Genomic DNA, 72,089 nt, shown 5'->3' with positions numbered 1-72,089 from the left:
CTCGTACAGACTGATGTCCGGGATATCTTCGGTATAATGTCGGGACAGCTTGGCTCTTGGATCTCCTACCAAGCTGTCAACGGGCTTTGCGATCGAAGTGTATAACTGTCCATAAAACCTCTCGATCTCACCTAAAACCTCCGCTTTGCTCGACGCTATGCTGCCATCTTCCCGTTTCAACTTTGTCAGCTGGCTTTGCCCAATAGACTTGTCCTTTGCGAACACTTTGGAGCCTTGGTTTCGCTCAATAGTCTCTTTAATACGGTTAGTATTAAAGAGACGCAGGTCATGTCGCAAGGACTTAGATATACGTCTATTGAGCTGCCTATATGACTCCGCGTCATCGGGAGACTGCAACTGTAGCGAGCGTCGTTCAGCCATGAGGTTTAAGGTTTGCTCGGTCAATTTCTGAGGTCTATCTTTACGGCGGGGTCTAAAAAACTTAGACCCTACTGTGTGGACAGTTTCCACTAGCCCGTCGTTGATTTCGTCCACTGAAGCCAAGTTCTCTAGGCAAGCAAAGCGGTTAGAGAGCTCGAGTTGAAAGCTTTCGGGGTTTTGAACATGGGCTCGAGTAGGTCGGAGCGTAGACTTCATCAGGCTGGACCTTTCAAGTTTAATATTGATATTCAGTGTGCCTCTTACGATTCGGTGATCACTACCGGTCTTTACCCTGTTGATCACAGAGACATCACTGAATCTGAATATCCGTTTCTTGTCGGTCATGATGAAGTCTATCTCGTTTCTCGTGGAACCGTCAGGACTCATCCAGGTCCATTTCCTGTGAGGCGGCTTCGGGAAGAAAGAGTTCATCATGAAGAGTAATAATAATGCAAAGTAATATTTATACCTAATTATCATTCTACTAAAAGTGTTTCTGCGATACATGTTATGCGAAGTGTATTTCTGACAAACTATTATGCCAGAAGAGGGGAACCCTGTTAAAAATTGTGTAATATACGGAACCCTTGCAACTAGGGTGACCAGATACAAATTTGAAAAGTCCTGACAAAATTCCTGATTTTCGGCCGAAATTCCTGAGCTGTCGCGGTCGCGGCGGGTGGCGAGGTGGCGGGCGGCGGGGGGGGGGGGGGGGGGGGGTGCATTGGCATGCCGCGCGGCGCACCGTTAGTCCAGTTTCTACGTTATAACAGTGCGCGTGTCGTGTCCTTAACATGGCGTCTAGTAGCAAACGCCCGAGACTATGTACTTTTACGGATGTTTTACGAATTAAATATCTGTTACTGTACTGTATACCATTTTATTGTTTTGTTTGTTTGTCCTTCGGGAAACGGAAATGCCAAAATTCCTGACATTTCCCTTTTCCGGCCGCATTCCTGACATATGCCTAAAATTCCTGACATGTCACGAAAATTCCTGACGTCTGGTCACCCTACTTGCAACGCGAGTCCGACTCGCACTTGGCCGGTTTTAATGTAAATGCTTGATTTTATGATGAAAATACAGAAAATTCTATACGTATGCCTTTAATATTTGAGGAGTTCCCTCGAGTCCTTATGCATCCCCCGGCATGCGTCGAGGCCTCCCGAGTGCGCCGGAGTGGCGCCGGGACGACGGGGGAGAACTCGTGCACACTAGTCACTAATCCCTTGTGATAGAGTACACGCAGCGGCATGCCGCGGCATCCCCAGACCTGCGCCAAAGTGCTCCCTGGTGCGCCAGCCGCCAGCGCTCGGGCTAACGGGCGCTCGTTCGGATTTTACCTCGCCGATGTGCGCTGCGCGGCGTAAGTCCTCCTCGGTGATCTGCGCTGCGCTCCGGCGGTTTGCGCTGGCCTTAACGTAATTAATGAATGGCGCCTTTAGTGTTACTATTGCTTGGAACTGCTAAAATTATAAATAAAGATAAGCATATTAATACAAACTTCAGTGACTTAGAGCCGATACAGACGGACTACAACCCGACTGCAACTTGTATGGGAACTGCACGCCGACTGCACGCCAATTGCAACGTCGGTGTGCAGTTCAACAAAATGACCCAGAACCTTGGCAGTACCTAGCGGAACTCAGGTTTGGTGCAACAAAGGCAAAATTATGTTTTGGTCATCCGACTCATCTTGATGAGCACTTAGGAGAGTTGTGCCCAAGATAGAACTGAAACTAAACCCTGGCAGTACCTAGTGGAGCTCGGGTTTTATACAACATAGGCACACGCAGTTTTGGTCATGCAACTCGTCTTGATGAGTACTTAGAAAAGTAGTACCCAAGATAGAGCTGATGCTGAACCCTGGCTGTACCTAGTGGAACTCAGGCTTGGTGCAACAGAGGCACACGCTGTTTTGGACATCCGACTCATCTTAATGAGCACTTAGGAGAGTAGTACCCAAGATAAAGCTGATGCTGAACCCTGGCTGTACCTAGTCACCTAGTGGAACTCAGGTTTGGTGCAACATAGACACACGCTGTTTTGGTCATTCGACACATCTTGATGAGCACTTGGGAGAGCAGTAGGTAGTAGGTACCCAAGATAGAGCTGATGCTAAACCCTCGCAGTACCTAGTGGAACTATTTGATTTGTGTGTATTTATGTGCCGAGCAGCGTGAGTACCACCAGTAGGTTCAGTTCAGACGGGATAGTTTGTCGCTCAATTGTGTGGTGTGGCGCAAAAATCAATTCAAGGACATTGACGCGCTGACCCATTGGGTCACCCAACATTATGTAGGAAAGCCAGTTGGCTTCCTTACAAAAAGCTGGGCGACCATGTAGCTTGTAATTAAGCGTTTATGAAATTGTATATTACGTGTGGATGATATTGGCAATTTGATTTTGTCGTCTGGACGTTTTTAATGGACAAAGTAAAAACTGTAACAGACAGGCGTAGGTAGGTACCGGACAGCGACCGGGGTCCAGTTAGTATATTTCTTTCTTGCTCTTATAGTTGCGTCCTTAGCGGACTTATCACGTACCCACTCGATCGAACATGAAACAAGCGTCAGATTGGATCAAAGTTTAGGTACACGGAAGGGAGGCGGCATTCGCACTATTTCCCCTCTGCCGAAGTACAAGATTAGCGCGTCAATTTAATCTAGCGCGGGTAATAAAACTAGTTGCACTTGGATTTTTCACTAGACCGAGTCCAGACGCGCGTGTCAGATTTACTTTAATATTATCGTTGATAAAATAGGAAATAAGGATGTAAGGCAGTATTTAATTAAGACTAGTTAATTATTGTTCAAAGTAATGTATTTATTATAGCGACAACTACAAGGTTTAGAATATGAAAAATGGTAGACATTATTTAAGTAATATATTTATATAAGCAGATTGTAAGTAAAAGTATATTGTAGATTTACGGAACAATTAATCGGCTTTATTATCACATCATTCACAAAAATATTATTTTATGCGTAATAAATATTGGTGGCTTAATAGTTAGTACTGGCTACCTTAACGTACACACTTGGCATAGTTTAAAATAGTAATAAAGATCGAGCAATAAGCCACATGATGTATTACACCGTAATCAGTTGGAATATACGTTACATAGTAACTATTAAAAACTCATGAAAAGGGTTATATTCACATTAAAGATTGTAACGTACATACCATCAGACTATAACACAAAGAAAACATACAGAAATTTATAACAAGTCATAAAATCACAATTAAATAAAATTGACACTTAACTTCGTTCGTCGTCGTAGCTCTCCAACTGAGAAGTGACCCACAACTGTCAGACACCCGCTTATATTCGATTAGACTTCACCCCTTCTACCACTTCTTGGTGGGAATAACAAGTAAGATGTTTCCTGCACATCCGGTTATTATAATAATTCAATTCAACAAATGTATTTGCTGCATTTAGTTTAATTTATTATAGAATAATTAACGCAAACTAATACAAATTTAATATCATGGCTTATTATTATAAAATACTTTATTTACCTTACTTATGTTCTGACAGTTATGGTCAAGAAATATATATGGAGGGTAGTTGTGTTATTGAACAGCAGTTCTAACTTATTATTTCGATATAAGTACGTATTAGCTTAGCAAAAGTGAACCATCTCGTAAAAATGTAAGTGTGATCTTTGTTTTTATACTACGTATCTCACACGGCCATACTGACCGGTGCTTCGTTCTCGAAGTACCTTATTTCTATATTTATTATTATTTATTTTTTATATTAAACTTAGTATATGCAATTACTATTTTTTATTAGTCAGATACTATATCACATATCACATTAATCAAGTGAGAGCTCGAAGGCTCGGCAGCAATTATCCTACTTACAATCACCATACTACTGTTTCACTTATCACATCAAGTGAGCCTCAGTAGCATGTATCACCCTAGGTTGGCTACTGGTCCACTTATAACATCAAGTGGGGCACACAGGCTCTGCAGCAGGTCCCTATATTGCTACTTTTTCACTTACATCAAGCGAGAGCTCGCAGGCTCGGCAGCAATTATCCTACTTACAATCACCATGCTACGGGCACTTATCACATCAAGTCAGCCTCGGTAGCATGTATCGCCCTGAATTGGCTACTGGTCCACCTATAACATCAAGTGGGGCACACAGGCTCTGCAGCAGGTCCCTATATTGCTACTTTTTCACTTACATCAAGCGAGAGCTCGCAGGCTCGGCAGCAATTATCCTACTTACAATCACCATGCTACGGGCACTTATCACATCAAGTCAGCCTCGGTAGCATGTATCGCCCTGAGTTGGCTACTGGTCCACCTATAACATCAAGTGGGGCACACAGGCTCTGCAGCAGGTCCCTATATTGCTACTTTTTCACTTACATCAAGCGAGAGCTCGCAGGCTCGGCAGCAATTATTAATCGGTTATTATTTTGTCAAATAAGCTTTTTAACTACACTGGAATGATGTACACTGGAAGTTCTCAATCGATCGATAATCAACTCATGTCTCATTCACATAAGTAAACTTTATAAACTTTTCTTTTTTTTTCTTTTTTTTTTTTAATACATAAATTACCTTAAGTATATAAAACTTCTTAATCCTAATAATTCTATAAATTAACCTGAATCGTTTAACAGAAATAAACATTTATCATTTTTTTTCGTTCTTTTTTTTTTCTTTTTTTTTTTTCATTCCATTAGAACTTCCTACGTTGGGCACTCCCATGAATTATATAAACCTAATGTAACAGAATTTTAAACTCCGTTCGGCCATCCCACAAAACAACTATTTTAAAAGTCAGTGATCAGTATTATCTATAATGTATTCAATATGTATAGATCTATCTTTTATTTAGCTGAAGCTTCGGTGGCAAAATAAAAATGTGGTTACAAATAATAGGCAACGTATTTCTTTTTATGAAATGGTATTTTGGAGCTTCCATCGTAACTGTCCTTAAACCGCAGGAGATAACGCGATATTCTTCTAGTTGAATCTTAACTTATCGTACAAAGGCGGATTCATCTTACAAAAGTTGTTCTCTAGGATGGGTCTAGGATGTTTTGGGCTTCTGGGTAGGACACAATTAATTCGAAGACATATTATTTATATCAGTCATGCTTCATTATGGCAATAGGTTAGGTATAAATAAAAATAAAAATTGATGTTTGCTAAATACTATAGAATCAGGATTATACGATTCGTTTTATTCCTGAACAGCTCACTCATAGCAACAAGTGGCACCAAAAGGTTAATTCACCTATCTACCTTCCACTTGGCTTTATCAGTATTCCGGTGGTCTTATGTTTTCTTGTATGTACCAAAATTAAAACAAACATTAAAATGAACCAGAAGATCATAGGTACAAAATTGCCATTGTTATAGGCATTTTATTACCGCAGCATATTTAATTACCGCCAGACCAGGTAAATGGTGGTACATATACCCAAGGGCTTATGCGAGTTTACTACGAGAACTGGTAAAGTATATAACAGTTTAAAATATCGTATATACATGGTGTTCACAAGGAATGCGAAAGACCTTAACCACGCATTTCTGAGGTCAAAAGAGAGAAAATAATGTAATATGTGTATATGTCAATTTCGCCCAAAAAAAAAAAATTTTTTTTAATGTACTTGTACATTAAAAAGTATATGTTATTAGTAAACATGTCACTTAAAATGCATTTTTACAAAATTTTTTTTTCGTAAATCATAGTTGTTGCGAAGTGTTACTTGTTACTTTTTGACATCTATCGATAAGGATATTTAGACTACGTCCCATAGTAGTAACATCGTCATCAAAAAGAAAATTTCAAAAAGGTTTAAAGGACTTTGTCTCTAAATATAATCAGGAATACGCTGCTAAAACTATTCGGCCCCCTCATGTTACACCGTGTATATATTTTTTATATTCCTTACAGGTAGGGTTGCCAACCGTACTATATTATATCGTATTGTACTATATTTTGGCTCTTTGTACTATATACTTTTGGAAAAATATATAGTACGCTAAAATACTATATTTCCGATAAAAAGTATATTACACTCATGTTTAGTATTTTATCTAAAAGTACTATTTTTTTTTTTGAAATGTACTATATTTTTGATGCCTTATTCTGGAAAATACTATATTCCACCAAAAAAAAGTTGGCAACCCAGTTACAGGTCACCTAGATGAATGGTCCTAAAGGAATACGTTTACTTTGTACACATTTATTGTACTCTATGTTGTATATTTACCCCTTTTTTTTTGTAAAGTATTTTTATTACCAAGAGAATATGTGCTTTTTATTTACTGACTAATTTGCATGTGCAAAAATCTTTCAACTTCACGGTTTCAAAACATAATTTACTAACACGGGACTTGAATTACCTCTGATTACCACAAGAACAATACTGACTAGTCTACTATTTTGTATGACGTAATTGTCTAAGGTTGTCACTGAGATATCCTTTTTTTTTTATAGTCATTTAATATCCATCAATCAGTAAATTTATCAAATTGGAAGCATACTTTCAAAAACGCTTTTATGCCAAACGCGTATTACTATCTGTACACAGAACTCGCAATAAGCACTGTAGGTGCAAAATTGTAAATAGCCGTTATTACTATTTATGAAAGTATCACGACTACCACCGACTGTTTTAATATCGATAAGCTTACGAGGGGCTTGTAACTGAAAACCAAAAGCGTGTTGACTTTATCCTTTACAGTTTTAAAACGACCTGACAGTTTAATATTGTTTACTGTTTTATACTTATTGAAATAGTTCCTTGATAAGATCCTGATCGGTGAGATAGAATCTTTAAGATATGTGCCTTCGATATCAGACTATTGAACCTAAGTAACTGGTGTTATATAAATATTTATTCGTATCAATCGTAACAAAAATAAGAAATAATGTGACTAAAAAAATTCAAAGGACGTATAAGGGTATTTCCACTTAACTGTATACCGTTAACGGCCGGTTAGGAAAAGTCACAAATCTGACGACAAATATCATAACCGCGACAATTAAATTAAGTATCAAATTCGTAACTAAACCGACAGCTGAACCTGACTTGATAAACGTACCTAACTTAAGACACGCGGTAAGTTACAATTAAAATGCCCATTGTTATTAACCGCCTAAAATTTCCAACGTAGTCTTTAATGCAGACCTCAAAATCTTATAATGAGATTCGAGTTGTAGCTAACTGATCACGATTAAAATATTTATCCAGGCCATAAATAACGTTATTCCAACGTTTGGAAACTTATTCAAACCAAACTGCTTTTCTAAAATCCAATTTCACAAATAGCTTCTTTTTTTTATTATTATTCGATTCAGTCATTAACTAAGTCGTCATCTAGAATAGTATAGATTAGAAAATATTTATTTATGCGTCATTATGGTTACATAACAGGTTATGAAAAGGACAGACGTTTACGTTTATCTAACTCTGTAACTATTCGATGTGATTCGATATCTAAACATACCTATACAGTCCTATTTTTAAGTGTAACCAAATTTTAACATACCAGAAACAACATCATTCATCAGTCATCCTTCCAGACAGGCGCCACTCCGCAGCGTCTCACAGGTGCGGCAGTTTCTGTTTTGCGAAGTACTTTTGAGCTGCTTGCTGCGGTTCTCCATAAAAAGCATCATGCTTAGTATACCAAATATCTTGTTTCACCTGGGGTTTTCACTGAAAGTGAAACACCAGTGTCCTTGTGTCCAGGATAGCGCGGCTTACAGTGTCTGTTTGGAGTTGGATGGCGTCCCGCTGTTGACTAGCATAAGCAGTCCTTATACTCGTACTGCTCCTGAAACATTAGTTTTGTAGGCATAGAATGTGTGTAATATCATCCCACTTCTGATGTCAGATTTACTTTAATATTATCGTTGATAAAATAGGAAATAAGGATGTAAGGCAGTATTTAATTAAGACTAGTTAATTATTGTTCAAAGTAATGTATTTATTATAGCGACAACTACAAGGTTTAGAATATGAAAAATGGTAGACATTATTTAAGTAATATATTTATATAAGCAGATTGTAAGTAAAAGTATATTGTAGATTTACGGAACAATTAATCGGCTTTATTATCACATCATTCACAAAAATATTATTTTATGCGTAATAAATATTGGTGGCTTAATAGTTAGTACTGGCTACCTTAACGTACACACTTGGCATAGTTTAAAATAGTAATAAAGATCGAGCAATAAGCCACATGATGTATTACACCGTAATCAGTTGGAATATACGTTACATAGTAACTATTAAAAACTCATGAAAAGGGTTATATTCACATTAAAGATTGTAACGTACATACCATCAGACTATAACACAAAGAAAACATACAGAAATTTATAACAAGTCATAAAATCACAATTAAATAAAATTGACACTTAACTTCGTTCGTCGTCGTAGCTCTCCAACTGAGAAGTGACCCACAACTGTCAGACACCCGCTTATATTCGATTAGACTTCACCCCTTCTACCACTTCTTGGTGGGAATAACAAGTAAGATGTTTCCTGCACATCCGGTTATTATAATAATTCAATTCAACAAATGTATTTGCTGCATTTAGTTTAATTTATTATAGAATAATTAACGCAAACTAATACAAATTTAATATCATGGCTTATTATTATAAAATACTTTATTTACCTTACTTATGTTCTGACAGTTATGGTCAAGAAATATATATGGAGGGTAGTTGTGTTATTGAACAGCAGTTCTAACTTATTATTTCGATATAAGTACGTATTAGCTTAGCAAAAGTGAACCATCTCGTAAAAATGTAAGTGTGATCTTTGTTTTTATACTACGTATCTCACACGCGCGTGAACACTGCTGCACAAAAATGCCTGTTTGCTCGGTTTTTTGTTATAAAAAGAGGTCGGGGACATCAAATTTACAAAAAGAAAGTGTTACATTTCACATGTAATAAATTTTTTACATATCATACGTTAAATTACATTTAAATACAATTATTATATTTTAGTCTCAAGTAATTGTTGGATTTATCGATTTTGCTCGCTCAGTACAAATTGCGGATCGGTCGAGCGACAAATCCGACTTCTCATCTCTCAGAGTACAATGACATACTTCAGCGAAAATGTGTTAGTGTGCGTGTTGTGACACTAGTCACTCGTCCGTACACAAAAAGAGATCGAGGTTTGCAAGATTTGTCTTTGACGTGTGTCATTTTCTATGTATTTGTGTCGTCATTACAGATTGGATTTTGTATGTAAGTGTGTGAGAACTGCGACTGTGTGCACCTTTCCCCCCGCGAAAAATGGCAGAAAGATTTGTACGGTGAGATATCGCTTGGGCCCCTCCCTTCCGACGTGTCGGAAGCCGGTGTTGCTCGAAGGGTCTGGTACGTTTAGTTAGAAAAACTCCGCGAGCCCTTATAAAGCTCTGCTTTTTGCTAGTGTTAATAAAGCACGCACATTTATCTCGCCGTCGTAAGAGGCCATGCATTTTTGAGCTGAGTGTACATACCTGTGGGCCTACCGCGACGTGTTGCCTTGCTGTCACACTTACGTACGAATTTACAAGTGCGACAGAGAGGCAACACGTCGAACGTGGTTCGCGGTAGGCCTTCTGGCCCTTCCGGCCCACAGAACCAAGTCGATCCAAGTCACATCTATTATCGGCACCATTCACTTTCCGCTTGTCGGAATCATTAGGCCAAAATTTTATAACTCCTCCATTTAAAACCAGATGGCGTTATATGATGGACGGTAAGTTTCTGTATGGTTTCTGTGACATGACACACCTTTGGTTATGAATAGTTATGATTGTTATTAATATACGATTAATATGATAATGACGTAAATGAATAGGCTAGAAATTTAAATTCGCCTGTATAATCCAACAAGAAATTGTAAAAAAATATTCAGAGCGCCACTTCTAGGGTTGCCAGATGGTCGGAATTTTGCGGTATTCTCCCGATTTTTAGCATGTTTCCCTATTCCCGACAAAGTGAAAACTGTCCCGAAAAACAGCTTCACGTTATAAAACAATAATTTCAAGTTCCGAACAGCTGTCGTCGAGCGAGCGAGCGACCATTGTCAAGCGCGTCAATAATGTAAAAACTCGTTGTTTTTAATATAATAACCTTAATTTGTATGTTTTTTTTTTCCGATTTAAGTCCCAAAATCCCGAAACATTGATATTTGTTTTCCGATAATAGCGCCTTTCGATCTGGCAACCCTAGCCACTTCCTAGGCAGGAAGTTATATATTAATCGGGAGCGAACTGTCACTTTTTTTGTCATACTAAATTGAACCTTATCACCAAGCTAGAAAGTTGTTCGTAAACTAGAAAAAACGGTCCACATGAGATAGAAAAACCATAGCCCCGTGTCTCACTCGCACATGTTGCCAATGTAAAAAAGATACCATTGTGGCAGTATTTATTTCAATATACTACTGAAAGTAATTACCTTCAGACTCCAAAGCAGTCCTGATGGAACTGTCAAACCGGAGCAGTACTAACCGGAATGTAAATGCTGTTCACAAAATAATAAACAACATCAGGGAGTCTGGGGAGATGGAGATCCAATTTTGTTGGATACTTACTTACTTAGTTTTTTACTTCAAAAGACTTTATTCACAGAATATTTTCGGTTTAATCATGGATTGTACAGAGATTTTACACGACTAAAACTAATTAAATTAGTAACTGTAAACCACTCAAAGTATAAAATGAAAATATCGCATACAAACATCAGTACCGACCTGTGCGGAACAAGTGGAAATCTGACCAAAAAAACCGGGCAAGTGCGAGTCGGACTCGCGCACGAAGAGTTCCGTACCATAATGCAAAAAAAAAAACAAAAAAAAAAGCAAAAAAAACGGTCACCCATCCAAGTACAGACCACTCCCGACGTTGCTTAACTTTGGTCAAAAATCACGTTTGTTGTATGGGAGCCCCATTTAAATCTTTATTTTATTCTGTTTTTAGTATTTGTTGTTATAGCGGCAACAGAAATACATCATCTGTGAAAATTTCAACTGTCTAGCTATCACGGTTCGTGAGATACAGCCTGGTGACAGACGGACGGACGGACGGACAGCGAAGTCTTAGTAATAGGGTCCCGTTTCACCCTTTGGGTACGGAACCCTAAAAATATGTCAGTAGCATGGACTAACGCCAAGCGCGCACCACGATTTTAATTTTTGCGACACGATTTTAGAATCGCGCTGTAATTTATCGCAGAAAATTCAGTGCGCGCACTGCGATGAAAAAGTCGACGATTTATTCATTCTCGACATGGATGTCGTACCAGTCGCTTGTCGTGAAACAATATGCAATCGCTGTATGACAGTATTTATACCACAAAGGTGATCTCCATCTATTTCTATAATTAAACTGTCAACATCTAGCGTCTCATCTTGTAACTCCATTGGAGAAGCAGGTTCCGATATGTTGACGCTTGGAGAGCGAAATGCCGACTGAGGTCCCGGCTGCGATTTTATTATCGCAGTGCGCGCGGGGCCATACAGCTTCGTATGCTGCAATTCACTTTGCGACAATCGCGTCGCGCGCTGTCGCGGAAAAATGTAACAAATCACGATTTTAAAATCGCTGCGATTTTTTTGTCGCATATGCGCGCACCGCCATATAAACCCATACGTTACATTTCTGCGACTAAATTATCGCGCGACAAAAAGTCGTGGTGCGCGCTTGGGCTAACCTAGGTTAAGCCAAAAAAATCGCAGCGATTTTAAAATTGTGATTTGTCACATTTTTCCGCGACTGCTCGCGACGCGATTGTCGCAAAGTGAATTGCAGCATACGGAGTTGTCTGGCCCCGCGCGCACTGCGATAATAAAATCGCACCCCGGACCTCAGTCGGCATTTGGCTCGGAGTAATTAACAATGGAGCCGCCATTAACAAGCGTTCCCCTCTGTCAAAAATAGGCGGCCAATGGTCAACCACATGTCAACCATATGTATGGACTGACGTTTATCTGACATGACGTACCTATACATTTGATGTGCCCCTCCCCCGCAAAAAACGGCAGACTATTTTGTACCGAAAATTTTAGACATGGCGTCTCCGTTGTTAATTACTCCGAGGCATTTGGCTATTCAAGCGTCAACATATCGAAACCTGCTTCAGATGAGACGTTATGCCGGCTACATAAGTAACGATAAACCGTGTGTATGACAAATCGTTGGCGATTATCGTAACGATTTGTCATACACACGGTTCGATTTATCTGCCCAGTCGGACTGCACAGTTTTATCGCAACGATTTATCGTTACGTATGTAGCCGGCATTAGAGGGAGCAAGTGATATTGCTATCTCATTCTACCGCATGGCTGCGTCCCTCGTTGGCGTTGGCCCAACGTGAAGAGGAGCCTTTACAGCGCGATTCTAAAATCGTGTCGCAAAAATTAAAGTCGTGGTGCGTGCTTGGCCTTAAGCCCCCTCCAGACTATGCGCGTGAATCGCGGGCGAAGCCGCGAACGCGAGTGTGGAGCCGATCCACGTACGTACGTTTTGTTTACATTTTTAGTAGAATCCGTTGTCAACCAAATTAATCAAATTATTACTGAAATGAAAAATGAATTAGACTGTATTCATATCGCTCTTGTGCCTAAAGTTTTCGATTATTACAGTGTAAACAATAACTAAAAATGAGGACAGTCCCGAAATGGGTTAATAAAATTCACGAAGCCGATAAAATAGAATTTTCGAGGTAAAGACTGTGCTTAGTTTACTAAATAGTTTTTCATCTGCAAGTAATTATATAAACTAATATATGTTAATTTGCAGTGTCCACACGATATGCTACAGTCCAGATGGTACTCAACTGGTAATTGGTGCTGGCGAAAAAGTTATGGTTTACGATCCTCGAGATGGGTCTTTGGTGCAATTGCTTCAAGCCCACAAAGGCGCAGTGCACGCCGTGGCTTATTGTGGCGACGGAAAAAAATTTGCAAGTGGCAGTGCTGATAAAAACGTGATCATATGGACGTCTAAAATGGAAGGCGTGCTCAAATATTCGTGAGTTGTTAAAATATGTAATCTAATGATGCTTTACAACGTTATGCCTTACAATGCATTAAAATAAAATAAAGCATGACACTAAACTCAGCTACTTAGCTGATCCCGCTCATCAAATCACTCTTTGCTCTAATCCTATTGTGAATCATATATAATTTGAAATAATTAGCTTAAGTCACTTGTTAAACAGGCATAGTGAAGCAATTCAATGTCTAGCATATAATCCTGTCACATATCATTTGGCGTCCTGCGCACTCTCAGACTTTGCATTCTGGTCAGCGGAAGTTAAGGCAGTGCAGAAGTATCGAGTGACAGGCCGTATTACAAGCTGTGCTTGGGCTCCCAACGGGCAGTACTTAGCTGTTGGGCTGGCTATTGGTGCTGTTTCTATAAGAGATAAAGTAAGATGTGTTTCATCATTTCATATACCTAACTAATGAATGTTTTACAAACCAAAACTTACATTAACTTATTACTTATTGCAATGTTATAGGTTGGTGATGAGATAAAAAAGATAACAAGAGAAGCTGCAGTGTGGGCTGTCAATTTTACCAAAACATGTCTTATTGTCTCTGATTGGAATGAAACATTATCCTTTTATAATGTACAGGGACAACAAATTCTTAAAGAAAGGAACATAGGTACATTTGTAAACTTGTATACCGGGTGTTTGGTACATTGTTTGCCAAATTAAAATGGCCTACTCATGCCTAGAAAAAAATTGGCCATGGTTTGTTTTTACTGCTATGTAAGTAAAAATTTGAAATTTATGAAAAACTGGCATAGAGCTGAAAAAAAACATGTGCAAAATTAAAAAGTTAGCAAATGACTCAACCTATCTGACGTTTTAATTTGGTAAACAATGTACCAGACACCCTGTATAAATTGAGTGTTTTCAGTTAACTACTTGACCGTCCAACGATAGCATAGTATCCGAAAAAAAGATGCTCTTAACCGTCCGCGGGAACCTTACTATCCAAAGGGGTGGAAGAAAAAATTGATTTCAAAGCCATCTAACTGAATATTTCGGCATTATTTACCTTGATGCGACAACGTAGCCTAACTAAATAGTAAAAAAAATTAGATGGCAGTGTAATTATAATTTTTGTGGAAAATTGTGAATGCGCTGCGCGGGGCATGCGTCGCCAAAAAAACCCGGACGGTTGACAGGAAAACAGTCTCGTGGGCCGGACGGTTGAGTGGTTAATCACATTTGTAAGGGTTTTACAGTTTAAGTCAGCGGTCAACAACAGGTGGCAAACCTCTCACTTGCCATAAGCTCTCGGGCTATTTTGTATATCATATTTTCAAACAAAAATGTCTTATAAAGTCACACATATCTATTAACAAAGTTTGGCCCACATATACTTCTTTAACTACTATGTGGCCCTGGCTCCTAAAAGGTTGCCAACCACTGGTTTAAGTTGGGGAACCTTCCCCAGTACTTTATCAACATAATAAAGTGTGACACATTATGTTCAACATAATACTTACTTTTATATGAGTTATTGAAGTGTCCCCTTAAAAGAAACAGATTTTATTTTTGAGTTGGTTCTTCATTCGAAATTCGAATGGTTACAGGTATAGCAGCACTATCAGTGTCAATGCTTGGCGAGCTAATACTGGTAGGGGGAGTCGGAGGATGGGCCGTGCTTACATCAGAAGGCGTGCCCATACTCAACACCCCGCAGGAATGGGTGTGGTCCATCACACCTTCACCATCTCTTGCCACACTTGTAAGTAATGAATAACTTAATCTTTTATCCCATTTTAGTTGGGTAGTCTGCATAGAGAATGCAATCTCTATCTCGTCAAGTCGAACAAAACAAAGACGCATGGCCGTACCATCCTTTTCCCGAAGCGATTCAGGCGATTTTCGACGTCCTGTAATTTTGTACTGTCTAAAGCTAGAACCCAGAATTTTCAGTGACATACATATAGGGCTTAACATGCTTTAGATATATTCTCAAAAACATTCAATTTGAACTTGTAGTTTAAGAATTATTGTACGTCAAAGTTCCTTAGTTTCGACACTGACACATTCACTCACTCACTCACGTACGATCATCATAATTCTAAGGTACTTCTAGCTTACCCACAAGCTTCAAATTTTAAACATAAGTAGTTTTCAGCTTATCAAGCCATAGAAAACCTAAAAATATTGCAATATCAGTCACGTTTTAAAGATTTAAGAACTGCATAAGTAAGTTTTTGACCCATATAAAGTTACAGTTACAATTATAAAGTAATACTGTTGCAGTTCCAACAAATAGTAGGTAAAGGTCTGTGATGTTCGATGTGAGTATGAAGATGTGTAATTGTGTATATGTAGTTATTATATGTGTATAGTACGAGTAGGTATTGTATGGCTATTATGAGTATGGTAAGGATATGTATATGGCATAGGTATGAGTGCAGGTATGGTGTGCGAGTTGTAGGATGGGTACTTGGGTATTGAGTATTGTATGAGTACAATTATAGTTTGGTATGGCCATGAGTATTGTATAGGTACGAGTACGAGTATAGTGCGGGATGGGTATGAATATGAGCTTTGATAAAAGTGGTAGCTGACCTACAAGAAGTGGTACCCGAAAAGAAGGACTACCTACAAAAAGAGATGAGATCCCATCAAAAACATACATACATACATACATATAATCACGCCTATTTCCCGGAGGGGTAGGCAGAGACCACGGATTTCCACTTGCTACGATCCTGACATACCTCTTTCGCTTCCTTCACATTCATAACATTCCTCATACACGCTCGCCGGTTTAGGGTGCTCTTGATCAAAAACATTACATGTAAAAAGATGCAAGTCTCGCAAGGCAATTCTTCTACTACAAAAAAAGTTTTGAGATGTTATGTAAAACCAAGTCGGTTGTTTTAGTCAGTGCCAGGGGGTGTTAAACCGTACCAATAAGATATCTTTAATTTTTAATACATATGTATAATGACTTGGCAATCATTTAAAGGTGTAGCATTGATGTCCCACATCCCACACTAAGGAAAGTTTAATGTCCTTATTGTTAATAAGAGTATGGCAGAGCCCAGCAGTGGCATGTACTGTCAGATGTACAATTTTACTCCATATATTCATACTGATCGGTTGTTAAACATCATTTACAGGCAGTGGGTTGCCAGGATGGCACTCTATGGTGCTACCAAACTGTGTTCAGCACAGTGCACGGCCTGTACCGCGAGCGGTACGCGTACCGCGAGAACATGACCGACGTGATCATACAGCACCTCACCACCGGCACCAAGGTGCGCATCAAGTGCCATGACAGGGTGCAGAAAATCGCCATCTACAAACATCGCTTGGCGGCAAGTACTTCGTCTTTCCACTTGTGGATATATATCCGTGTTTGAACTGATCAAGTTATTCATGAGGAATCCTCCTCAGAATGCACTAAAATAACTAACAATCAAAACTTATAGGCACAATTATATAAATCTAAAAATATCACACACATCCATTGGACAAGCCTTCATATGAAGGCTAACAGCAAAGGCTAAGCTTGTACAAATTTAGAGATACCTATGCATGCGTTATTCCCACTAGTTATCACCAAGTTCTTATCAGTGGTAACTACTGGGATTTTTTTCCCCACCTTTTACCTCTGGTAAACTCAAATTTAGATTCTAAATGGACGATAAAATTTATCCTTACGCATATTTTAATTCTTGCTATTGTACCGGTTAAACTGTTTTAATATTTTTGATCACTCTCAAAAGGCAGTTTCCTGAAACACTAAAAACTAATAATTATTTATTTAAACTGTCTTTATTAGTATTGAACTCTAACAAAATTTTGGTGGTAACTACTGGGAAAAAAAATCCCACGTTTTATCAGTTGTTACCGGTGGTATTAAAAAGTGGGGAAAAATTCCCAGTAGTTAGGTACCACTGGTAAAAACTTGGTGGTAACTAGTGGGAATAACCCCTATGAATTTAAATATTGTTGTTGTAGGTGCAACTGCCGGAGCGGGTGGTGGTGTACGAGCAGGGCGACGTGGAAGGCATGCTGTACCGCGTGAAGGAAAAGTTGCCGCAGAAGACCGAGTGCTCGCTGCTGGTGGCCACCAGCGACGCGCTGTTGCTGTGCCAGGTATTCTATCGATGTTATCATAATGCAAGGGCTACTCGGGGTTGTTGCTCAGACAGGTATGCTATCGATGTTATCATAATGCAAGGGCTAATCGGGGTTGTTGCTCTGACAGGTATGCTATCGATGTTATCATAATGCAAGGGCTATTCGGGGTTGTTGCTCTGACAGGTATGTTTTCAAAAAGATGGTTTACTTATAAATGTCTTGACAAAAGCTGCCAACAAGGTTGTGTGAAGTGAATCCTCAAATGCCAGCACGTCAATAAACAATTTTAGCTTTATAAAATAATAAATTTATATTTAGAACATATCCTAGGATTAAATAAAAAAAAAAATTTATGGGACATATTTCCACAAATTAACTAAGCCCAACGGTAAGTAAGTGGGAGGTAGAGGACCTAGAGGGCTATCTGAATCACCCTTCGAGCAACACCGGCTTCCGACACGTCGGAAGGGAGGGGCCCAAGCGATATCTCACCGTACAAATCTTTCTGCCATTTTTCGCGGGGGGAAAGGTGCACACAGACGCACTTCTCACACACTTACATACAAAATCCAATCTGTAATGACGACACAAATACATAGAAAATGACGCACGTCAAAGACAAATCTTGCAAACCTCGATCTCTTTTTGTGTACGGACGAGTGACTAGTGTCACAACACGCACACTAACACATTTTCGTTGAAGTATGTCATTGTATTCTGAGAGATGAGAAGTCGGATTTGTCGCTCGACCGATCCGCAATTTGTACTGAGCGAGCAAGATCGATAAATCCAACAATTACTTGAGACTAAAATATAATAATTGTATTTAAATGTAATTTAACGTATGATATGTAAAAAAAAATTACATGTGAAATATAACACTTTCTTTTTGTAAATTTGATGTCCCCGACCTCTTTTTATAACAAATAAGAAATAAGCCGTTTTGACTTATTTACAATATGACTGGTGGTAATTGCTATAACTGTTCCAAATTTTAGGTATCTATGTCAAACGGTCTCTGAGAAAAACGTATTTAACTGATTTGCAAGACCGAAGTGATCCCATAAGTGTTCCGTAAACAAAGTTTTGTACGGAACACTAAAAAACGAGCAAACAGGCATTTTTGTGCAGCAGTGTTCACGCACGCGTCTGGACTCGGTCTAGTGAAAAATCCAAGTGCAACTAGTTTTATTACCCGCGCTAGATTAGATTGACGTGCTAATCTTGTACTTCGGCAGAGGGGAAATAGTGCGAATGCCACCTCCCTTCCGTGTTGCTCGAAGGAACCACCCCCATGTATGTTCCGCGATTTTTCGTATTTTCGGAGTTATGATTTTTTTTTTTCACCTATCGCCGAGTACGATGAGATTTTTATTTATGGTGACGTGAATTATTGCGGTAGATGCTTGATTTTTTTTGTGTGCTAAGCTGATAGATAGGCCAATTTAGTATGGTAACATTTACTGTCGTTAGATCTTTGAATGGAATTAAAAAAAAAAATTAATGCCAAGAAAGATAAAATTACCCAGTATGTTCACAACTTCAAGGGCCCTTAAAAAAATAAAATCACATAAAAAAAATACCGTTTGGCTTTAGCATTTGGCATAGGTGAAAAATTAAAAAAAAAAATCATAAGTCCGAAAATACGTAAAATCGCGGAACATACATGGGGGTGATTCAGATAGCCCTCTAGGTCCTCTACCTCCCAGCTTCAGTATATCACTACTTCTTGGGACACCTTGTATAAATACTTAAATACATAGAAAAACAACCATGACTCAGGAACAAATATTATTGTCATCGCGCAAATAAATGCACTTACCGGGATTCAAACCCGGGACCATCAGCTTCATAGGCAGGGTCACTACCCACTAGGCCAGACCAGTCGTCAAATCAAATTTATCAAATCAAAATCAAAACCAAAATCGGTCAAATCGGTTAAGTTAAGAGTCCTTACTCCTACAGACGAGCGTATTTTGCAAAATGCTTCCTTATTCATTCAAGATTAGGACGTAACTTATTATATTAGTAAGTATTCAAAAACTGATAACTTACTTAAATAATCATTTCTTAAACTAGGGGCTGAAAACGTTCAAAGAACCGTGTCCCGATTTGGGCCATGGTGCGTCCATTAATGAATCGCATACTAACGGATAGGGGTTTACGAGTATATTCACGGATAAATAGTTTCATTGTTAATTGAAGTGGGCAATGTGGGCATATGATTATAGGCAACCCAGTACTGGTGGCTTAATTGCCGTTTATATATCTGAAGATTCTTCATAGATACTGTCAAATATTATAAAATATGTCTCCCATTTCTGTTCATGGAGGTTTCATTGGTTGTGTTAGATGCCTTGCATACCCTTGTTAAGAAAGAATATGCTGATTTGGCCCGGTAGCAACGAGATCGTACCGTGTACCAAAAAGAAGGGAAGAGGGGAAATGGTCTGCTCCCCAGGTCCAATCTCTGCTATATAACTTCATGCTCTTAGCAACTAGGGCAAGTTATATATCATTTTCATATAATTTAGGAACGAGGAATTCAGTTTTGAAATAATCGTTATACCTTTTCATACAAATAAACTGATTTTTTGCACAATAAATGAAAATTATATGTATTTTTTTAGGACAATTTTGGCCTTTACAATCACAGTGTGGCGATTTGTACTAAATAAAATTTTTTACAATTTAGCTCATTTATTCTTCATTCTAAAAAGTAAAGCTTGAACACGCCAAAACGAGGGCACACATTTTTGCTTAGGGGTCATCCATTAATTACATCACACGTTTAGGGGGAGGGAGGGGGTCAAGAAAATGTGACATATTGTGACATGGGGGAGGGGGGAAACACAAACTTTGTGACGTCACTTTAACTTCATCAGTAGCCGAAAATTTATTTAAATTATTTTATTAGCTGTACATTTAAATAACAAGTTTTTAAAACTATAATCGTTTTTATTCATTTAATTTTCTTTCCTAAGCAGTTTTGGGTTATAAAATTACTAATATTTATATCGTCAAAAATATTTTGATAAAATATTAATAATACTTAGGTACTTAATTCGATTTGGCGATTTCGTAGAAAAAATGTGACATCACACTAGGGGGGAGGGGTTTGCCAAATGTGACCAAGTGTGACAAGGAGGGGGGGAGGGGTCAAAAAACCTAGAAATTCGTGTGACGTAATTAATGGGATGACTCCTTAGAAATTTTGTAAAGGGTGGTTAAATTTTATTTCTTTACTTAAATTAAAATCGCTATAGTATGAGGAACATATGATACCACAATAGTTGTCAATTGTATGATTCGTTTTCATGATAACGAGCTTTAAACAATAACGGAGCGAAATCACTTTGCACCAATAGCATTGGAAAAGTCGATTAGGCTAAAGAAACTTGTGAAAATGTTAATATATCGAGGATCGATTAGTTTTTGTGTTTTTGAAATGTTGCGGAGACGTCAATGAATGGAAAGACAACCAGAAAGCAGAAAAACACGAGATACAAATGAGAAAAAAAAAGAAACTAGGAACATACAGCGTTCTTACATAAAGACCGAAACCTAATTTTTCTTATGTTGCAATAAACATACTAATATCTCAAATTTATTATTATTTTATTTATTATAGTTATTTATTATACTAGAAGTTACAACTTTAGTGTTACATACAATGCTCCACAAAACTACATTTAGTTTGACTGTGGAGTCTCAGTATACTATAATACTATACTTAATTAAATTTAAAAATTAATATAGGTTTACATTCGTAGTTGAAATAGGTAGGTATATCATGAATACACTATGGGGTAACACATCCCCTATAGAGTATTCAGGAGATACCTTTTGACTGATTTTAAATCTATTTATTTTGGGCTCTTTTACTATATCCGTGGGCAAAGTGTTCAGTAAATAGGGTAAACGTTTCTTAGTGTCCTATCGCCATAATAATTATACACCCTAGGTACTTCATATTTGCCCGCAGTTAGTGCTCTGGTATTATGACTATGATTGACTAGATCCCTGTGTTCCTGGCTGCCATGACTGTTTACAGCTAACATATATTTGAGTTTTAATCCCACTGGTAAAATTTTACATACTTTAAATAATTGTCTTGTTTATGTACAAAAACAGAAGTCAAGTTAGATTAAGAGCTAGCAAGAGCTTATCTGCTCCCAAAATAGTGGTGCTAAATGAAATTTGTATGCAAAATGTAGGATATTAAAACGTTTGATCATTTTTAACGTATTTGAGCGTGTTAGTGTTAGGTGTTAGACGATGGTTCTATAGAAATACATAAGTACTTCAACCAATACACAAAATAAAAAGTTTTGACTTGTATGAGTTGCTAATACATTCCCGAAGATTGCAAGATAAAAATAATGCTAAGTATCCCCATTATTTATTGGTTGAGCCAGCTACTTGTGATTGCATCAAGCGACGCCGTTAATTGATTCGCATAAGGGACATTGACTATAGAATTGTATGCAAGAAACATTTGCGAAAATGACCTAAACCTATTTTAAAGAAGCCACAGCTCACAGTTACTATTTTGGTAGCATTCATCGTGTTGTCATTACACTATAACAGTGACGAAGGGGTATTAACATGATGGACATGCTGACAATGCCAAAAGGGTACTTTTGGCGGATGGTAATAAATGAAGGCGGATGGCAATGGACTGGGCCCATATCAATGAATATTTGAAAAATACACCTGTTAAAGTTATATTATCAACTTATCCGTAAATAACTCTGGCTTGGACTACTTAAACATACAGTAATCATGTCGTGCAAAGTGCCTGTGTCCTGGTCATCACGAAGTCTGTGACATGTCAAATCCTGAGGCTAAAATGATAGTCTAGTATATTAGCATGATAAACTATAATATTTTCAACTATATTCAATATTATATTTCGCTCCATTAGACCTTTATTTTCTATTTATTAGTAATTTTATGTGCCCACGTTTTGGCGTGTTCAAGCTTTATCACATAATTTTTAAGAAAAAAAAACCGACTTCCATGGGGGCCGATGAAAGATTATTGTAGATGGTACACTATGTAGAAAAGGAGGTAAAACCACCCACTTTTCTACTAGCATTTCGCTTCTGTATAATGGCTCCTCTACAGGATGGGCCAACGCCGCCCACTCCAAGGGACGCAGCCATGCGGTAGAATGAGATAGCAATATCACTTGCTCCCTCTAACGCATAAATGCGTCCCTTGGAGTGGCCGGCGTTGGCCCATCGTGAAGAGGAGCCATGAGGGTCGTAGTTCTAGCCTAACCTAACCCACTCCACAGACAGCAGTTCGGTTCTGTGCGGATCGCAGTTCGAACCTAATCAAACCCACTTTTCAAGTAGCATTTCGTTTCTGCAAGGCTCGTAGTTCTAACCTAACCTAATCCTTGTTCGGTTCTGTGAGGATCGCAGTTCAAACCTAACCTAACCCACTTAATGGCGCATGCCGTACGGTGTCCCCCGTACACCGTACGGTGTACGGGGGTTTAAGCGGGAGGAGCTAGTAAGATTGGCATCATCGTAATTTATACCTACATTAATTTTATGGTAGGTAATCATAGTTGTTTATTTAGTTAAGGTATCATAGTGGTTTTCTGGGTCAAGGTCCGGGTCCGAGACCGGGTCCGAGTCCGGGTCCGAGTCCGGGTCCGAGTCCGGGTCCGAGTCCGGGTCCGAGTCCGGGTCCGAGTCCGGGTCCGAGTCCCGGTCCGAGTCCCGGTCCGAGTCCCGGTCCGAGTCCGGGTCCGAGTCCGGGTCCGTGTCCGGGTCCGAGACCGGGTCCGAGTCCGGATCCGAGTCCGATTCCGAATCCGGGTCCGAATCCGGATCCGAGTCCAGGTCCGCGTCCGAACCGGATCCGGGTCCGAACCGGATCCGGGTCCGAACCGGATCCGGGTATGAGTCCGAGTCCGGGTCCCAGTCCAAGTCAAAATCGAAATTCGTAATCACCAAACGTGTACCATGCGTCATTGAAGAGTTCTGTTCTGGTCATCATCAGCAGTTCCACTTCATCAAATGCGACAGTTTTTAATGTAAATGCTTGATTTTATGATGAAAATACAAAAAAATCTATACGTATGCCTTTAATATTTTAGGAGTTCCCTCGATTCCATGGATCCCATCATCAGAACTCGAGCTTGACAAAAATGTGGCTTAAAAACTTAACTTGCTTAACGAACATAACGAAAAGGAAAAATCGCCAAACGTGAACAATGCGTCGTTTAAGAGTTCTGTTCTGATCATCATCAGCAGTTCCACTTCATCAAATGCAACAGTTTTTAATGAAAATGCTTGATTATCTGATGTAAATACAAAAATCTCTATACGCATGCCTTTAAGATTTGAGGAGTTCCCTTGATTCCTCATGGATCCCACCATCAGAACTCGAGCTTGACAAAAATGTGGCTTAAAAACTTAACTTGCTTAACAAACATAACGACGAGGACAAATCGCCAACCGTGAACTATGCGTCGTTGAAGAGTTCTGTTCTGATCATCATCAGCAGTTCCACTTCATCAAATGCAACAGTTTTTAATGAAAATGCTTGATTTTCTGATGTAAATACAAAAATCTCTATACGCATGCCTTTAAGATTTGAGGAGTTCCCTTGATTCCTCATGGATCCCATCATCAGAACTCGAGCTTGACAAAAATGTGGCTTAAAAAGTTAACTTGCTTAACAAGCATAACGAAGAGGACAAATCGCCAACCGTGAACTATACGTCGTTAAAGAGTTCCGTTCTGATCATCATCAGCAGTTCCACTTCATCAAATGTCACTTTTCTGGGTGTATATGCTTGATTTGTTGATAAAAACCCAAAAATCACTATATGTATGCCTTTAAGATTTGAGGAGTTCCCTCGATTCCTCATGGATCCCATCATCAGAACTGGGTTTTGACAAAAACGGGACCAATCTGTATGCATATACATTCAATCAAAAAAAGAATTTTCAAAATCGATCTAGTAATGACGGAGATATGGAGTAACAAACATAAAAAAAAATAAAAAAAATAAAAAAAAACATACAACCGAATTGATAACCTCATTCTTTGAGATTTGGAAGTCGGTTAATAATAATTTTTAAGAAAAAAAAACCGACTTCTATGGGGCCCGGTGAAAGATTATGGTAGATGGTGCACTATGTAGAAAAGGAGGTAAAACCAGTACTTTCTAGTAGCATTTCGTTTCCGTAAGGGTCGTAGTTCTAGCCTAACCTAACCCACTTCTCTGATAGCAGTTCGGTTCTGTGAGGATCGCAGTTCGAACCTAATCAAACCCACTTTTCTAGTAGCATTTCGTTTCTGTAAGACTCGCAGTTCTAACCAAACCTAACCCACTTTTGTTCGGTTCTGTGAGGATCGCAGTTCAAACCTAACCTAACCCACTTAACGGCGCATGCGGTGCGGTGTACGGGAGTTTGAGCGGGAGGGGTTTGGCATCATCATACCGACATTTTATGGTAGGTAATCATAGTGGTTTATTTAGTTTAGGTATCATAGTGGTTTTCCGGGTCAAGGTCCGGGTCTCTGAGTCAGAGTCCGGGTCCGAGTCCCGGTCCGAGTTCGGGTCCGGGTCCGGGTCCGAGTCCGGGTCCGGGTCCGGGTCCGAGTCCGGGTCCGAGTCCGGGTCCGAGTCCAGATCCGAGTCCGGGTCCGAGTCCGGGTCCGAGTCCGAGTCCGAGTCCGGGTCCGAACCGGATCCGGGTATGAGTCCGGGTTCCAGTCCAAGTCAAAATCGAAATTCGAAATCACCAAACATGTACTATGCGTCGTTGAAGAGTTCTGTTCTGATCATCATCAGCAGTTCCACTTCATCAAATGCAACAGTTTTTAATGTAAATGCTTGATTTTATGATGAAAATACAAAAATCTCTATACGCATGCCTTTAAAATTTGAGGAGTTCCCTCGATTTCTCATGGATCCCATCATCAGAACTTAAGCTTGACAAAATTGTGGCTTAAAAACTTAACTTGCTTAACAAACATAACGAAGAGGACAAATCGCCAAAGGTGAACTATGCGTCGTTGAAGAGTTCCGTTCTGATCATCATCAGCAGTTCCACTTCATCAAATGTCACGTTTTTGAATGTATATGCTTGATTTGTTGATAAAAACACAAAAATCGCCATATGTATGCCTTTAAGATTTGAGGAGTTCCGTCGATTCCTCATGGATCCCATCATCAGAACTGGGTTTTGACAAAAACGGGACCAATCTGTATGCATATACATACAATCAAAAAAATAATTTTCAAAATCGGTCCAGTAATGACGGAGATATGGAGTAACAAACATAAAAAATAAAAAAAAATAAAAATAAAAAAAAACATACAACCGAATTGATAACCTCCTCCTTTGGGATTTGGAAGTCGGTTAATAAAAATAGGCACTCATATATTTTTTTGTGAATAATAATTTGAAGCGCGTGGCGGTGACGATTTCCATTTATTTGATTCTGGCATTTGAAAAGTATGAATACAATGTTTTAATATTTTACAGATAAATTACAGGCGATAATTATACAAATGAAATGGGTTTCTGCCACCAGTGCTACCCTATTATAAGGCAGTAGACTTTTTTGCTAACAAGGTATGCCCACCAAATATGCTCGTAAGTAAGATCGATAATTATATTCTATCGATATAGGCTATGAACTATCTAATGATATATAAGTTACTTCGGGACGCGTCCTGGCCCAGAACTCTTACTATCCGGGACACGGTTCTTTTCATTTTCTCTTTTTGAACCTAAATAAATGAGTTTACTTAGGAGTCTTTTTCAAAATTTGCAGTGAGAAGGGTCGTTTCGGTTCTCAATTTTGCAGTAAACCCGAACCATTTGGTACATGAATGATTACAATTTAACTCACTATATCTTGTACGAGGGGCTGACATGCTTGCAAATCGAACTTTCGAATCGAAAATTTAAAAAAATTGATAAAATACCTTCCGAGTTTTCTACATTTTTATGGTGAAAACAGGTTTACATTACATTTTTTTTTATCGAAAATTGGACTTATATTTAGACCCAAAAATAATATTTCATCAAACTGTAACTTTATGTTTACTCATTAAAAAAATCATAACTATAGGACCTACCTTGCCGTAAATCTATATTTTTTTTAAAGACGTAAAACACGCTGCACCGACGCGGCGCGGTCATTCTCCGCCGAGCGTTTTTTACAAATGTTCTTTGATGCTCTGATATTTTCCTAAATGTCTACAGGATACCAAACTATCAATTATTGGAAGGCGGATACCAAAGACATGGACAGTACCATCACCGATTCGTTACGTCAAAGTTACCACCCTGTATTTTGAAGAAGTCTTATTGCTGGGCCTGTTAAATGGACAAGTAAGTAAATATACCTTCACAATAGGACGCGCAATTGGGTTTCGTTTTACATTAATAGTGAAACTTAACAATATTAAAATCTCCCTTTTTATATAATATATATCTACGAAGTCATGTATTTGGATTCAAGATATTTTTGTTAAAAAAGGAGTGGTCTGAAAACTGAAATGTCAATGGCATGAAATGAAAAAAAAAATAATGGGACCCTCCCCTTCGCGTTTGAATAAGACTACAGTGTTGCTTAGGTGCGGTGGCTGCTTTGCCAGCAATTGCATATTTGCAACATCAGGCAGGCCACACGCTTGTTCATCACCATCGTGTAAAAAAAGTGTCTATTCTGCTTAGCAAAACCTTGTCGTAACAGATTTCTTGATAGCTTATTTCAGAAAGTCCAACAAACACGAAATATCAATAATATATTGTAACTTGACTTAGTAATCGAGTGTTTCACGTTTAGATATGGCAAGTGGAGCCGCGCTGTGGAAGTTGCAAGCTGGTGCTGTCGACGCCGGGCAGCGTGCGCTGCCTGGACGTGAGCGCGGCGCGCGCGCGGCTCGCGGTCGTCGACGACGCGTCCGTGGCGCGCGTCTACAGCCTGCCCACCTCGGAGCTGCTGTACACGGTCAGTGTGTCTCGTAACGTGGCTAGAGCGCTGCTCCGACGTGACCTACTTAGTTCTTACCTCGAACCACGTTCGACGTGTTGCCTCCCTGCTTCACCTTACGAACGAATTTGCAATTGTGACAGAGAGGCAACACGTCGAACGTGATTCGCGGTAAGTCCTCTAAGCGCGTGTTACCTATGTCACACTTATGTAGGTACGAAGTTCAACAGAGAGTCAGCACGTCGAACGTGTTTCGCGGTAGGCCCTCTGTTTGTACTACTGGTTGCGAACTACTAGTGCATGGCTCGCTTGGTTATTTTAAGGAACCTTGGATGGTCCCTTGACTTAAAAAGGACAAGTCTTGCATGTCAATAATGCAAGAATTTCGCCGCTAACATGTCACATCATTTTGAGTCCTGGCCGGCCACATTTTGAACCTCTTGGTTGACACATTAGCTGGGATCTTCGGCAAGAGTGAATAAGATTTCTAATAAAGAGAGAAAGTAAATGTAATTATGTTGTGAACTACTTGTTTTAGTTTTGTATCCAAACATAATACATATTTTCAGTAATATTCGTGTACAAATGCCGCTTGCGAAGGCTCTAAATTAATACGGTGCTATTTTTTTATGCGTGCATGTGATTCTTTACAGTTAAGTAATCAATATTTTGTCCATGATTATTTAAGGATAATACGCGCTACTGCCGCAAATGCAAACTTGTTTAAATATACATGCGTTCCGCTCCGTTCCCCTTGTTACCTAATCGGCCTATACATACGAATCACACTACAACTTCGTGCAGCTTCACCTTTAACCACTTTTCATCTCTTTCATTTTTGGCAACCACTTTTCATCTCTTTCATTTTTCTATGCTAGGAAAAGAGATAGAGAAAACACAACCATAACTCGGTAACAAATATTCAGGAGCAGGAACTTCATCTTCGTAGGCTAAGTACACTACCGACTAGGCAATGAGCCCGTATTTCTGAAATAGAGATTGTGGATAAATTGTAATAATATGTGATTAATATTTTCTGCCCTGCGACGGTTGTTGCCTTTTAAAGACTTTACAAGCTTATATTTAACTTGCAATGTGTTAATATGTACTTACATAAAACAATTTTCCAAGTAGTTACCTGCTTGTGCTTACATTTGGCATACTTACCCTTAGAGTAACTATGAATCTGCAATTTCATGGTCATCAAGCTAGTCTGAAGGATGAAGATCGAATTGAAGAATGTTCAGTTCAGGCCCCCTAGCCAAGGTTACAATCGCTATCGCTTCGACAACGAAAAGCATTATGTATCTCTATCACTCTTCCCCATTAGTGTGACAGTGACAGTTGCGTTTCGATCGCTACGGAGCGTTAGCGATTGGCATCTTGGCTACGCGGCCAGTTCTTTACCACGAAAGTAACTTGCAAATGCAAATATTAAAATAGTACAAATATATAATTGACATATCAAAAGGGGCTTTTACGTAGCTGAAAAATGCATGATTGTTTACAAATTTTTGTTCCGTTAACTAGTGTTTTGAAGTTCATTATTGTGTTTCAGGAAGAGAATGTGTCGTCGGTGTCGTGGAACTCTTGGTGCGACGAGCTGCTGGCGCTGTCGGGCGGTGGGTTGCTGGCCGTCAAGGCGGCGCACTTCCCTCCCGCCACGCAGCCGCTGCTGGGCTCCGTGGTCGGCTTCCAGGTAACAGCGCTGACGTGTCGGCCGTGTCGCTATCCTGTGACGGGCTGCTGGCCGTCAAGGCGGCGCACTTCCCTCCCGCCACGCAGCTGCTGCTCGGCTCCGTGGTCGGCTTCCAGGTAACACAGCGCTGACGTGTCGGCCGTGTCGCTATCCTGTGACGGGCTGCTGGCCGTCAAGGCGGCGCACTTCCCTCCCGCCACGCAGCTGCTGCTCGGCTCCGTGGTCGGCTTCCAGGTAACAGCGCTGACGTGTCGGCCGTGTCGCTATCCTGTGACGGGCTGCTGGCCGTCAAGGCGGCGCACTTCCCTCCCGCCACGCAGCTGCTGCTCGGCTCCGTGGTCGGCTTCCAGGTAACACAGCGCTGACGTGTCGGCCGTGTCGCTATCCTGTGACGGGCTGCTGGCCGTCAAGGCGGCGCACTTCCCTCCCGCCACGCAGCTGCTGCTCGGCTCCGTGGTCGGCTTCCAGGTAACACAGCGCTGACGTGTCGGCCGTGTCGCTATCCTGTGACGGGCTGCTGGCCGTTAAGGCGGCGCACTTCCCCCCCGCCACGCAGCTGCTGCTCTGGTTTACTTTAAATTAGGCTGGCTTAAATATGCAACATTTCTTTTCAATCAAATTTAAACGTACTATCAGGGGTTGATGCTACCGGCTCTAAGTGTCGTGTAGGTGACCAATATTCTGTGTGTTAATTTAAGCAAATCGTGATCGTGAGTTAAAAAAATATTACAATTATTTGAATTAAAACATTTTACTTGTGTTTGCAGGGTGGTCGAGTGTTCTGCCTCCAGTCGAACTCGATGCAAACAATTAACGTGCCGCTGTCGCACGCCGTTCATCAGTATGTGCAGCAGAAAATGTTCAAGTAAGAATGGTGTGCCTTTTGCATTTTCTTTTATCTAGATTAGTGTCGTTGTGAAAATGCTATAAACGATATGAAATCTTTGCAGCAAATGATCTCATAGTATTCGAAACATTAACCACATATATATGGATATGATCGGACGGAGGGTAAAATCGTATGATTGCAATTGTTCAAAAATAGGAGTTATTTTACATCATTAGCAATATGATTACTAATTACTTGTGGTAATTGCTACACAGCGTGGCCCGTTCTCATTGTTCCTTGAGATTGTATGCTTAGTTATGTATTCTCAAATTACTACGTTGTTCTTACCTACCTTTTTATTTTAATGAACCTCCAGGTCTGTATCACCTCTCAGTTTCTGTACATTGTTTACAATATATGTTTACAATTACTGTTTGTGTTCTAAATAAAATAAAAAATGTGTGACGCCATTTCATCCGCCCCTCTTGACAGATTGTAGTAACCGCTCAGTCACACTGGGACAACTAGGTTATCTCCCTAGCTAATGTAGTGTATACAGTGAACGCATATATTTAGCATGGAAACCGCCTTTAGGAACATTACCGTTCAAATTCTCGGGCCAAATTAGCACACATACAAAATTACGCCTACATTTAAATAAGACGACGCGTTTACAGAGCCTGTAATCAAAGCTGGTAAACAAAATAATAGTCATCTTTATTACACTAATGGTACATAGCTAAGTGTAGATGAAATGCATATAATGTCAATAACTACCAATCAGCGACATTAATCCACTAATAACCTTCTTGCTGTACGTACTGGCCGCTGAGAGTTTGCGGTTCATATTTTGATTAGAATATGACTTGGACAGGGATAGGTTTATGCCATACATTGAAGAACCAGTCAAATAATTCACGTATAATAATTTAATGCAGATTAAAAGATAACTAGTTAAAATGTTGTTATGAAATGACAGACTAACTCAACATAAGTAAATATATCATTGTTGTATAAATGTATTCCACTATAATAAGTATTTTGTATATTTTATTATCAATTTGTATGGCAGTGCGAAGTCACGTTCAGGTATAGTCTGACCGTTTTTCTAAGATCAAGTACGCCATTGTAAATGGATGGTAAACTTGATCTTAGAATTCGTACTGGCTTTACAGCCTGCAAAATTTACAAGGGTACACGAATTGGGTCAAAAATATTTGAATAGGCGGAGTCACAATAAATCCCCACTTTCAGTTCCAATGGAAATATTTTATATGTATATAGCCGGTCAAGCAAGTTTGTCAGTAGAAAAAGGTGCAAAATTAAAATTTTGTATGGGACCACACCCGTTCGCGCGCTTACATTTTCTAAATTTGCCGCTCTTTTCTACTGATGGAAATGGCTTGAGAGAGAACCTACATATATGTGACGGTAGAGAGTGGATTCGAATGATCAACATTTTCAGATAATGTGTGTATTTGTTAAATTAATTCAGTGGAAGTGTATCTACATATAGGAGACCGGGTATGATTATCTCACGAGTTATATCTCATGAATAGAACATATTCTAGATATCTTTCCAGGCATCCACTTAATTTCATGTCTCTCTAATTGGACAGCTTTTTTCCATAGTTCTCTGAGAATAGCATCTTGTGGGAATCTGAATGGAAAGTAATGTAAAATGATAATATCAAATTTGATTAATAATTTGAAATAATTAGTTTAGTTAGTTTTTTTACAGCTCCATCTCATGAAATAAAAAAGGAAAATACAAATCTGTAAGAAATAATTCATTACTACATTTATAATTATATAAAATACCTAAACCAAGCACAAGTTAATAAAATAGTCTACTTCATTTGGCATAACACCATCCCTATTATAAAAAAAGTCGTATGTTGTTATGAAAGTCGTATGCAGTTGTTACGTTTTAGCTTAGCACGGTAGTATTGAAAACAAATTGTCATCTTTATTCCAAATTTTACCGAAGTTATCTGTTTACTACAAGTGAAAAGTGATTCCACTATCCTTGGTATGAACTAAAATAACTTCTGTACCACTTCACGACACATGAAGACATTTTTAATTACAAAAAAATGTTGTTTTTATAAATCAATTTAGCCATCCGTCACTGACTGTCATCTCGGACGAACTGAAGTTGCGAATCGAATAGTTTGTAAGCACCGCCTACAATCGAATAGTTTACGTTGGGTCATAACTGAGCGGACAGAATACTTCCATGTATATCAGTTCGCTGAGTGTATATAATATTTCTGCGTCCTAACCAAGTGTCTTGGCATGTAACAGCGAGGCGTACGCAGTGGCGTGTCTTGGCGTGACGCCGCTGGACTGGGAGCGGCTCGGCGAGGTCGCGCTCGAGGAACTGGCGTTCGAAGTCGCCCGCAAGGCCTTCCAGCGCAGCGAGAACCTCATCTTTCTCTCGCTCATTGATCATTTACAGGTAATCAGAGAGTTATAGATTGTAGAGGACCCCCTTAAGTTAAAGAGAAAATGCCCCCGAGTTTGAAGGCATTATACGACGCCACATATTTGGTGGTAACTGAAAAATACTGAACAAAGAGTGTCGTACAGAGACATCTGTATCAATTGTCAAATTTAAAGCAAGATTTTTTTATAGGATTTTATTTACCTGTTTTTTGTCTCCTTGTTTTCACTCTGCTACTTTTTTCGTGTTTGTAGGAGCGGTTTGAGGCAGGCGAGAAGCGCGCCGTGATCGTGGGCGAGGTGCTGGCGTACCGCGGCCACTACGCCGACGCGGCGCGTGCGTTCCGAGGCGCCGGCCGTGACGATCGCGCTCTGGACCTCTACGTTGATCTGCGCATGTTCAATAAGGCCCAGGTACACAGTCTCAGCTTCATTTGGAGCGGGTGAGCTCACTGTCACTGTCAGCGAGGTTTCTTTATCTTATCTCGAACGCTAATAAGCAGTCACGATGATGATGATGATGATGGTTCACAATATGTGTTAGTGCAAAATATTTTATGGTTGTTTACATCGGTGACATTCGATGACTGTCAACGTCTCAACGAGTGCTTCTTGCAAGTAATATAAATCGGTAAGGTTATTACGAGTAAATGTGGTTGCTGGGTAAATGTGTCTAGCCTTTACATTACATACAACTTATCCTGCAGCCACACTTACCAGTATTGACTACTGAAAATTCGCATGTCGAAGCTCAAACACAATTTTGTCAGGCTTTAGTTCCGTGGAAGTAAAGACCTGAGCACACCGGCTGCGTTTGCGTAGACGTGCACGTGCGCTAATTTTGGAGTCGTGCACGCACTCGTCACGCAAGCTGTGGTCCGTATCTCATAAGGATATGTATATTAGCACACGCATCCGTTGTGAACAGGGGTCAAGTGTTAGGTGTTGTTGTTGTGTGCAGGAGTTCGTGTGCGAGGGCGAGGGCGGCGCGGCGCTGGCGCGGCGGCGCGCCGAGTGGGCGCGGCACGTGAACGAGCCGCGCGCCGCCGCCGAGATGTACCTCGCGGCCGGCGACGTGCGCCGCGCGGCGCACCTCATGGCCGAGAGCGGCCGCAAGGACATGTATGTTTAATCTTTTAACCGCCAGCAATTTTTGATCGAGCGTACTCGTGTCGCCACCGACAGTACGGTTGGCACGCAGAGTAAGGTTGGCATAGTTACGGGAGTTATAAATGTGCTGTAAAAACCAAATCAGATCTTTGTCTTATTTATCAGACTGTGGCGAAATGAGCTGGATATGTAATGTCTTATAAACCAGACTCTGGCGGTTAAAAGGTTTATGGTAATATGTACTACATACTATGTATACCTCTCGGGTCTATAATGACGGTCCCTATGACAGCTCCTTCAAGACTCTTTTGGTTGGTCTTTATTTATAAAATAATTAAAGAAGTAATGTTTTACCGGATTTACCAAATAAATTAATGTGATAAATTTCCCTTAATATCTACTGACATTTTAAGTGACAGCTACTCTGTATAAAAAGGAACTGTCATAGGGACCATAATTCTACGCATGAGGTATAAATAAATTATAGGACAATTTTACACTTCGGCCTACTCCCACAGTGAGCTCAATAAAGCTTGTGTTGTGGGTACTACAATATATATAAAATAAACAAATACCTATATACATAGTAAACATCCATAACTCAGCCTACACTGCGCTACACTGTGTATGGTATACACTGCCTTACAACTTAAAACTCCGCTATATCCGCCGGATATAGCGTCTAGTAGAGGGAAACAGAAAATTAATCTATGAAATGGTATGTACTTCATTAACTGAAGACCAAGGTCTAACAAGTAAGCCCAAGCCGGTCAAAAAATGAAAAGATAAAAAACCCAGAGTCATGCCAAATACCCAATACAGACCTCATCTTTACTTTAAACTCACTGCTAATTTTCCCTATTCGTTCTAGGTTGATAGAGCTCGCACGCAAGTTGGACAAAGGCTCAAGCGACTCTCTTCGCTACGTCGCCGAAGCCTTGGCTACGGCCGGTGAGCCCGCAGCCGCGGCCGACGTTTACCAACGCCTTGGCGATTACAGGCATGTCCACACCAAATTATGTTCTATTGCTAGAGGTTTAGATGTATTATTAATTTATTAAAGACTGTCATCCTTGGCATTCATGCCACTAGGATTTTAAATATTAGTACCTATTGAACATTTTGGACAAGGGCCCGAGCTCTAAGCTACGTAGCGGAGGCACTAACCTGAGACAGGTGTTATCTCCATGTAATTTATAACCTAAAAGTACGAGATTTGGTATTTCTAGGTTATAAGTTATATGGAGATGACACCCTTCACCCTACCTATCGAGTTTGAGAAATACTATACCAGCATCTTGGCGACTACGCACATGTCCATAGCAATGTAAGCTACAAGGTAAGAGGATCCGCTATCCTTGACCTACATACCACCGGGAATCTAAATGCGAGGACCTACTTCACAAGTTGAACAGGAAATGGTTTGAAAGACTTTACGTTACACGGCTACATAGATGAATTCCTGGTTAGCCTAGCCTTAGACTTTAGCGATTAAATACATACTGAACTGTAACGCGTTACGTTTCAGCGCATCTTGTTAACGCCGGGCCGATGACAGCATATGCGTTTTAGCCATTTGAGTTTTTGTATCCAATTACCGAAAATAATGTATTCTTAAAATGAACCACCCAAGGTTTACGCCGCCGACGTTTCTTAGAAGAGTTGTAATTTGAATGTGTATCCTGGGTGACAGTAACATGTTGTTCTGTGACAGGAAAGTGGCGCAGCTGGCGGTTGCGGCGGGCGAGTGGCCGCGCGCGTTCGCGCTGGCGCGCGAGCACGCCGAGTGCCGCCGCGACGTGTTCCTGCCGCACGCGCACCGCATGGCGCGCGAGAACAAGTTCGTTGAGGCGCAGAAGGGTACGTGTAAACTTACCGTTGACAACTTTTCTACTTGTATCTGTTAACCTCTGCATGGTGGCATACAGAGTGCCGCGTTTAGTATGGATCAAACCGAGGTCGATGTTAGATGACCTTAATAGTTACCGATTTCACCTTAGTCAGGCGTGGCTCACTTTGTGATTTAGTCGCTTTGCTACAGGTAGCTAAAAGTACATCCGTTCCACACCAATTTTGGTGGCTAGCCATAAGCCGCGCGTTGCGCTGTCGCCACCTAGCGGCTATATCTGTCATCGTAACAGACGCGTTTTGTTAGCGTGAGTCTTCTGTACCTAGTGCTATTATTTATTCTGTGCCTTAGTGAACATAAGAAGATCCCTTAAACTCTACCAAAACGTCAACCTTACCATGTACGTGTCCATCAATTGTGTTGTTTGTCCAGCATACCACATGGGCGGAGAACTGGACACGGCGCGACGGGTGTTTTCCATTCTGGTGAACAACGCCGTGGCCGAGGAGCGCTTCTGCGACGCGGGCTACCTGTACCACCTGCTAGCTGCGCAGTGCCTCGAGACCGCCGGAGCCGCGCACGGCAGGTACACACGTACAGTCGCTACATCGCAGTGAACCACGTCGTGGCCGAGGAGCGCTTCTGCGACGCGGGCTACATGTACTACCCGCTGGCTGCGCAGTGCCTCGAGACCGCCGGAGCCGCGCACGGCAGGTACACACGTACAGTCGCTACATCGCAGTGAACCACGTCGTGGCAGAGGAGCGCTTCTGCGACGCGGGCTACATGTACTACCCGCTGGCTGCGCAGTGCCTCGAGACCGCCGGAGCCGCGCACGGCAGGTACACACGTACAGTCGCTACATCGCAGTGAACCACGTCGTGGCCGAGGAGCGCTTCTGTGACGCGGGCTACATGTACTACCCGCTGGCTGCGCAGTGCCTCGAGACCGCCGGAGCCGCGCACGGCAGGTACACACGTACAGTCGCTACATCGCAGTGAACCACGTCGTGGCCGAGGAGCGCTTCTGCGACGCGGGCTACATGTACTACCCGCTGGCTGCGCAGTGCCTCGAGACCGCCCGAGCCGCGCACGGCAGGTACACACGTACAGTCGCTACATCGCAGTATTCGCAGTGAACCACGTCGTGGCCGAGGAGTGCTTCGGCTATGCGGTAGCCCTTACGACACTTTCATTTTCTCGCTCCGTAGACTGTTGCATGTTTAACTAGCACGTCGATTTTTGCGTCGCGCCGCTCTGCGTTGTTACCAGCTAGGCTTGTGCCTGCTCGGTCACAACAGAGAGCGCTGCAATCTCGGTCAATCGGTCAAACGAACTGGTTCGATCTTTTAGTTCCTTTAGTTCAGTTCGATCGTTGAGAGCTGGAATGAATATGACTCGAATTTACATTAGTTTTTTTAATCTTTGGCAACTGAATTACGATTCAAGCTGTACGATACTATAACATTGACGGTTAAACATTAAAAAACTTGACACAATAAAAACGAATATTTGTATTTCCTTCATACTTTTCGGGTTTAGGACTGTTTGTCTCTCTTTTATCTCGTTCGCACTCGTGCCAGCGTCATTGTGAACTATTTATTTCCGTCTACTTTCTGTTTCACTCGTGTCAAGCACTCACCAGTCCTAACTAAAGGACCTAAAGACCGATTAATATTGTGCAAAAAGATTTGGTTTCTTTCGGTCCTTTATGGGATTTCATTGTATACAGTTCTTCGATCATGACCGACACAAGCCTACCTACCTAGTGCTTGTAACGATGATAAACCTGTTGACAGGGATCGGGAGCGAAGCATGCGCGAGTACTCTCACAACTGGCGGCTGGCGCGCGTGTACCACGCGTACGAGGCCGTGCACCGCTGCGTGCACGAACCCTTCTCGCTCAGCCAGCCCGACGCGCTGCTCAACGCGGCCCGCATGGTGCTCGCGCTCGTCGATGACCACCCGCCGCCCGGCGTCTCTATGTTGTATCCGATATAAAGTCACCTTCACAGACTCACCCTATCACATATATACGCACATTTTGGGAATGAGGCCTATTAGTTACCTTACTTCTATAATTTGGGAATTTCATGTGTTAATCGTCATGTGTTGTCATCGACTTCAAGTTTCTAGTTTCCCTACTGACAATACTAGTTTCTAGCCAGGTATAGTGCAAACCCCTGTGGAACTACTACTCTTAAGTTGTACAGTCAGCGACATATAGTAGGTAGTATCCAAAGTATTCAAATAGTCCGGTACACCATATTATTTGTATGGCGTACCTAACTACATATTTGAATACTTTGGATAATGAGGAGATATATGTGGGAGGTGATTTTAATGGACATGTTGGAAGAATGAATGTGGGGTATGAAAGAGTGCATGGGGGTTTCGGTTTCGGAATACGTAATACGCAGGGTGAAGCATTACTACAAGCAGCTACTGCCTTGGACATGGCAATCGCCAATACCTGGTTCCAAAAAAAGGATGAACACCTGATAACCTACAAAAGTGGCAATCACACCACGCAGATTGATTATTTCCTTGTGAAGCGAAATAAGATCAACTGCATCAAAGACACAAAAATAATACCAGGAGAACCCCTTACTTCACAGCACAGGCTGCTTGTAATCGATGTGAACATTAAAGTCCAGTCTCGTATGAGAACCGAACGGCCCCCTGCAAAGATAAGATGGCATATGCTAGAGAAGAATGAATGTGCCATAAAATTTAAAGAACGTGTAATAGATAAAATGATAGAAATGAAAGGAATGGAAGGATTGAATGCAAACGAATGTTGGAACGAGATGGCAAACTGTATACGGAGAGTAGCAAAAGATGTGTTGGGAGAGTCGAAAGGGAAAGGTGTGATAGATAAGGAAACGTGGTGGTGGAATGAGGAGGTGCAGGAAGTATTAAAGAAAAAGAAGCAGGCATTTAAAGAATGGCAAAGTGTTAAAACTGGGCAGGAAATTGAGAAGGAAATAAAGAGGACAGAATATAAAGAATGTAAGAAGAAAGCAAAGCGTGCAGTTGCTATAGCCAGAACAGCAGCACAGGACCATTTGTACGAGTCTTTAGATAGTCCTAAAGGCGAAAAGCAGCTGTACCGCCTAGCCAAAGCGAGAAAAAGAAGTTCCCGGGATATGTCTCATATAAAATGTGTGAAAGATGATGCAGGTAAGGTGATTACGAAAGATGAAGCGATAAAAGAACGTTGGAAAGCCTACTTCGAAAGGTTGATGAATGAGGAAAATGAATGGAACAGGGTGCTACAGCACAGGATGATAAATATGGGTGTAGTGAAAGAAATATGTATGGACGAAGTAAGAACGGCTGTGAGAAGTATGAAAAATGGGAAATCTGTAGGACCAGACGATATACCAGGAGAGGTATGGAAGTTACTGCGTGAGGATGGCTGTAAGTGGCTGACTTTGTTCTTCAATAAGTTGTTGCTTGAAGAAACCATTCCCGACGAATGGTGCGACAGTTTGCTGGTGCCCATTTTTAAAAACAAAGGGGATGTACAAGAATGCAACAACTATAGAGGAATAAAGCTCATGTCACATAGCATGAAAGTATGGGAAAAAGTGATAGAGAGACGCCTGAGAGATGAGAGTGATATAACACAAAACCAGTTCGGGTTTATGCCGGGGAGAGGTACAACAGACGCCATTTTTGCACTTCGCCATCTGTGCGAAAAATACAGACATGCCAAAAAGAACCTGCATATGGTGTTTGTTGACCTCGAAAAAGCATACGACCGAGTACCCCGAGAGGTTTTGTGGTGGGCTCTGAAAGAGAAATGCGTACCTGGGAAGTATCTAGCTAATCCGGTCAATGTACAACCGATGTTGTACACGCGTCCGGTCAGCTGCTGGCACCACCGACAAGTTCAGTGTCACGGTAGGCTTGCACCAGGGATCGGCTTTAAGCCCTTACCTCTTCCTGCTTGTTATGGACGCTCTGTCGTCAGACATACAGGAGGAGGCACCCTGGTGTATGCTGTTTGCCGATGACATTGTGCTTGTTGGTGAAAACGAACTTGAGGTGCAGAGCAGACTTGAGAAATGGCGGCAAAAATTGGAGAATGTTGGCCTAAAGATCAGCAGATCTAAAACGGAACACATGTTCTGCGATTTTGGCGGTCTCTCCAGTTTTGCTGCCATAGAACTCGACGGCGTTACACTGCCGGTCTGCTCCGACTTTAAGTACCTCGGTTCGCTCGTACAGTGCGATGGCGATATTGACCGTGACGTGAAAAACCGGATTAGCACAGGATGGATGAAATGGCGACAGGTCACGGGAACCATTTGCGACGCCCGAATGCCTCTTCGGTTGAAGGGTAAAATTTATAAATCAGTCATAAGACCTGTCGTCATGTATGGATCAGAGTGTTGGGCCCTAAAGGTGACGGATGAAAAGAGATTGCATGTAGCGGAGATGAGAATGTTGAGATGGATGTGTGGCGTGACGAGAATGGATAGGATAAGGAATGAGTATATAAGAGGAAGCCTGAAAGTTGCACCCATAACAGAAAAAGTAAGGGCAAATCGCCTAGCGTGGTACGGGCATGTGATGCGGAGGGATGAAAGTCATGTGACGAGAAAGGTATTACGAATGAATGTGGAGGGAAGTACGAGGAAAGGAAAACCGAGGAAAAGGTGGATGGACTGTGTGAGAGATGATATGAAACGAATGCAAGTGAATGATGAAATGACGGGCGACAGAGAGGTGTGGAAGAGAAAGACATGCTGCGCCGACCCCAAGTGAATGGAACAAGGGCAAGAGAATGATGATGCTACCTACTATACGACGCTGACTGTACGTATATTAGGGTGGTTCACGTTTGTATGGGAAAAAATCAAACTCTAGCTAGAAGAAGCGGCACCCTCTCATTTTGTTACTCTTGTTCTGTTGACTAAATATGCCAAGTTTTGTAATCTTAACTACAAGGGGGTGCTCAAACACTTTGAATTTTTTCAAAGTTGTATGAAATCCAAAAAAATCAAGTTATTATTTTTTTGACTTTTATGTAAGTAGTAGTTTTCACATTATTTGAAAGTGTGATTTAAAAGTTATTTGGTTAAAAAACCATTTTTATTTCTATTTTTTATGATTTTTTTAGGTGAAATTCTAAAAATCTTACTATTGAAAAATTATAAAAAATATAAATAAAAATGTTTTTCTACTTATAAATCATATGTACAAATAATGTGAAAATAGATACTTAAATCAAATTCTGAATAATAAATATTTGTTTTTTTTGGTTTTCATACAACATACAAAATTTTCAAAGTGGTTGAGCACCCCCTTGTAGTTGAGATAAAATTACGAAACTTGGTGTATTTTATCAGTATAATAAGTGTAACAAAAAAGGGGGTGCCCCGTCGGAAAAAAAAATGTTTTTTGGCCACCCTAATGTATATTGATAAAGTATGTAATGCTATACTAGGATATAAATATCTTTAATAAAATATACATTGTCTGCCGTAATTGTTATGTTTAGTAGCTTTTTTAGGGACCCACGTAGGTTGCTGGGACTTGAACATAGTAGGCGTACTATTCATGTGATTGTTTGATATATTTCTTAATGACCCCAGCTGTTTATATTTATGTCTCGCTAAGCAAGCGAAGACTCTCAACGCCCATTCGCTCGCTCGGCAAATGTTGGACAAGATCTTGGCTCTGCAAATACCACAAAAATTTCAAGTAAGTTATTTATGCTGTTCTGAGTTCTGCTTTGTTTTATATTTACATATTTACATCGTTATCTAAAATAATATTATCTATTGCAGCCTGATTTTATCTCATACAAATTTACTAATTCGTGTCTTTGTTAAACGGTGTTTTGTCTAAGTAACATTTTCTAATTGATAAATGGCTCGTGATAATTTTTTCATTCACGCCGAAAATAGGTACATAAAAATAAAACACTGTTCAGATTTGTTAAACATTTTTCTTAACTTTTTCCTACATATCGTTCTTTTTCCATAAGCATAAAAATTATACCTTAGCTAAGTATTTGACATCGACAGGTTTCTTTATACCCCTAACCTAAAAAAATATTGATACCTATACATACATGTTGGGAGCTCAAGCATTGCTAACTTTTTAAGCTAACTCTCGCTCACATGGCGCGCCATCTGTTTGCTATGGCGACATGTGGACAGATTATTATGAGATGATGGGAGTTTGAGAATCTCGCGGACACCTAGTTATAGCACAGCTGAATATACCCAGCATGTGTACGTAGAGCGTTAGATATATTTTTAAGAGTTATTATTTCGTTTCGTTTAGCTGTCAAATTCTAAACACGAAATTGTCTTAGACTTTGTAAAGTCTTACACAATCAATAGATCTTTGGTATTATCAAAGACATATGTAACTTCGTATAAGATGAATAAAGTCCAAGGAAAAAACGTGCCTCGGAAATCAAGAAAAAGTCATTCTCGAATAGATGCCGCACAGCCTATGCTCGGCGAGATGGCGTGACGACATCGTTTCATATTTAACAATTTTAACACATAGATAGAGTCTGGCTACTGAAATTTTACTTAAATGTTTGGCGGGAAATTCAAAAAATCTTGGGCTTGTCACACTTTGTGTAGTAGGAATTATAGTTTTCATACTAGAAAATATTTTTGATTTTCTATGCACACGCAAGGTACCTAAGGATGTAAGTTAAATATACGTTGACGTGCACTCAAAGTGAGCTATCATAATTTCTACCACTATGTATTGTCACCAATAAACACATATGTTAACACTTTCTCACCATATACCATTGTAACAAGGCGAAAAATGAAATGTAGTGTAAATAAGACCTAGCTCGATAATACCGTAATATTAATCCATCACCAAAAAAAAAATACATAAGTACTATTCCAAATATGCTAAATGCTAAGTATCAAAATATTTATAGAGCACCAACCTCCTAATTTGTTTACATTTGTTACGGAGTTGTAAACATTGCAGTTTTTCGTTATATAACGCTACACGTCGACTTCGCACATTGTCGTAATTATCTATAGTAACAGCACCAGTCATGGGACATTTAAGAGGAAATTTGGAGTATTTATGATATTTCCCGTATATATGTAAATGGTCTACCGCTTAGCGTGTTAAAAGATGAAAGTCCTACCCGTCTTTCATGTTTTAGGCGTGTTGTATCAAAGATACTGCAATTAGTTTCCACATATTTAACAAATTAAAACTATGCTTTTTTTCTCCAGTCATGGACACCAAAGCTCCAGTAATGGGCCCCCGGTAATGGACGTGGATCCAGTAATGGGCCCCCTATAATGGACATTGCTCTATCAGTATAAAATATTGAAATGGGGAATAAGTTACGGCAAAAAAATCAATTTTTGGTATAAGTTTTTATCGCTGAATGTATTTTTCTTTCCACAGCCAATTATTATTGTATTAGATCCATCGAGACAATTCTAATATACCCAAACACAATTAGTTAGGGTTTATTGCGATAAAGTTCCCATGGCCACCTCCTGTCTCCATCATCAGATAAGGTCCATGTTATCATAATATTGCATTATCATCCGATTTGCGTACTTAATTACGTACTTACACAAAATTTCAACTGAATCGGAAATCGAAAAGTGGCTCAAATTCAGCTACCAAGATTGGACCCACACTAACTAATAGGGCAAGTTAAATAAAAGTTTGGAAAAACGATATTAATTTATCCGAAGTCCAAGAATACCTCCTGATTGACATATATCGTAACTACATTTTACTTCTGTATTGTTTAAATATGATATTATGGCATGGCAAGCATCATTCTGTCAATTGTCCCATCATAGGAGGTACGCAGTTTTACAGCTCCCATAATGGGATTGGGCCAAATACCACTATTTTTTTTACATCTGTGGACTCACAACATAGTGTGTTGTATACCTTATCTCATGGTAAATGCAACTAACAAAACACATTCTAGTTTTCATCAAGTATTAATTAATTGAAATTTAATAAATTTACTCACCTCTCTTAGCGAAGTTGTTAAGAATTCGTAGTGGTATTTTTTTTCAGTGACACGACAACTTTTGGGTTAACGCCAATTTCTTAAAAAGCAACCAAATTTAATGAAACTTCAAACTGAAACAGCTCTAGGACTCTTATTTATGATAATATACAGCCAGTGTTTATAAACTACTTTTAGATACTTATTTTAGAGGAATTATGTTTTTTTGTCCCATTACTGGTTCCACGCCCATTATAGGGTATACTACTATACTAGCTTAAATAACACTTTGCGAGCCTCACTCAGTATAGGCATTATTAATATTATTTAAAATATATCCCATAAAAACCGAAAACAATTTGAATGAATGACATAAATTGACAACTGACTTTAAGCTTTTTTTTAAATCATAAACAATAGGCCTGTTGCAAATAACAAAGAATCATGGAAATAATGGTTTCAAAGAAACATATATGTTAATATGATTCTAAAAAATGGCCCAATCTCAGTATAAACTGAAGGATTATTAATATATTCAATAAAATAAAAGTGCAAAATTCTTCAATCGGCCATTATTACTGAAACGCCAATCAGAAGCGTTCTAAGTAGTGACGTCATCAATCCATAACATATTTCTTAGAGCAACATAGACATCCTCATTGATCGAAATCCATACGTCCTCACCAAAGGGTTCGAAGGTGAAAAAAAAATTATTTCGCCACTAAACATTTATTACGTTCAAAAAATATTATTACACGATATAAAGTAGATATCTATTTGTTATTATCTAAATAAAATGCTAAATAATACGATATTTCACCAACAAACTTTTTTAATTATTTGGCTGAATGGAACATTCATATAGATATCTACTATCATTGCCATGTTGGCTGTCGTAACTAGATAAAATGAAAAATTAAAAAGTACACAAATTAGAACTGATTGGTATTAGAGGCAAACCTTTGAATCTGTTGAGTGATTACCTCCAAAACCGGGAACAACGAGTCAAAATTGACGATTATGTAAGCCATGGCTCAAACATATCTTATGGCGTCCCACAAGGCAGTGTATTGGGGCCTACGCTGTTCTTGATTTACATTAATGATTTGACTAACATGCTTGTAAAAAATGGACACGTGTTTTCATATGCAGATGACACGGTTTTGGTGTTTAAAGGAAATTCTTGGGATCAAGTCTACAGTAGCGCTGAAATTGGCCTAAGCAAAGTATCAAATTGGCTAAAATGTAATCTTCTAACTTTAAACACCACAAAAACAACCTATACCTGCTTTACGAAAACCATAAGCTCTCAACCGTCTAATAGCTACACTCTAAAAATACACACGTGTGATCTTATTAATATGACTGATTGTAATTGCACGCAAATAGAAAAAGTTAGCTCTACTAAATACCTTGGTATTATAATTGACCAACGCCTATCATGGTACTCACACATTGAATATGTAAATAATAGAATTAGGAAACTCAACTGGATTTTTAAAACTCTAAGACACGTAGCTTCTAGACCTTTACTCAACCAACTATATACTGCTCTAGCCCAATCTATAATGTGCTACTGTATTGCTGTTTGGGGAGGGGCAGCAAAAACAAAATTCCTTGAAGTAGAGAGAGGACAGAGAAGCTTAATTAAGGTCATATATTTTAAACCTTACAGATACCCTACTAATGAGCTTTACAAAATTTCCCGAATTACTTTCCATTAGAAAACTATTTGTCCTACAATCAATTTTAAAATTACATAAGGCCTTACCGTACAACCCTAATCTCATAACAACTACAGGGAGGCGTAAACAAAATGTAGCACCGATACCTCCTACCAAATCACGATTTGCCAAGATTCAGTTCAGTAAAGTTTCAGCTCACCTATATAACAAAATTAATAAAAAACTAGATATCTATCCCTTACAGCTATTTAAATGTAAAAAAGTTGTGACAGATTGGTTAAAAACACAAAGCTATGATGAAATTGAGTCTCTCTTGTTATAACATATAACTATACATATAGTCCCAAATATAGAATAGACGTACATTTGCTCACACTCTCAAACTCACGCACGCACACACACACACACACACACACACACACACACACACACACACACAAACTTTTTTAGGATATTTGTACTAGATTATAATTTATTTAAAACAAAACTAATTAAATTGTATTAGAAATAGCAGTAGCTAATTAGTTAATATTCCCAATATTAAGTTAATTATATTATTTTTTCTTAGATAACAATATTGTATAATACCTATATTTGTTAATTAAGTTCTAAGCCCTAGATATTATGGAAGAGCGGGGTCTTCTGTCACAAGTATTTTATACTTACTAGAAGACTTCAACCTTTACATCTGTACCCTTTGTGTTAACAAATAAACATTTTTCATTTTCATTTTCAAAACCGGCGCTCGGTGATTTTCGCTCCAAATAGTTCCTATCATTGCCATGTTGGCTGTCATAACTAGAAAAAATTAAAAAGTAAAAACGGCGCTCGGTGATTTTCACTCAAAATTTACATGTATCTTAATAATTCATCTTAAATTGCAACCGTGTGAGAGTTTTTGTGTAAAATGAGTTATTGTGATTATTTATCATCCCTAATCGTAATATATGGTGCTGAATTAACAATATCATTCGGATTCAAGGGAAATTCGTAACTCTATGTAAACAATGTCTACCACCCTACCACCAACTAATTGATGACGTCATAAATGGCATGCGAGGCGTTTTCGCGCGAGGTGTTTTCGCGCGAGGTTTAAACTAGCTATAATAATAGTACATTATTGTCGAGGCTCGGAAGTAGCTACTTGCAGGCTGAGGATTCGTTTTAAACGGACGACCTTGGGAGTCCGTTTAATTGAATCCGAAGCCAGCAAGTAGCCTTCCAGCCGAGTCATATATAGTGCTTTTCTCAAAAATGGTGCAAGAAACATAAATATCATAGAAACATTTTACAAAAGCAACGTTCTTACGTATATATTTTCACAGAGAAAAGCCCTTGCCGCCTTTTTATTTTTTTTAATAAAAAAATAGAAGTGTATTTTTCTGCCGAAAATACGCCAACCTATTTGAAACAACTAAATAGTCGCGGTACTAATCATCTGTTTGGCTGTTTAATGGGCCTGTGCCTTCATTTGATATGGCCATTTGAACTTTTAAAAAGTTTGGAACTCGACAAATAATGGAATTTGTATGCAACATTGCAGTCCCAAAATCGAGACTGCAATGTTTTTAACTTTTTAATTTTTGACTGACCATAAACTCCGCGCTTCGCGACCTATTTTTTAGACGGCAAAGTCGACTTTGTCGTCCATTTTTGAGAAAAATACAATTATTTAAAGCTGGTCAAGCAAATCTTGTCAGTAAAAAAAGGCGCGAAATTCAAAGTTTCTATGGGACGATATCCCTTCGCGGCTACATTTCTCAAATTTTCTACTGACAAGATCTGCTTGACCAAGTATATGTTAAATCTTATGAGTATAGCTGGAATATTGTGTTTTTCAGAACCAATACAAGTGTACCGACAATAATAAAAGGGATTTCATAATTTGTTATCAGGCCTATAGGTGATACAACAACGAAATATCTGTCAACAATTTTTGGCTAGCCGGACTCTATCAGTGAATGAACATGGATCAAAATTATATAAAAATAATAAAATCATTACGTTTATACTAAATATACGTTTTCATTTTGAGTTTTAGTCGTGTGTCGATAGATCACAGTAAATTTACTGTGACTACAATATTTACAATGACAGGACCCCTCTATACTATCTATTCTTTTTGGTATTATGAAGAAATGTAGTTATATTTTGCACCGAATTTAAATGATTAAATATTACGGGACATTATTAGGTACTTTCAAAAATTGACTAAGCCCCACGGTAAGCTTGTATTTTGGGTACGCCTAGTAATGCCATAAATTATGTCACTCCGTTTGAACAACTAATAAGAATATGTTATTGAATTAAATATTAAATAGAGGAACTAATTACGAAAAAATATGATTCATGATTCATGCAGGAGAGCGTAGAGCTGTTGATACTGAAGAGCCGAGCGGGCGGGTCGCCGGAGGGGCGCGACGACGACGTGTCGCCGCTGTGCTGGCGCTGCCGCCGCCACGCCGCGCCCACGCCCGCGCTGCGCTGTCTCCACTGCAAGCACACACCTGCCTATTCGCTGCCTTCGCATGGTCAGCATTCAGCTATTTACATAATATGCAGCCCTCGCCTCAGCCACGGCACGCTCGGAGCGTGTGTTCCGTGGCGGGCAGGGTCGTGCCTCAGGCCATTGTGTAGGGAGCGTATGTAAGTGGCCATCGTTGCCTGTAATAGGGAACAATCGGTGAATTGTCGGCACATCAAAGGAATGCGTGCCGATAATCGTATACTTCGTGCATTCTTATTTGCGTTATTTGACACATTATGACTGACGTATATACATAGAGATGTAACTAACCCAAATCGATTGTCACAGCAAGCGATTACGATTGGATGGCACGTAGACTGAGGTATCGAATGAATTTTTATTTGAGATTTATTATAAATAAAGCTAGAATTATATGGTTTTCCCGCAAGGTAAATGCATTTAATACACCGACCGGTCGCACCCATCGCCAAAATCAAAACTAACTGGGGATCTATTTTAAATTTTATTCATGTTATTTCTGTGTCAAATTTGTTGTCTGTTTGGTGACGATAAATATATGCATATTTACAGTTAATTATCCACATTTTCCTTATTTTTATTAAAAGAAAAATGAAAAATTCATATCGATTTACATAGACGACTACCGATTCATAACGGTGGTGTCCGGCCTACCCTAAAATAAAATAAAAGACGTAGAACGTAAACGTTCGCAGTGCAATTGTCTTCCTTTGTAATTTCGATGTGCGAGACATTTTACGTTGTATTGTGTTGTGAGTGACATGTGTCAAATGACGCAAATAAGAATGCGCGGAGTATAATTGTGTAGCCAATCGCCAATAATGGGCTACTGTGTAGATAAACCAGACTACCCTCGACTCCCAGTGGGACCTAAAACCATCGAGTATCCATCGAGTTTCATCCTATGTGATTCTCTCTGTGATTGTGTGTTTGTGTAATCAGTTATTATTGTCAATACGTGGAATAGAAATTAAGCCACGAAATAAGAACACTTAAATCATAATATAATGTATCCTGAACCACCGATCACACAATGCATATCGAATGATTGAACCTTGTATTTCTAGATGTACTGCCCTTGGTGCAGTTTGTGCCCGCGGAAGGCATATCGTATGAAGAAGCGCTGGAGCTAATAGAGCGCACGTCGCTGGCTGACACCGACGCGCAAGAGGACACGGGCGGCGCCGAGGTGCTCCGGATAAACCACGACCTCGACGAGTACGACCCCTTTCTTGACAAGTTTGATGAGGTCAGAATAATCAATCTTCGATGTTAACAATTGAATATAGATGGTGGTATTCCTATCTAATTTCTTTGTCCAATGTGTATTGCGGGTAAAATTTTGCTTTAATGCGAGAGTTAGACGCACTGACATTGGACAAAGAAATTGGTAATCTGATAATAGATTAAGGCATTGGCGATCAACGAGTTTGATGAAAAAGTGTTCTCTTCGCGGGCGAGTGTTTTCTTTTACAAAAATTAAGTACCGTCATACAGCCAGCTTTTCTTCATACGAGATCTACATTTGCATGTTCCGTTTCTGCGTAAGAAAGTAGTAGATAGACCACGCTAAATTTGCACAAACTTGTCAGTAAGAATGCATATTGTTAGGTCCGTTGTCCGTACTTGACGTAGCACGACGTGCCATGAAAACTCTAGCTGCCAAAGAACTTTACACTTAAAATTAACAAATAAACTTCGGTATAAAAATACATCTACAAAGAACTCTTCTATCTTCTTCTTTTCCTTTATTTCTTTCTTTTTCTTTTCTTTCTTTTTTTTTCTTTTCTTTATCTTCTTCTTTGAGCTTACTGTGGGACTAGGTCGATCTGTGTAAAATTGCCCCATAATATTAATTTATCTTCTCTGCAAGATGGTTCTAAACATGGTACTTACACTTTGTGTGTCGCAGGAAGAAGAGGGCGGGCCGGTGGTATGCTCCCGCAGTGTACTGGTGCGCCTCAGCCCAGCGAGCGTGGTGGTGGTGCAGGCGGGCGCGGGCGACCTCCTCCCGCCGCTGCTCTACCGCAACATGCTGCCCGAGCTGCCTGTCATACCGTGCCCGCACTGCCCCTCGGTCAGTTGTTAACATACACTAGGAATCCTTTACACCAGGGACCTCCAAACTTTTTGACCACAGGGCCATATTGTGCCTCAGAAACTTTCAGAAACCGTCGGCGGGGGGGCGAGGGGCGGGATCTGGTTGCTGCTGTTAGCTGTACTCCCGCGAGCCGGACGCTTTGGGTGTCAGCGGGCCGGATTGGAACGTGTCGCGGGCCGGGGTTTGGAGAGCCCTGCTCTAGACGGAGTTTAATTATTTCATGAAACCGATGCTGCCAGAAATACTTAGGTGCGGGGGACGAGGTGAGCGAGTCCCGTGCCGTGATTGGTCCGTTCAAAGACACGGGCATCACACAAAGACACTTTGACTCGAAAATGGAGTAAAACTACAGTAAATTTGTGGCAGAGGGGGTAACGCTACTATGCTCAGTCTGGAGGATGTCCTGTCTGTGGTTGTTACTATTATTGTTTACACCTGGCGCCTATTTCACCAACTTGACAATGACTATTTCTGAGTCGGTTAGTAACGTCCCAAGTAGCACAGATTAGCTGTATAGCAGCCGCATAATGAAGTACGAATACGCTTGAAGCTGTAATAAAAAAAGCTGCATAAGAGCTGTATAATCCTCTTTTCAGCTTTTATTGTAACGGTGCGTGTAACGAAGCGTTACACTATCGACCTTCATACTATTTCTGGCACCATACAAATTCTAAATTCCTTTTTGAAATTCAAATCCTATTCCAAATTCCATTCAATGATTTTTATTTTCAGTTCGATCACATACTTTGATCGATAAACATCATTTTATCTAACAGACTGTACTTCCCAAGTTTCTAAACACGACCGTTTAAGTGTGATTTTTATTAGTAAACGTAATAATTCATAAGTGCGTGCAGTTCAGTTTAGTGCTCGTTTTGTGGCCCTGCACACCTTCCAGATATATATCTACATCATCACCAAGGCACATATTGTAAGTTATTTGATTTCTAACCTTCTGAATTACGAAAGTGTTTTTATACATACCTTTCTGTTAACACGTAACCTGTATTGTTACAGGTGCCTTTTTATATAATTAATAAATACCCATCATCGCCCTGGTTCCCGACTTTGATTACCTTCCATCATCCTGGTGAGGCTCCCATCTGCCCCCTCACACTGGCGCCATCAACGTGATCAAACCCACCCGCCCTACGACGCAGAGCAGCCCTTCTCTTCGTGCCTCCTCCGCTACGCTCGTGCTCCTACTCCACGCCGACGCCTGCTACTTTTTGAAGACATATTTTTTTTTTATCAATTTTATATATCTTGTAATAGTTAGCATAAGATTTTTTTCAAAATTCTAAAAGGTTATAGTCGACCCAACTCAAATTTTCGCAATATCTCTCGGCCTAACATCATTTTATTTAATTTTCTATTTTACAACCAACCTTTTATCTAATCCACAACCGTTTAACCAAAATTCCCCCCTTAAATAACCAATTACATATACATCTGTCATCATTCATCATCTTATACCAATTTATCTATATCTATTTTCTAATCCCTATTATGCCAGCGTCCAACGCTTTTTGTCGCGCCACGTAACAAAACTCTTAACATAGTGATTACACAAAACATCTATCACATACAATTACACAATCCAAGATTTCCACTGAAATCTCACAAATTGGTTTCAATCCTAAGTGTTTTTAAAACTCCTTCGAGTCACTGAAGTGCGAACCAATCCTGACTTACGGCAGTACTGTTGGAGATAATCCGATAGCTTATCCTTCACCCGATTAAATAAATATACACAACTAAGCCTAATATCACAATAAACTTCTCCTTTCGATTCAATAAAAAATAAAATTTAATAACTACATATTTTATTTATAATGATAACATCAATTATTCTCTTCGTGATAGGTATCCACTTTAATAAACAATGAATCCAGCACTATTAAATAAACCTGAACTCATCTATGAGCTCAAACTCAGGAACATTCAGTTCCCAGCCACCGCGCAAGCTGATGATTTAAGACAGCTCCTCACTCCAAATTTATTCGCGGACCCGTGTTCGAATCTCTCCAGCCCATATGATCTTGAACAGGATATCACCGAAATTAGCAGATGCCTCACAATAGTTTCTTCTCAGCTACAGCTTGCGACCACCAACCAAGCGAAGCACGATAGAATAGCGGTTTTCTTATTTCATTTATATAACAGAATAGAACGTCTCCATATTACCACTGAATTATCTCCAGAAATTATTGACAACTATTCGAAAATATGCGAATTTTTGTCAAAATGTCAAACAAAATTTAACATGTCACAACCGTCAACAACAACGTCAACTTACGCGTCAGCAACCTCTTTGATAGATGATTCCACAAATTTAGACCTACTTGCTCGAAAATTAACCAACCTCTCTGAAGCAAAACCAAGCGATTTTAAAAAATTCAACTATAAAGGCGATAGTTGCCCTTATGATTTTATTCGAAACATCGAAGAGTTTGCAATAGCGCGTAACATTGACGACAAACGCTTACACAAATATATATACGATTTTTTATCAGGCACTCCTTTAGATTGGTATAGGTCAAAGAAAACAACCCTTACAGATTGGAAATCATTTAAAACCCACTTCTTAAAAGATTTCGAATTGCACGACCATGACCACAACTTACTACAAAATATACATTCCCATAAACAAAAACAACATGAACGAATAATAATGTATTTTTCAGCCATGGAAGCCCTCTTTTCCAAATTACATGAACCCCTTTCTGAAAAACAAAAAATAGATATCCTCCGTAGAAACATGAGCCCTTATTACAGTTCCAGATTAGTTCCTACAGATGTTACGTCTATAGACACATTATTCCAATCGTGCAAATGGTACGAAAGCTGTAATACTACCTCTACTTATAGCTCTAGCAACTATACCAACATTCAACAAGATTCTAACCATACCCCCCCTTCCCAACCGTACATACCACCATTCCCATTTAATAAACCGGTCCATACTGTAACAACACCACCTTCTACGTTACGTTACTCCTGTCCGCGTTGCAGAACAAACGATCATTCTTTAGATATTTGTACAAGTAAAAATATAGTATGCTTCCGCTGTGGCAAACAAAATGTCACTTTTGCAAAATGTACAGTTTGCCATAAATTTCCCAAAAAACGCATAAAGGAGAAAAGTAACTTAAATAAAACTACTGCTACAGAATGGAACCAATGGTTAGATACCATTAAATTATTTATGTCATCATACAATACTACATCAGCACTTTTCACTCAAGATCCATACGATGAACGACCTTATGTCAACATCCAAACAAATAATTTAACTTTATGTGGCCTCTTAGACAGTGGCAGTGCTTTAACTATTTTCGGAAATAATTCCCATAAAATTCTCTTATCCCACAATTTTACCATAAATTACGACCATAAAGTCGTAGGCTCTGTAGCCGACGGCTACCCTATATACTCTATTGGTACAATTCAACTACCAATTTCGTACAAAAATATTGTGGCTATTATTACCGCTCATGTTATCCCTACTATAAAGCAACCCTTGATTCTAGGCACAAATTTTTGGAGAAAATTCAATATAGCTCCCCACATATTACCTGACATAACGTCATATTCTGATAAACATATAGATACCCTAGTTATTTCCACCTGCGACCAACACATCACTAATTATGACAACCTTTCTGAAACTCAACAGTTAATTTCAGATACTATTATTGAAAAATTTAAAAATATTTCAACAGAAACCAAACCCTTAGGACGAACCCACCTCATTGAACATCACATAGATACCGGTGACCATCCACCAATCAAACAGCGATGCTATAGGCTTTCTCCAGAGAAACAAAAAGCTTTATGCAAAGAAGTTGATGAAATGCTAAAGCTTAATGTTATCGAACCCTGTGAAAGCCCATGGCTAAACCCTGTCATAATAACTCCTAAAAAAGATGGAACATGGCGTTTTTGCATCGACAGCCGTAAACTAAATTCGATTACGCGCAAAGATGCCTACAAACTCCCACTCATTTCTGACATTCTAGATAATCTAAAAAATGCTAAATATCTATCATCGATAGACATAGCAAAAGCATTTTGGGAAATACCCCTACGCCCTTCTGATAGACCTAAAACTAGTTTCCATGTACCCTCAAAAGGCATGTACATGTTTCGCGTAATGCCTTTTGGATTGACTAATGCCCCTGCTACCCAACAACGCTTTATGGATGCGTTATTCCCTTCTGAAAACCTTGATAACTCAGTATTTACCTACTTAGATGATATTATCATCATAAGTAATACTTTCGATGAACACATCACTTTACTTAATAAAGTTTACCAAAGGCTAGTACAAGCCAACATTACTATAAACTTCCCCAAGTGTTCATTTTTCAAAAAAGAACTTAAATATCTTGGTTACATAGTTAATGAACACGGCTTTCAAACAGATCCTGACAAGGTTAAGGCAATACTTAACATCCCACCTCCCACAACTCCTCGAGAAGTTAAAAAGTTCCTAGGTACAGCAAGTTGGTATAGACGCTTTATCCCCGATTTCAGCACAAAGGTTGCACCACTAACTAAACTTACCTCCACTTCCAAAAAAGCACCACCATTTAAATGGACATCACTAGAAGACAATGCCTTTAAATCCATTAAAGAAGCTCTAGTCTCTACCCCTGTTCTTGCTTGCCCAGACTTCTCAAAACCCTTCGCAGTCCACTGTGATGCATCCAGCTTCGGCATCGGTGCCATGCTGACCCAAGAATTTGATGGCGTTGAGAAACCCATTGCTTATATGAGCAAATCCCTAACTGGTCCCCAAAGAAATTACTCAATTACAGAAAGAGAACTCTTAAGTGTCTTACTAGCCCTAGAACATTGGCGTTGCTATCTTGACAACGGCTTAAAGTTCACAATCTACACAGACCATTCCGCATTACAATGGTTTCTCCATCTAGATAATCCAACCGGACGTCTAGCCCGCTGGAGTATTCGTCTATCTACATTTAACTTCGAAATTAAACATAAACGTGGTAAAGATCATCTAATCCCTGACGCTTTATCACGCTTACCTTCAGTAGACGTTATTAACTACAATAGTTCTAATACCAATGACGACTGGTATAATAATATCTACGCTAAATGCAGTTCTAACCCCAACACCACTCCAGATTACATAATACATAATAATAAATTATACCGATACTCAAAAACCCCTTCGTTACTCCAATCTGAGTATAATTGGAAAGAAGTTATCCCACTAGAGTACAGAATACCCATTATCACAGAAAATCATTCCACCCCAACTTGCGCTCATTTCGGAACATTTAAAACATACAATAAAGTTAAATTGAAATATTTTTGGCCAGGAATGTACAAAGATATTTCAAATTTTATTGCCAAATGCGAGACTTGCTTAGCTTGCAAACACCAAACCCAACTAAAACTTGGCCTAATGGGTAAACCTAAGCAATGCTCTCGACCCTTTCAATGCATTTCAATAGATTTGATCGGCCCCTTGCCTACTACACTAAAACACAACAGATTCATCTTTGTCGTTACTTGCTGTTTTTCAAAATACTGCCTCCTCTTTGCGATTAAACGTGCTACGTCATCAGTAATCGTTCATATTCTAGAAAACCTAGTTTTCCTAGTGTACGGAATCCCACAGACCATAATTCTTGACCATGGTCCTCAATTCGTTAGTCAAGAGACAACGGATTTATTCCACTCCTATCAGATCCCAAAAATACACTATTGCGCAATTAAATGCGCCCAACCAAATCCCGTGGAGAGATATAATAAAGTTGTTACCACAGCAATATCCTCATTCATACAGGATGACCACAGGAATTGGGATATCAACCTACATAAGATACAATTTGCTATTAATACTTCCGTAAATGAAACAACAAATTATACTCCTTCTTTCCTTGTATTTGGTCGCGAATTAGTCACATGTGGATCAGCATACGATAAATCTGATCTCACAGATGATATTATATTCGCGCCCAGAGACGAATACGCTGATAATCTTGGTCTTCTTCAGCCTGTCTTCTCCGAAGTACAAGCCCGTCTTTGGAGAGCACACCAAACCAATTCTTCATCGTATAATAAACATCACCAACATTTCGAATTCAACGAAAATGACATCGTCTGGAAACGAAATTACGCAATTAGTAATTCTCCTAAACACTATTCTGCTAAACTTGCACCCAAGTTTATTAAATGTTCTATCCTAAAAAAAATATCACCCTTAGTATATGTCCTACAAGACATGTCCGGCAAAATGCTCGGACGATGGCATATTAGAGACCTTAAACCTCTCCCCAAAATTCTAAAATAAATAATATACTGTTTTTCCTTAATTAGATTCTTATTTGGCTCAAACTTAGCTACTTTTCTCCTAAGCTCCTAACTTGTAAAATATTGTATATAATGTTATACATTTATAATTATATCTCATCCCCATTATACATTTCGGACTCATTACATTTCGTACATACCTACTTAGTACGAATTTATACGTTCATTTATACTATTTAATTTATATAACGTTATATTACGTTCATATAACGTTATTCAAAGCTAACTCTACCAGAGTTAGAACAATACTTATTTATATATTTCTTCCCTTGACATAACGTTCATATTTACGTACTTAGGTACATACGTACCGTACAGTACATTTATTAATTCCATTAAGGAATTATCTTATGATATTTTGTAGTAATCCTACATTCCATACGGCATTATTTTGTTGAATAAATTTCAACAATCGTACTCTTTGTAGGTACACATTATTGTAGATATTATATTTAGATTCATTAATATTCAGCGGGTGGTTACTGATTAATAAGCCTTAATACTAATGGAGAGCGATTTAATGAGTACGTCCTCTACTTAAAGGAGTACTCTATTGAAACTTATTTTGGTTAAACAATTAACCAAAATTTTATAAGATGATGTATGAATGACCTTTGGTATGCATGTTTAAATCGCCTCTCTTGTATGATAAACATTGTATATAACATCCCCACCTTCTAAATTTATCACTCATACCCATATTCATTACATTATATTTACATTACGGAAAAATCCTTTGGCCATAAGCCCCAGGATTTTCCCTTCCAGGGCGACCCCGGTAGTGTAACGGTGCGTGTAACGAAGCGTTACACTATCGACCTTCATACTATTTCTGGCACCATACAAATTCTAAATTCCTTTTTGAAATTCAAATCCTATTCCAAATTCCATTCAATGATTTTTATTTTCAGTTCGATCACATACTTTGATCGATAAACATCATTTTATCTAACAGACTGTACTTCCCAAGTTTCTAAACACGACCGTTTAAGTGTGATTTTTATTAGTAAACGTAATAATTCATAAGTGCGTGCAGTTCAGTTTAGTGCTCGTTTTGTGGCCCTGCACACCTTCCAGATATATATCTACATCATCACCAAGGCACATATTGTAAGTTATTTGATTTCTAACCTTCTGAATTACGAAAGTGTTTTTATACATACCTTTCTGTTAACACGTAACCTGTATTGTTACAGGTGCCTTTTTATATAATTAATAAATACCCATCATCGCCCTGGTTCCCGACTTTGATTACCTTCCATCATCCTGGTGAGGCTCCCATCTGCCCCCTCACACTTATAACTCTTAAATGGGCACAAATTATGCAGCCTTAAGTTCACATAGCTGTTTAAGAGCATTGTAGCAGCAATTTAATGGAATTATAAGGGGTAACAGGAGTTATAAGAAGTGTATATTGACTGGGTAAGAGACCACCAGTTACCCTTTATTCAGTTAATATGTCACATGTGCGCCCTAATACCGGGAAAGATTGACGTTGGGCTGAATAAAAGATAATTATTAACATACTTTTACACCTCTGCCTTAAAAAACATATTTATATTGAAGCAAAAACCTTTAGCGCAACAACACCATAAGTCATTTTGTTAAAGTGTTTAGTTAAATGTTAGTATATGATCTTTTATATATTAATGTGAGAAAGATGTTTGGGAATGCAAGTTTATTGACATTATATATATACATTATCTAAGAAAATTTCAATGCGCCACGAGAATAATCAGGATTTATCTAAATTAATGATATAAATAAGCTATTGTGTAAAAACTATTTTAGTGGTTTGGACGGAATCATGAGATAAAAAGTTAATAATACGTTATAGGAAGTGCTAAACTAGTGATTTAGGTTAAGAACTCATGCACAAAACGTTATTGTTGCCCCTAAAAGTTGGAAAAGTAATTTAAATTTTGTAGGTTATATACAATAAAATGGCGGTCAATGTTGAAAAGCAACGTGAACCGTTAAAATTCTAATATGCAGCATACGACTGTTATATATCTGATTAAGATACTTAAATGAACCACTATAAAGTCCAAGTCGTTCTTTCGATACACTAGTGAACCTCTAAACAGTTATAAGGTATCTTGTGAATGTTTAAATAGCCGCTATACACACAGTCTCAATGGTAGTATAATAGGCTGCTTAGCGGTAAACATGTTCAGCGCTAAGCCGTATTATGCGCCACATGTGTTCGATTATACGTCTATTGGTTTCATAACAGTTCACTCGTTCTCCCTTATAATAAGTCAGCAAAATAAAAGCTGCTTTAGCGGCAAACATCTTCAGTGATAAGCAGTATTATGCGCCACATGTGTTTCATTTATAGGTCTATTGGCTTCATATTAGTTCACTCGTGCTCCCTTAAAAGTCAGCGTAATAAAAGCTGCTTAGCGGTAAACATGTTCAGCGATAAGCTGTATTATGCGCCACGTATGTTCCATTATACGTCTATTGGCTTCATAATAGTTCATTCGTGCTTCCTTACAAAGTCAGCGTAATAAAAGCTGCTTAGCGGTAAACACGTTCAGCGATAAGCTGTATTATGCGCCACAGGTGTTCCATTATGCGTCTATTGGCTTCATATTAGTTCACTCGTGGTCCCTTAAAAGTCGGCGTAATAAAAGCTGCTTAGCGGTAAACATGTTAAGCGAAAAGCTGTATAATGTGCCACATGTTTTCCATTATACGTCTATTAGCTTCATAATAGTTCACTTGTGCTCCCTTAATAAGTCAACGTAATAAAAGTCCACAATTACCTCCTTATACAGCACATGGCGTAATTTTATCCACTAAACAGACCTTATAACGGTTAAAGCATTTGATAACCCTTAAAGCTGTATAGGTTCGTAGCAAATATACCTTTATATCACTCTTTGCGTATTAATGGTAGTTTTCAGAGCCGTAATGCAGCTTTTAATCAGCCCTAAGCTATATAAATATCACTGAAATCTATTATACAGCTGTAGGACCACGAGTGTGCTGTTATAAGTGTCTTAATACGCACAGAGCGTTAGATAGAACTAAAAGTGAGTAGTTATAGAGCTATCTGTGCTACTTGGGGTATGTCTAATAAGGACATGACAGGAGCTGTGGTCTAAGGGGCTTTGAAAGAACTTGGTTTCCAGCCAGGTCTAACTTATTAGCGAAACTGTTAACGAACTTTTTATGTTTTTGGTGGGAGTAGAAGACACTCGATGAAGTAGGTAGATAGCTGTTGAAAGAAAAGTCGATGATAAAACTTGTAACAAAAATGTATTTCAAGAAAAACTTAATATCGAGTTGTTGTATGTTTAGTGAGAGCATAATCATTCGCTTGCGCAGTTGTTCTACCTGGAAGACTACGAGGTGCTCCTGGTGACGAAGGGCCAGTGCCCGTTCTGCCGGCAGGCCGGCGAGCGCGGCGCCCGCGAGCCTGACTCCGCGCCCTCCTCGCCGCCCAGCGACGCCGCCGGCCTCGACTCCTGGCGATAACACCCTGTAAACCTCCCCACTCACTTGCCCGTAACTTACAGGTATTTCCTGTTATTTCATCTTAACTTAGCGCAGGTCACTAAAGGAGCAACGTACATTCAGTGAAGCGTACATTAGTTTGACTGTTAACAGACAGGTACTTTGTCTTAAATACCAAGTACTTATTTTTCGTCCCCGGATTATGAAGGTATTTCAAATACATATATGTAAATAACGATTATTATTTTGGAATTGACATCCGAACTTGACAAAATCACGTATGCATTACTTGTGACTTTTTTGTAACAGCCGATTAATTCTTAGTTTAAGCAGTAGTACGTTTTAGTTATTTGAGACCGTTTAAATGCATGAAACCTTCAAGCTGTGCCATGGCATATCAAGTTATTTTTTACCACCACATTTAGGGGCCCCGATGTCCCGTCAGTTTAATCCAGCTATTGTTGAAAATGACAGCGACACCCAGAATTACCTTAAACAGCAATATACATGTAGCCCTAGGTTTGACTCATAGAGTAGGAAGGCCATTGCATACAAGCTGAGCACCTTAGAATGTTAGGACCACTTGGAGATTTAAAATAAATATTACTTGAATTATAATAACTACAAATAATAATAGTTAAATCCGATATTGTGGCGCGGAATTATCTGTTATCATAGAACAATGAACTTACGCACGAACATAGAACCTCCTTTTAAGAAGTTGGTCAAAAGTAAACACCTTATTTTCCCAATATTTACCATTAATGTCTGACGAACCTTTAGTTTTATTATATTTATTTGACCTTATGTACTCGTATTGCAGTGACAAATGTGTTGATTAGATAAAAATACACTCTATTTTAACATATATAAGGTGCTACTTTATTAGTTGCAGATATTTTAACAGATGATACTTTACTTTAAAACAATTAACTTTAAATAGAAATTAAGAATATTTAATTATATTTTTTTTGGTTTTAATTTACCGAACAAAAAATTAATTAATAATTTCGCCTAAAAATAATCACCATGTGCATTTAACTGACAAGACGTTTAACACTATCTGTCATGTCCCTCATGTCAATAATTGTTTGTCTTAAATGTCATTATGGTTCGGCGGGAAAACTGCAAAAGGTTATTAGGATGGAAAAGTAAACATTTTGGGAATTCAACTTTCTGTTCCTAAAGCGGATTTTTATTTTTTGTTCGATTTTTTTGCGTCAGATTTGAATGAAATTTGGTGGGTACGGAGAGTTCCTTATTCTACGCTGGATAATCCCAACAAAATTGTACTGAATTTTTAGTAAATCAGTGGAAGAAATTGAAGGACATAATACCTACTGGGGAATTGCACCTGCGTGTTAAAAATCGACAAGAAAATAAAAATCCAGCCATTAGGGTAGTTAACTAATACTAGCCTTTGATAAGTGAGTGAAAGGAATTTTAAAAGCAAGCATGAACAAAAGAAAACTTTTATTAACATAATTTTTTACAAAAATTGTTGAAAATGGCGACCCTGGTTTTCAATACACGATAATGCTCGCTTTCGAATGTTTCTATTCACACGCAACAAAATCTCTCTTTCCCTTTTCATGATTCCAAAAGCGTTGGTAATGCGAGCCCGTAATTCTTCTGATGTTCTGATCGTGTGACCGTCGTCTTCATACACCAAATCTTTGGCTCGTCCCCAAATATGGAAATCGAGCGGGGTTAAATCTGGTGAGCGGGCTGGCCAGTTTAATGCACCTGCTTGGGCCCCACCGCGGCCTATCCATCGCAATCGAAATTGTTCCGTTAAGTACCTTCTTACATTACGATCGTAATGGGCGGGGGCACCGTCCTGTTGAAAGTACATCCCCCTACGAAGATCGACTGGTACGTCCTCTAGCAATTCCGGTAGGTCTTCTTGTAAGAATCGTAGGTACGTCCTTCCATTTAGGCGATTAAGAACCAACAAACAGTCTCCAAGTAACCCTGCCCACACATTGACGCTTAAGCGAGTTTGGAAGTGATCAGGGCGAGCCAAGTGGGGATTCACTTCCGACCAAAAGTGTGAATTGTGCAGGTTCAACAATCCCACCCTTGTAAAGGTACACTCGTCGGTCCACAGTATGTTACGTCTGAAGTTTCTCCTAAGCCACTGGAAAAATAATACACGTGGTTCATAATCCTGAGGCTGCAGTTCTTGGATACGGGTGCATTGTAGTTTGCATCGTGATAACATGTTACCATGTTAAAATAATCATCGTCTGTGTAGCGGTAAGGCATTTCAAAATAATTTTTATGCAAACGACACAATTAGACGGCAAATAACATGACATTGACAATCAAGTATTTGATTTATCGACGTGAAGTGGCCAGACAGTTAGGCGTTAGGTAAAAGAGGTCCTAGAATCTGTTCAATGAGTTCACATTTAATAATCACATTAACAGGGTGTTTTTACGTAGCAAATTTGTTTTTCAGTTTTCTCCAAAAAAACATTGTATAAGCTATAATGTTTCATACTTAAATATACTCCAGGAACCGAGTACCATCAGCTGTATAAATATCTGCAACTAATAAAGTAGCACCTTATATAGACATATTCAGATTCATAATAATGCTATATTTATATTTCGAAATGCTCGATACGATACAGGTGCGAAAAATAGTAAAATAGCAACGAGCGGCTATAAATTAAAACATGACCAAAGGGAGTGTTAAAAGTCAACTGGAGTTGCGAATTACCTTTTCACACAATGTATCGTACAATGTTTTTCTCAACCATGCAATGAAATATTGATGTTATGTTCCTTATAATAGGCTGCGAAGTATGACGTTTCAGGTGCGGCTAGGACAAGAGGTCGTTAATGGAATTTCATACAAATCTTGCAGGCCTAGGCCGGCAAAGTCCTATTTTTTAATTTTTATTTCACAGATATTTGTGACACAGCATCGTGGCATTTATCCATTAAAAAAAACTAAGGCAGTATTTGCTTTATGGTTCGTAATGACATGACACTCTGCTACTACGCCTATAAAAAAAAAACAATGTTTGCTATAATTTGCAGTTTTATTTGTATAAAATCAACATGAACATAATAATAATACATTATCAACCAAATTCTATAGTTTAATCTGTTCGAGATCCTGAAATCGGTGAAAAATAAAGATACTACTCCTAAAAATACGTGTGATACCTCATTAGATTCGTCATGATGTCTAGAAAAATGTATTCGAAGCGTGTATTAGCACACAAAAAATATCAAAGGTTATAAACAACTGACGAATCTAATGAGATATCACACGTATTTTTAGCAGTAGTATCTTTATTTTTCACCGTTCTCAGGATCTCAAACAGACTAAATATTAAATTACAAATTTAAATACACAAATAAAACATTTAAAATATTTCATCCAAACGTTAGCGGTAAAAAGGTCTACTCAAACACGCGTAGTTATATTTTTTTCTCAAACATGCAATGAAATATTGATGTTATGTTCCTTATAATAGGCTGCGAAGTATGACGTTTCAGGTGCGGCTAGGACAAAAGGTCGTTAATGGAATTTCATACACATCTTGCAGGCCTAGGCCGGCAAAGTCCTCTTTTTTAATTTTCATTTCACAGATATTTGTGCCACAGCATCGTGGCATTCATCCATTAAAAAAAACTAGAGGCAGTATTTGCTTTATGGTTCGTAATGACATTCTGCCACTACGCCTATAAAAAAAAAAACAAAAAGCAATGTTTCTATAATTTGCAGTTTTATTTGTATAAAATCAACATGAACTTAATAAATAATACATTCTATAATTTTAAATTATAAATTTAACTACACAAATAAAAACATTTAAAATATTTAATCTAAACGTTAGCGGTAAAAAGGTCTACTCAAACACGCGTAGTTATATTTTTTAAATTGTTATGGAGGTAAGGTTGAAAAATATTCATTCTGCTTTATTGGATTTATGGTGCGTTGTTGATTTTTTGACTTTAATATGAGTTCCGACGAAATAATGAAATTAATATTAATTGTAATCGTAGGTGTTGGAATTGGCAGCGTAAGCAGAATTGATTTTAAATAACTTGCTGCCTCTGCCGCCAAGTCAAAGACGAAGTATGTATATGGTTGCTTATGGCAATTTTATTAATTGAGAAACTAAGAAAAATGGCTAACAGTTTATTAGAAACAGTTTTGTGGCATATTTTAAATGAATGTAACTACAAATTCGTCAACACTGTGGAAATTATACTTATTTACTCCATGCATAAAGCAACGATGTATGTGAAACATGATATCAACATGAAATACTATGTAAACTTATGTGACGAAAACGACAGTCAGAGTCAGACGGATACAAGGCGAAAAAATCAAAGATACCTGAAAATATACGGGTAGTAAAAATACACGACTCGTGTAAAACATACGCGTGATAATGATATAGGTACGTGTTGGTTATATTTTGGGTGTAGTTTACTTTTAGTTTTTTCTATAAATAAAACTTGGGTTTCGTGGTTTTTTTATTTTATTTATTCCATTGCATGTTTGAGAAAAGCACTATACATACCTCGGCGGGAAATGGGGTTGCCCGCGCTCAGACCTATCCGGCCTCGCTTCGCTCGGCCGTCTATATGTCTTCGGCCGGCAACCCCTTTCGTCCCGGCCTCTGTAGTAATGTACTATTAATTGTTATGGAGGCAACGTTGAAAAATGTTCATTCTGTATTTCTGTTTTATTGAATTTATGGTGCGTTGTTGATTTTTTTTTACTTTAATTTGAGTTCCGTCGAAATAATGAAATTAATATAATTGTAATCGTAGGAGTTGAATTTGGCAGCGTAAGCAGAATTGATTTTAAATAACTTGCTGCCCCCGCCGCCAAGTGCTTATGGCAATTTTATTATTTAAGAAACTAAGAAAATGGCTTACAGTTTATTAGAAACAGTTTTGTGGCATATTTTAAAGAAATGAAAGTAACTACAAAATCGTCAACACTGTGGAAATTATACTTATTTACTCCATGCATAAAGCGACGATGTATGTGAAACATGATATCAACATGAAAGACTATGTAAACTTATGTGACGAAAACGACTGCCAGACGGATACAAGGCGAAAAAATAAAAGATATGTACATGAAAATATACGGGTAGTAAAAATCGACTCGTCTAAAACATACGCGTGATAAAGATATAGGTACGTGTTGTTATATTTTGGGTGTAGTTTACTTTTAGTTTTTTCTATAAGTTTTATTAACTTTGGTTTTGTGGATTTTTTATTTCATTGCATGTTTGAGAAAAGCACTATACATACCTCGGCGTGAAAAGGGGTTGTCGGCCTCAGACCTATCCTCTCACCTCAGTCTATATGTCTTCGGCCGGCAACCCCTTTTGTCCCGGCCTCTGTAGTAATCTACTATTACAGTACATGGTCCTTTAAGTTTTCGACGTAGTTGCGTAATGAGCTTATTATGGCACTGATCCGGCAAAGTAGCGCCTTATGTACTGCAAATGTATTAATAGTATTGTGACAATACTTTTAAGTTCTTCATATTAACATATGTCATGACATACAGTCACACATGGTCTGTAAGATTATGTTAACTGTGTACCGTCGCCATTTTGATGTAGATACCTGATGTTTAATAATAATATATATATAATTATATATTTTAAGTAAGATAATGTGATTTAGAATCCGTCCTAATTGTTATTTATTGCTCTCTATTTACAAGAGAATAAACTGAGATTGATGAGTAGGTACCTAATACTAATAGTGATAGATTACATGTCGTCGGCCTAAATCGCAAACCTCGTAACTCCATTTCAAGGAAATTAGTAATTGCTACCTTGGGTAACAATACTTATAGTCGCAAACTTCGTAACACCCCCGGAGGAGTTACGAGGTTTGCGACTTAGGCCGACAATGTGTTTAATTTTGTATTGAATAGTTTTAGTGAGAAACATCTAGTGTTTACAAATATTACAATATTAATGAATTAAGTTTCCTTAACACATTAATCCGTTTAGAGGAAATTAACTGATAATCCCGGAAGGTAATACGATTTCTCCGAAAATATGTAACCGAGTCCTACTTAGAGTGTACTTGTCAATTCATAAAACTGTACATACATATATACATAATAGGGATATTTAAGATTTTTATTGTAATCCAATGATCTCTATTTTATGTTTAACACAATTAAATAAATGCCTGTCTGCATAATGTTAAAGTCTACTCACACTTACGTATTATAGTGATATAAAACCACCGTCCAGACGAGAATGCATAAAATAAAAGTTGAAATCAAGTTTTTAGATTTTTATTTGGTTTGTAGGATCTGTTAGTTTGCACCTGTCCCGGCGACTATTAACGATTCCAGCCTCGTCGGAGTGGCGGCGAGTGGCGCAGACGGGCCGCAACTGGCTGCATGCGCCCGGCTTCCGCGTGGCCTTGGCGGGCTGCTGCACCCACGACGCGCATTCCACGAGTGCAATTGGCTACTTTTCTACTAGTCAAATTAGCTTCTTTTTTAGAACTGTCAAAACGATTTGCTAATATGAAATTTATATGAAAACTTGTGTAGTGACGTCACAGTCAACTCACCTACTTTTTATTTTTATACTTCCATCTTTATCTTATTAAATATAAATTATGTTTTAAAATAATTGCTATCTATGTTATCTAATAATTATCTGGTGCTTTATTTCGTGCACGGTGTGAAATAATTTATTTGAAGTATAGGAAAGTACCCAATTGCAGTCCGCGCCTTGCCAACATTTACAAAAAGCTAATGCGTCACTAACTTTTATACTAACGAAAAGTCGTAGAAAGTTGTTAGCGCACATTGCGTATGTCGTGATATTGTGGGCATGTGTTCCGATGTGCGATGTCACGATTTTACATAATACATTGTAGAATGGTGCCGCAGTCTTGGTTTTTGCTTTGCAACGCGTGCCACCTGTTCAAGTGTTCATGGCCCACGGTCGCAATTATCTTCAGTGAGACTTAAAGAAAAGGTATCAGTAAAGAGGGACCAAATGACTTGCGGTAAATAACTTGAAAGACACTGGTGTTCACGGAAACTTTTACAAATAAAATGAATGCAACAGCTTTCTTAGTTACTTTGTTGTATTAATATATTGTTATTGTTAAACTACGGCTACATAATGTTTGTCGGTAATAATGGAGTTTTAAAGACATGTGTTAATTTAATAAAACCGGTCAAGTGCGAGTCAGACTCGTGCACGATGGGTTCCGTATCATTACGCAAAAAACGGCAAAAAAATCATGTTTGTTGTATGGGAGCCCCACTTAAGTATTTATATTATTCTGTTTTAGTGTTTGTTGTTATAGCGGCAACAGAAATACTTCATCTTTGAAAATTTCAACTGTTTAGCTATCTGCACGGTTCATGAGATACAGCCTGGTGACAGACAGACGGACAGAGGAGTCATAGTAATAGGATCTCGTTTTTACCCTTCGGATAAGTTACGCCATCAGTCTTGAGGCGCAAGCGAGAGGTTCCGTGCTTCTAAAAATAAAACCGGCCAAGAGCATGTCGGGTCGGGCCATGCTCAGTGTATGAATGAAATCTCCTCATATAATCCCACAACTTTTGATAATTTTATGCGAAAAATTGTCTATAACTTGAACATAAATATGCCCACCAAACTTGTGAAAAAGAAATATGCTAATAAAATACCTTGGATAACGGAAGCTATAATTAACATACAACAAGACATTAATGATCTACATTTGTTCAATAGGCAGTTCGCACATATAAACGTTGAGGATAATATAAAGCACAAAAAACAAACAATGCAGGCAACTTTACTAGACTTGAAAAGAAAGCACATCGAGGAAAGCATAGCTAATCCAAATAATCCTAAAAGAGAGATATGGAGTATAATTAAAGAAGAATGTAACAATATTAAACAAGAGTTCAACTGGAATCTTAAGGACGTAGACACTAATCAGTCTATCCACTTCACGAAGGTACCTGATGTTATCAATATCTTCTTTGTAAAATTAGGGAATGATCTAGCCATTAATAATAGGCCGGATGAAGACGAAGCTATAAAACAATTGACTTTTAATTATTGCAATACCCAGAATCCATTCAAATTTTCCTAAATTAGTCCGGAAGACTTAATAAAACTGGCAAAAAACAAAATATCAAGATCACATACCAAAGATATATATGACATTTCAGGAAAACTGCTATTTGACACAATGACTGCTCTATCTAACCTAGTGTTGCCAACTTGGCATAAATGATGCCAGATCTGGCATATTTTCACTCGCTTTGGCACCAAAATTTTCCATTCAGCATCTGGCATATTTTTTAGCATAATTTAATCTTAGCCAAGTTTGCACCTTGGCAGCAACAATATGCGCCATCGCCTTATGTGGTTCATATTTTTATATGAATTTTGACTTTCGTGGACGGATGGACGTCGCCGTCGACGGTCTATATAAAGTTGGTCAAGCAGATTTTGTCAGTAGAAAAAGGTGGCAAAATTTAAAAAAGTATGTGTTTTAAGTGTCTAATTTCAAGTGACAAATTTGCATTTTTTTTCAGCATATATTTAAAAAAACTTTGGCATAATCTAGACATTAGTCTAGCATTTTTTCAAAATCCGAGTTGGCAACACTGATCTGACCATTTAACATACCTCATTAACAATATTTTAAGCTCGAATACTTACCCCGAATCCCTTAAGAAAACTCGTTTGTGTCCCATCTATAAAGGTAAAGGTGATAAAACGGATCTTAGTAATTACAGACCCATAACCATAGTGCCCACAATATCAAAGCTAATTGAGTCAATAATGTCAGAGGATATACTTAAGCACATTGAAAAGAATAATGCCCTGTCGGATGCACAATATGCTTACAGACCCGGTCGTTCTACCATTGCAGCAACTCACAGATTCATAGAGAGTGTTGTTCAGTCCTTCGAAGATAAAAAGAGAGTAGTTGGCATTTTCTTAGACTTGTCAAAGGCGTTTGACTCTGTTAACCATTCCCTGCTAATGGCTAAACTGCACGCTTACGGTGTTAGAGGTCAAAGTGCTGAACTATTAAATTCATATCTATCAAATAGAGAACAGACCGTAGAAATTAAAGTTGACGGAAAGCGTTATAAATCTGAACCACAGCAAATGACAATAGGAGTCTCACAAGGCTCATCGTTAGGAAATGTGTTATTTTCTATATTTTTAAATGACTTAGCTAACTTACATATCGATGCTGAAATAATTCAATATGCAGATGACACAACAATAATTGTTAATGCCGAACCGGACGAAAATTTAGTTAATAAAATAAATGTAATTCTGTCGAAATTAGAAACCTGTATTAAAACGAATGGTCTTAAGTTAAACTCTGATAAGACGCATATCATGAATTTCAGTACGTGGCAAAAAGAATCTGATAAGATTGAAATAACTACCTCCAAGGGTGTAACAATCCAGAGTGTCCAAAACATAAGGTTAGTTAGGGTTTGATTTAGATTCTACCCTTTCGTGGAAGATGCATATAAATACGATCTGCGGAAAATTAGCAAAAGGTGTATATATCCTTAAGCAGTTAAAAACACTTATCTCTAGTGATAGTCTAAAGGAAGCGTACTATGCTTATGTCCACTCAATCCTGTCATACGGAATCTTGTTATGGGGAAATGCAACAGATTTTGAGCGAGTTCTAAAAATGCAGAAACGTGCAATTAGGATCTTAGCCAACGCAAAGTATAGGGATAGTTATAGGGACCATTTTAAAAACCTTGTATTCTAACATCAGTATCAACATATATTTACGAGATAAGTATTACTATATGTAAGAAGAAACCAAAGTCAATTCGTATGTGCTAGGGATATCAGTATACGCCCAACAAGGTATCCAGACAATCTGATGCCAGTAAAATGTAGATTAAATATTACAAAAAATGCCCCAAGATAATGGCTCAAAAATTATATAATAAGTTGCCAAAAGAAACTAAAGCCGAAACTAATTTCAACACCTTCAGTCACCAAGTAAAGAAATTTTTACTCAAAAAGACACTGTACAGTGTAAAGGAATACCTAAATAATGACTACTGACTCCACCGCAAACATATAATTTTAACTGTTTAAGTAATTCTATTATATTTTATCTGTAAATTGAAAATTAATAATGTTTAAGGCATGTACTGTTCAATTATATTATCTGGTAATTCTATAAATAATTTAATTAATCTTGTAGATATTTTGACGATCTTGATATGTAGGTATTCATCTTAATATTCGATTGTAATAAAAACATGTATATAATACTTATTGAGAAATAAATGAATCTAAATCTATGGTTCCGTAAGTACCTACCCGTCCGTCACAATAGACTGCCTTAAATGAGGGCTATTTGTAAGTAGATGCACAATACAAGCAAAAGGGGCTACCTGTTCCAGCGCTTTCTGGAGAAGTAGTGTACATATGGATGGTTTGAAAAATAATTGGACCTGGTGGCGCTGCTATCGGTATATTTTTCTTTCTGGAAACATCTTGGCCGACCTAATCGACATATTTGATACCTAATTTTTTATTAAATCTATGTTTACGTAATCAACTATCCATGCCAATCCATCCATGTTTCTGTTTGTTACGTCTTCACGCTTAGACCGCTGGACCGATTTAGTTGAAATTTGGTATATAGATGTCACTGTAAAAGCCCGAAGTCCGGCAAAACCTAGGTTTTACCGATGCCGATCGGTAAAAGCCCGAAATGTTAAATCTTGTTTACTTCGGGCTTTTACCAACACCGATATGGTAAATCCTAGGTCTTACAACGGCGACCGGTAAAGTTTGAATCATGCACTGATCCTCAACCCCTCCCGCTCAAACCCCCGTACAGCGCACGGCATGCGCCGTTAAGTGGGTTAAGTTAGGTTTGAACTGCGATCCTCACAGGACCGAACAAAAGTGGGTTAGGTTAGGTTAGAACTGCGAGCCTTACAGAAACGAAATGCTACTAGAAAAGTGGGTGGTTTTACCTCCTTTTCTACATAGTGCACCATCTACCATAATCTTTCATCGAGTCCCATAGAAGTTGGTTTTTTATTCTTAAAAATTATTCTATATGTATACAGGGTGATTCCGGGGTCGTGGAGCAAGCGATCAAGGCATGATACACAAGCCCATACTGAACAACTTTTACTATGGGACCAACTCCGAAATCGCGAAAAAAAAATTGGTAGTTTCATACATTTCGGCCGATCACTGTATTATGCCTTGATCGCTGGCTTTACTATGGGACCAAATCCGAAATCGCGAAAAAAAACTGGCCTTCCCATAGAACACGACAACATGTGATCGGCCGAAATGTATGAAACTACCAATTTTTTTTTTCGCGATTTCGGAGTTGGTCCCATAGTAAAAGTTGTTCAGTATGGGCTTGTGTATCATGCCTTGATCGCTTGCTCCACGACCCCGCCCATATAACCATTCCAGTCGCAGAATCATCAAAGTGGTAACTAAATGTCAGATGTGTCGTAACAGAGTCCACACAATGTGTCTAGAATTGTTTCGAAACAAAGTGTCGTCGCCGTGTGTACACTTTTCCGTAACAAGGTGTCGACACATTTGTGTGCACTTTGCGTGCGGTTTGCGACTAAATCTGACAGCAAATTTGTGACAGCAAATGTCAATATAAAATACCTCTTGAAAACCAAGGTTTGTCAAACTACTATTAGTGTCTCGTGTGCTCGTAAGTAATTCTAGTAAGTCATCATGGGCGATGCAAATGATAATAATCGACCAAAACCATATAAACACCCAACACCCGTCAACCTTTTACAGAAAAGTTTTTAAAGAAATGCAATAAGCTACTTAGGTCAGCCAACGAATGCTCAAAAAAGTTGTAGAGGGAAATGCTCGGAACACAATTTTTGACTCTGTAACTTGGTTTGGACAAGTTAGGAGGTGAACATATCAAAAGTCCCCGGCCGTAGCCCTTGAGCGGGGGGAAGAGAGGGGGCTTTGAATGTCCCATTTCCGGTTTTTCGATTATATCTCGGAAACTATGCATCTTAGCGACATGGCCACTTATACAAAATGAAAGTTAATTTAATTTGTTACAAGTTTATTCAGTCAATTTTTTCGATATGTTGAATAGTTTTTGAGATATCCGCTCTTGAAAGTTTAGTTAGGGCTCTCAATTTTATCTTGATATATCTACATCAGTGAAGGTGCTAGGCCGTGTATGGTATCGTTTTCGTATAAATCTGGGTTGCTGAATCCATTTAACATGGAAAACATTCCACAAAATTAAAAAAATCTTTTTAGGGTTCCGTACCTCAAAAGCATAAAACGGAATCCTTATAGGATCACTCGTGCGTCTGTATGTCTGTCTGTCTGAATACACAAAATAGTTCTTTACCTATAGATGACAGGAAAACCTATTAGAAATGTGCAGTCAAGCGCGAGTCGGACTTAATGTACGGAACCCTTAATACGCGAGTCCGACTCGCACTTGGTCGGTTTTTTTAAACTCCTCTTGACGCTTAACCGCTGAACCGATTTCGTTGAAATTTGGTATAGAAATAGTTTGCATCCCGGAACAGG

The 72,089-nt window shown here is 38.8% G+C and overlaps 1 protein-coding gene across 1 annotated transcript; it reads left to right on the top strand.

The window, feature by feature from the left end:
* The first annotated feature begins 12,936 nt into the window (after window positions 1-12,936).
* LOC134679321 (intraflagellar transport protein 122 homolog) lies at window positions 12,937-65,800 on the top strand. The gene is made up of 23 exons (XM_063538226.1): window positions 12,937-13,106; window positions 13,184-13,414; window positions 13,605-13,815; window positions 13,908-14,055; window positions 14,996-15,150; window positions 16,544-16,741; window positions 17,388-17,525; window positions 26,756-26,884; window positions 27,342-27,506; window positions 29,047-29,187; window positions 29,955-30,052; window positions 32,324-32,477; window positions 32,717-32,875; window positions 33,423-33,583; window positions 34,443-34,571; window positions 35,286-35,431; window positions 35,853-36,006; window positions 37,219-37,407; window positions 41,026-41,134; window positions 47,451-47,619; window positions 48,662-48,843; window positions 49,507-49,671; window positions 59,380-65,800. Exons 1-23 carry the CDS (start codon window positions 13,045-13,047, stop codon window positions 59,527-59,529), a joined length of 3,543 nt encoding a protein of 1,180 aa, XP_063394296.1. The 5' UTR covers window positions 12,937-13,044; the 3' UTR covers window positions 59,530-65,800.
* Window positions 65,801-72,089: the final 6,289 nt, after the last annotated feature.

The sequence above is a fragment of the Cydia fagiglandana genome, chromosome Z, assembly GCF_963556715.1.
Source record: "Cydia fagiglandana chromosome Z, ilCydFagi1.1, whole genome shotgun sequence".
NCBI classification, from domain to species: domain Eukaryota; kingdom Metazoa; phylum Arthropoda; class Insecta; order Lepidoptera; family Tortricidae; genus Cydia; species Cydia fagiglandana.
Note: the sequence above shows the minus strand (reverse complement) of the source record. Positions and strands in the feature narration are given on the sequence as shown.

What these genes read in the sequence shown, in the direction of transcription:
- LOC134679321 (XM_063538226.1), top strand. Translation starts at nt 13,045, where the DNA reads ATGAGGACAGTCCCGAAATGGGTTAATAAAATTCACGAAGCCGATAAA. An exon ending in GAGAGCGGCCGCAAGGACAT is followed by an intron (nt 33,584 to 34,442) that starts GTATGTTTAATC and finishes TATTCGTTCTAG; the next exon opens with GTTGATAGAGCTCGCACGCA. An exon ending in CAACGCCTTGGCGATTACAG is followed by an intron (nt 34,572 to 35,285) that starts GCATGTCCACAC and finishes GTTCTGTGACAG; the next exon opens with GAAAGTGGCGCAGCTGGCGG.